The 70917-nt window shown below is 48.0% G+C and overlaps 1 protein-coding gene across 1 annotated transcript; it reads right to left on the reverse strand.

Annotated features, from left to right (window-relative positions):
• Nucleotides 1-11629: 11629 nt before the first annotated feature.
• Nucleotides 11630-35381, reverse strand: DMBX1 (diencephalon/mesencephalon homeobox 1). Its single transcript, XM_068140531.1, has 5 exons — nucleotides 35308-35381; nucleotides 21924-22089; nucleotides 15163-15341; nucleotides 12566-12920; nucleotides 11630-12107 (listed from the first exon to the last, which is right to left on the reverse strand). The coding sequence occupies exons 2-5, from the start codon at nucleotides 22075-22077 to the stop codon at nucleotides 11707-11709; spliced, it is 1089 nt and encodes a 362-aa protein (XP_067996632.1). The 5' UTR covers nucleotides 22078-22089; nucleotides 35308-35381; the 3' UTR covers nucleotides 11630-11706.
• Nucleotides 35382-70917: the final 35536 nt, after the last annotated feature.

Consider the following 70917-nt stretch of genomic DNA (forward strand, 5'->3'; position numbering starts at 1 on the left):
AGAATGAAATAAAGAATTAGTTCCTTTGGCTAAGAGTGAGGGGAGAGAGGAAGCCTTGATGCAAATCTCTGTGAGGAGTGCATTTGGATGAGCATTTGAAATGTATATATATATATATGCACACACATATATGTGTGTGTATTTATTTGCATTGATGTGTTTATATGGCTTTACATATCAACTTAGTCAGGAAAAAATTGAATAGAATGTCTCAGGTCTGGGAAATGAGAGGAGATTATGAAAAGCAGATTTAATGTAGCACCAGGGTTGGGTGAGTTTTTTTTTCTTCTTTTTTTTTCTTGATGTTTGTGGCACATTTCATCATCTCGCCAGAGCCACCCAATTACACAGCTCGCAGAGTGATCAGCGAATGGGGGGAGCCGGAGGAGAATATCAACCGCGGCCCTTCCGCCCTCCTCCTCCTCCTCCTCCTTCTTTAGCAAACATTATGTTATGCTTTATGGAAATGGATCAAAATGCCACATGTGCAGTTAGTGCTGAGCTCTGGAGCTCTTTCAAATCTCATTTCTTTCCCCTCACATTGTGTTTTTGCTTCTGGAACAAACCTCCCCGATAGCTTTCGGACGTGGTCCTTAAGGACAAAGCACCGCCTTAAACTTCCTGCGAGTGGGGATTCCAGTTTTAGCAGGTGGTTGGCTTTACCTCAGCAACCTTGTGCAAGGAGAACGTTCAGACTTGTTGTTAATTGAAGATAGCCATGTGCAGGGACATGATCACAGCTCATCTGTTCATTTTCCTCCTGGTCAAGGCAGGAAATTAATAGGATAGGATAGGATAGGGTAGGATAGGGTAGGATAGGATAGGATAGGATAGGATAGGATAGGATAGGATAGGATAGGATAGGATAGGATAGGATAGGATAGGATAGGATAGGATAGGATAGGATAGAAAGAATAGAATAGAATAGAATAGAATAGAATAGAATAGAATAGAATAGAATAGAATAGAATTGAATTGAATGAATAGAATGAATAGAAAGAATAGAATAGAAGAATAGAATAGAATAGAATAGAATAGAATAGAATAGAATAGAATAGAATAGAATAGAATAGAATAGAATGGCATAGCATAGCATAGCGTAGCGTAGCATAGCATAGCGTAGCGTAGCATAGCATAGCATAGCATAGCATAGCATAGCATAGAATTAACCAGGTTGGAAAAGACCTATGAGATTGAGTCCAACCTATCACCCAACACCATGTAATCAACTAAACCATGACACTAAGTGTCCCATCCAGGCACTTTTTAAACACTTCCAGTGATGGTGACTCCAGTACCTCCTTGGGCAGCACATTCCAATGGCCAATCACTCTTTCTGGGAAGAATTTCTTTCTAACAGCCAGCCTAAACCTCCCCTGGCACAGCTTGAGACTGTGTCCTCTTGTTCTGGTGCTGGTTGCCTGGGAGAAGAGACCAACCCCCACCTGGCTACCACCTCCCTTCAGGTAGTTGTAGAGAGCAATAAGGTCACCCCTGAGCCTCCTCTTCTGCAGGCTAAGCAACCCCAGCTCCCTCAGCCTCTCCTCATAGGGCTTGTGCTCCAAGCCCCTCCCCAGCTTTGTTGCTCTTCTCTGGACACGTTCCAGCAACTCAACATCTTTCCTAAACTGAGGGGCCCAAAACTGGACACATTAGCAGAGCTATTTGGTAGCCTTGAAGGTCACAGGCACGCCTTAACCCACAGGGGTTTTAATATTCAAACAAAACTGTGTCTGTAGTGGAAAATGAGATCTAGTGATTAATACTCATTGTGGGGGGGAAAAAAACCAAACGGCAATGTTTGCTGCTCAGGATAGCTGTGACTGGCTGATATTTTGGGTGCATCTGACCAAAGAGCTCTGAAAGGCAATGATGGAACAGGGTCAAACCCAAATTAGAACGAAAAATATTGCAGGCAGGGGTGTTCCCAGGCTCTGCTCATATTCCCACTGTCTCTGGCTCTCTGCCTGGTTCAAGAGAAAGTCTCTTTCTTGAGAATGTCAGAAAAGTGATTAATCATTATTACAAATGCACTTGTTTTTCCTCCCCTATGACTGCTTTCCTACTACGCTTTTTTTTGCTGCTCTACAATGTTTCTACAGTTAGGAACAGAAACTAGGAGGTCATCTTGGTAAGGCTTGGCGTGGGGAAATTGAATAATTTGACGGTTTTTTTTTTGCTCCCCAAGGGCTTCTGGAAAATCTCAGTAAATTCAGAATTTTAGGGTTTTTTTTTCCTCCATCAGCTTCATCAAGCATCAAATGGGACCTCTGGCCAAGATGGAAAAGCCCTTGATAATGTTAGCAAAAAGAAGTTTCACCATCTAAGTGATGTTGAAACTAGCCTAAGGGAGCGGCACAGTAGATGAATAAGCTTTGTTCCCCTACTTCTCTGATAAAAGCTTCTCTGGCATCTTCTTGACTACAGCCCACCGTGGCTAGACCTAATGAAAGGTGGTCAGAAAGCCTGATGAGAATGGAATGGAATGGAATGGAATGGAATGGAATGGAATGGAATTGAATGGAATGGAATGGAATGGAATAGAATAGAATTAACCAGGTTGGAAAAGACCTTTGAGATCAAGTCCAACCTATCACCCAGCACTATCTAATCAAGTAAACCATGGTACCAAGCACCCCATCCAGTCTCTTCCTGAACACCTCCAGTGGTGGGGACTCCACCACCTCCCTGGGCAGCCCATTCCAATGGCAAATCACTCTTTCTATGAAGAGCTTCTTCCTAACAACCAGCCTAAAACATCCAGGTCTTCTATCAAAGGAACAGAAACATCCCTAAAACTGCAGGAAGGCCCCAATAATTTGAGAGTGGCCAAATCTATCCTGCATCTCTGGCTTTAAAGACAAGTTCTCTGGTCAGAATCACCTCTTCAGGAACAAATTTGTCTCCTGGTTTGTGCTGGAAGTTGATGGAGAGCAGATCCCTTGTGTTTGCTTTGCACAAGGTGCTTCAGCAGTTGTTCCCAGTGTTCTGCAGTGAAAAGGGCCTTTTCAGAGGAAGATGGTGACCCCAACACCAAGAGGCTGATATTCTGCACCTTCCCATGCAGTCCTGCTGTGTGGTCCCAGACTCACCTGGCCAACAGGCAACAGCATTTGCCACCATTGGGAGGGATGTGGCAGTGGTTAATAGAATGGTTAACAGTATTAACCAGGTTGGAAAAGACCTTTGAGATCATCAAGTCCAACCTATCACCCAACATCATCTCACCAACTAAACCATGGCAATAAGTGCCTCATCCACTCTCTTTTTAAATACCTACAGGGACAGGGACTCCACCAGCTCCCTGGGCAGTACATTCCAATGGCCAATCTCTCTTTCTGTGAAGAAGTTCTTCCTAACATCCAGCCTAAACCTCCCCTGGGGCAGCTTGAGACTGTGGGTCAAGCCTAGCTCTTCTATCTCACAGCAATCTTGTCCCATGAATAGAATAGAATAGAATTAACCAGGTTGGAAGAGACCTTTGAGATCATTGAGTCCAACCTATCACCCAACACCATCTAATCAACTAAACCATGCAACGAAGTACCCCATGTGGTCTCTTCCTAAACACCTCCAGTAATGGTGGCTCCACCACCTCCCTGGGCAGCACATTCCAATGGCCAATCACTCTTTCCATGAAGAACTTCTTCCTAACTTCCAGCCTGAACCTCCCCTGGTGCATCTTGAGACTGTGTCCTCTTGATCTGGTGCTGGCCACCCAGGAGAAAGGACTGACCCCCACCTAGCTACAACCTCCCTTCAGGTAGTTGTGGAGAGCAATAAGGTCTCCCCTGAGCCTCCTCTTCTCCAGGCTAAGCAACCACAGCTCCCTCAGCCACTCCTCATAGGGCTGTGCTCCAAACCCCTCCCCAGCTTTGTTGCCCTTTATGCCGTGGGAGCAAGATGTGGAGACCATTACCTCGCCCACATTCTGTGTCCAGGTCCTCACAGCCCACCAGCGACAGGACTGGAGTAGAAAACAGGTCAGGCTGCTTGTATTTACACCCCTGCCAGTGGGTTCAGCTAGCTGTTAATGAAGAATTTACAAAACACATTATCCTTGATAATTTTTTTCCCTTTTTTTCCCTTTTTTTTTATTAGTGGAGTATGAAAACAGGCAATAATTTTACAGGACTGGCACAATTGGTACATAGCATCATGCTGCAGCTTTTTGGAAATGAATAGAAACTCTTTTGTTTGGTTTTGGTTTTGTTTTGTTTCTTCTTCTTCTTCTTTCACCTACCAGAATAAATAAATATGATACACATTTGAGTTCCTCAATAGTGAATTCTAAAGCACAAGGTCTTACACTACAGCTCAATTTTACAGCGATCTGTACAGTATATCACTTTGATTTCCGTTGTTTTGTTTTGTTTTGGTTTTGTTCTCCGTTAGAAGCCTTTGTTCCTTTGCAAGATAGGTTTGACACACAAACACAGTTACACTTTGGAGCTAACTGTATGCCTCGGGTCAAAAGCTGGGGGTGGAGGACGGAGGGGGGAGGGGGGGAAGGAAATAAATTGATTGCCTCCTGGCGTGAGAAAATAAACCCCAAAAGTTATTCTGCATCGCGCGGAGACATCTAAAGTTCTGCTGTACGAGATGGCCCTGCTCGGTTGCTTGGAGCAGGTAGAAAAGGCTTTGGCCGTTCCTAGGGCATCAGATGCACTCTTTAACTGACAAGGGGTTTAATGTGTGTCTGTCTCAAGGAGCTTTCACAGAGGGCTTTCAGCTTGAAGCTCAGACTATTAACCCCCAAAACTCCGCGGTTTGGTTTGTGTGTGTGAAAAGTCGTGTATTCTTTATCAATGACGTCTGAGGGCTGTTTTGCCCTCAGCTGTGGCATTGCTCCGCTGAAATCAGCGCAATTATTCCGCTACGGCATCGCAGCAGTGATGAGGGCTTTGCTTTCTATAGTGTCTGAGTCTTACTTTGCAAGTCCTAGAAGATTCCTCTGAAGCCAGCGAGATTGTGTGACCTGGGACATGTCCTGGACTCTGTATGGGGTCCGGAGGCCACTCTCAGCGCTGACATTAACGAGAGCCCTCGTTAGTGAGAGAGGCATCCATGTAACAACAGAGGTGACATCAGCATCTCGGCTTTTAAAGCTCTTCCCCAGGCAGCATGCGAGCCGGAGGACCACGCAGACATTGCTGCTATCTGTTGCAGCTGGGAATGAAGTAACACATGTACAAAGTCCGTGGAAAACAGAGGACATTAATCATTGCTGGGCTGTTTTGTAACATGGTGGGAAAGTGACACACGCATCAGAGCAGGGGAATTGTTTGTTTGTTTGCTTGGGCTTGCTTTTCTGGAAGTGTGTTTGTTTGGGGTTTGCTTTGGAGCGGTTCGTTTGTTTGTTACACCAACCTTGCCTTATGGCTCTGCTATGGATTTGGGCTGAGAGCAGCCCTACTCAGAGAAACAGCTTGCTTTCACTCTATAGGAAGGAAAAAAAACCCACCAAACCAGAAGATGTATTAGGCTGCTCTAGAACAGATCATACAAAAATCAGCAAGGGGCACATGGAGGGGTAAGGAGGGAGGAGAAGAAAAATCAGCATAGCATGTAAAAAACAGCAGGAAAATCCTGTAATTGACTCTTGCTTTTGTTTTTTTTTTCCCCCCAAGCTTAATTGAGTTATGTTTCATAGCTACTGTAATTAAACTATGGTGGATTTGAACTTGCATTTCCTTTTCCACAGAAGTTTATTTAATCCTTTGCGTACGAACTCTTCAGAAGCCTCCTGAAATTGCTCAGAATTGTCATGTGGATGGATGGCCCACAACTGGCACATAAGGACAGAGGTAGAATAGAATAGAATAGAATAGAATAGAATAGAATAGAATAGAATAGAATAGAATAGAATAGAATAGAATAGGAGTAGAATAGGATAGGGTAGAGTAGAGTAGAGTAGAGTAGAGTAGAGTAGAGTAGAGTAGAGTAGGCTAGGCTAGGCTAGGAGAGAATCATAGAATCATAGAATCATAGTATCATAGTATCAGTCAGGGTTGGAAGGGACCACAAGGATCATCTAGTTCCAACCCCCCTGCCATGAGCAGGGACACCCCACACTAGATCAGGCTGGCCAGAGCCTCATCCAGCCTGCTCTTAAACACCTCCAGGGATGGGGCCTCAACCACCTCCCTGGACAACCCCTTCCAGGGCTTCACCACTCTCATGGTGAAGAACTTCCTCCTCACGTCCAGCCTGAATCTGCCCACTTCCAGCTTCATTCCATTCCTTCATTCCAGAATGGAATGGAATGGAATGGAATGGAATGGAATGGAATGGAATGGAATAGAATAGAATAGAATAGAATAGAATAGAATAGAATAGAATAGAATAGAATAGAATAGAATAGAATAGAATAGAATAGGATAGGATAAACGAGGTTGGAAGAGACCTTCGATATCATCGAGTCCAACCCATCATCTAACACCATCTAATCAACTAAACTGTGGCACCAAGTCTCCAGTTCCCTCCTCTGTGTCCACCCACTTTGGTCTTTCTTCAGCAAAAACAAGCATCTGTTTGGGCTGGCTGTGGTGGCAACAGGGTGGTAGAGCTGGGTAGAATCCTCTACATGGTGAAATATCTGAATGAGAAATGAGATGTGGGGAGGATCTGCTTGTTGGGAGAGTTTTTGTGTTTTCTGTGGACTGTCAGGGATTGAGTTCAAAGCATTACATGGACAAAATGATGATTTTGGGTGGCAAAAATTCCCATCTTTCTACTTCTTCACCAAAAAAAACGAAGAAGGAAAAGGGGGAAAAAGAGGCTTCCTCTCTGCCCCCTACCCCCCATCATCATCATTACTGGATGCTTTCTCACTGGCATTTAGTATTACTCCTGCACTGTTTAAATATCTCCTTGATTTTATTAACTATCTCCCAGGCTTTTTCTGCAAAGTAGAAGAAATTTAGCTGCAAACTCCTACCCTGAATATTGTGACCTGTTTCCTCCTGGGTCCTGATCCTGCAAGAACCATAGTTAAAGCCTTTCAAAATATGGTAAGCAGGGTTTGGAGCCATAGCTGCCTCACCAAAAGCAGGCAATGTAAGCAAAGTCATAGGAAGGAGGAAAGACTGGAAGAGGAAATGTCCACATGCATAACCTCTTTCAAAATAGGAATTAGCAGACTTTTGTTTCACCCCCCCAGTCTCTCTCCATCACTGGGTGTATTCTTTTTGCATCCTCCATGCCATGCTGTGCATTTATCGACTTTCCCTCCATGCATTGAAGCAATCAGCTTGGTCCTCTGCATTCCAAAATGCAAAATTTTGCTCCTCTGATTTTACATTTATCTGCCTGCAGTGGAAACTGTACCAGGGATGCCCTGTTCTGTTACCGACGTGGCACAGCAGACAGAGAAGATAGATAGCACATTTTCCGCGCCCCCATCATAGTTCATCCACATGATGAGGCAGGATCTCTGGGTTATTATCCAGGCATTGTATGCCTGTGGCAGAAGAAACTGTGTTCTGTCACAGAATCAGAACCACACAGAACCATCAAGGTTGGAAGAGACCTCAAAGATCATCAAGTCCAACCTGTCACCACAGGCCTCATGACTAAACCATGGCACCAAGTGCCACGTCCAATCCCCTCTTGAACACCTCCAGGGATGGTGACTGTCCAGCTGCGATGTTTGTTAAAATACATTAGATCTCTGCCTGGACAGTGAGGGGAGGGGAAATTCATGCCGTTCAGTTTCTGAGACTCCATCCACAACCTCATTTTCCTAACCAGCTAGGGCTGGTGGAAGGAAAGGGAGCAAGCAGCGCTCACAATGCAAATCAGAGGAGACTGGCAGTTCTTCCCACCTGAAAGAAATGTTCTGGTTTGTGAAGTTCTAAGAGGAATGATTCAGAATCACTCCCCTTGGTCTGATCTTCCCCCTATATTTACAGGCTTGAACTGGATGGGGGGTGGGTTCTCCCTGTGATTATTTTGGTTGGTTTGATGGTTTGGCTTTGGATTTAGTTTGGGGTTTTTTCTTTTGGTCTGTTTGTTCGAGGATTTTGTGGCTTTTTGGTTTGGGTTGGGGTTTTTTGTTGTTGTTTTGGTTTGGTTTGGTTTGATTTTGTCAGAGAAAGCCCCAAGGCCTAGAAGCATTAGAAGGATATATGCAGGAATCACTTTGTGCAGGGATTTCATTATGAAACTTTTGCCTTTTTTCTTTTTTTCATTTCCAAATAAATTTTGGCTTGACCTGTTCAGCTTGCTCCCACTGTGGATGTTTCATTTTGACCATGAGAAGATAAAACCCAAACTTGCCATAAAATACTTCTGGGACATATACATTTAAGACATTTCCCCCCCCCCCCCCCCCCCCTTTGTTTATTTTGTAATAGTAGATATTTTCATCCTGATGTAGAATGGGAGAAATAATCTCCACTGAAGAAATATTCACCTGCCCTGATCTAGGACCAGCTGCATCTTAGTGCCATGCACAACAAGCAGATGAGGATGACAATGAACCAACATCCCTAGGGACAAGTGGAGACCTGGAAGTCTCCTCTCTGCTTTTTGAGATGTGCTGGCCTCATCCTGATGTCTGTAGTTTTATTGGCATGCCAGAGGCTCTGTCTGGGAAGTTCCTAGTAGCTGCTCCAAGCCTGCTGTAAGAATGTCAGCAATACCATGGGGAACAAGGAAGATGAAGCATCAGGGTGGGTTGAGATATGTGAAGATGGAGAACGTTAACATTGATTTTAGCACCAGGGCATGGGGAAGAGTTTCCCTCCATAGCTCAGTGAGGAAGGCCTAGTTCCTTGCTAGAGAATCACGGCAAATCTAGTGTCCTTGTCCCTGCCTTGCAGAAGTGGGGCATAAATGCAAGTATTTTGGCCTTCCTGTGACAGATGCTGTGGTATCCATCATGATCTATGTGTCTGCCCTGCTCTGAGCTGACAATTCCCTTTCTGGCCCCAAGGTAGCTGGGCAGAGGAGAAATGCCCATCGTACCTGGGATGCCACAAGAGCAACTATGACCTTCTCTTCTCTGCCTGAAACACCCACTGGCATGAGTTGCAGCTTCATGGGCATCTTGTATTGTTTAAAGAAGAGCTGAAGTCCAGGTCTGACCTCACTGCCAGTTACCACACCCTAATTCACTCGATCAGCTCAGTCTAGACTGGCACCAGGGAGCAACATCAGAAGGGATGTTAATTAGATCTGCAGTTGCTCTGCTCTGGCAAAGCAACTCCATAGTCTAGAAATGTGCTGAGGTTAGCAGGAGGCAGAAAGAAAACAGTGGTGAATATAACTCTTTGAGGAAGGAGGCAGAGAAAAGTTAAAGCTTTGTCCTGTTGTCCCTCGTTTGGGTGACGGGCTGCAAAAAAAATGAAAGCTGGGACTCTCAGAGGATCTTTTTGGACACAGTAAATGTACTTTGGTGGGTTTAATTTGATCAGTCTCCTCTGAAAGTAGCAGCCAAAGAATCTGCTTCCTACTAATACATTTGGTTTTGGCAAAGTGAAGACTTCTGCTGGTGACAGGGGCTGATTTCACAAAGCTGGGAAAACTACAGCAGGAGAAACCCCCCCAAAATGAAGTGTTCAGCAGAAGAGAAGTATTTAATGAAGACACTCTGTTTTCCTTGGAAGCTGGGGCAGATGATGAGCTTCCCCCTCCAAGGGTCTGCTCCTGCTGCAACTTAACAAGGAACAAAACATAATTTGCCATCAAACGTGGCCATTCTCACATCTCTATTTGCAGGAATTAGATGCATTTTTGAGAGGCATTAGTGGAGTGGAGAACACTCCCCCGTGTTTGGAGAGAGAATCTGAGCCCTGGTTTCTGCCCTGGTATGAAGCAAGGTGGGAGTGAGAGGGGCCATAGGCTCTGGGTCTACACTTGATGGTTAAATCAAGTATGGGCCTGCTGATTACCTGCAGTGAATTAGCAGAGCTCTGCCCAGTGTGTTGGTGGCAGACCCAGCTGAGAACCTTGGGACTGAAACGTAGAGACTGACTGGCAGTGTTAGAGATTAGGTCTGGATACCATCCCTCCCTAACCTTCAGCAGTGAGCTTGAAAGGAATTATTTGGTTTGGCAAAACCCCCGTGAGTTAAAGTTGGCAGGAGCATTGCCTCTCAACAAGGAAACCCACTCTAGGTTGAATGATGGATTTCCCATGAACTGAAGCTGAAACTATTCACTGAAATGATTTTGTAGCTGGTGGTGGATTTTGATTACTTGCAAACTTGGAGGTTTTGGCAAGCTTATCTATTCCACCTCAGCTCCAGCAAATACAGAGAGAACACAAAGCCCCTGCTGACCATCTGCTTTGCCCCCAGCATTCTGGCATTTTCCACTTGCTACATTTTCACTTGCTAACCAGTTTCTGAAGCTGCAGGGCTTGAGAGCTGAGTTTGGTGATCAGAGGTTTGTATTATTGGTTTCTTTTTTCCTAGACACAGCTTGCATCAATCAAGGTTTTGTCAAAGAACCATATCATTCATACTGTATGAACACACCAGGAGTTCATACAAAGTTTTTATTACTCTCTATAGTCAAAATTAGAGCAAAATGCTGTCCAACAAGAAAACCCCATAATTTGTAAACTGAGGAGTCACTGAAGATCAAAGAGGCAATACTCCTCAGGATCACAGGCTCACAGGAAGTCACGGGTTGGAAGCGACCCAAAGAGATCATCGAGTCCAACCCCCTTGCCAGAGCAGGACCATACAATCTAGCTCAGATCACAGAGGAACGCATCCAGATGGGCTTTGAAAGTCTCCAGAGAAGGAGACTCCACAGCCTCTCTGGGCAGCCTGTTCCAGTGGTCTGTGACCCTTACTGTAAAGAAGTTCCCCCTTGTGTTGAGGTGGAACCTCCTCCTGCGCTGCAGCTTACATCCATAGATCATAAGCAATCCTATGAATCTGGCTTTCCTTTTTTCTCCCCAGCCAGCAGCATTTGGTCAAGGTTTTGTCCTCTGTCTTTCAAGAAGTGCTATTAAAGTGTAAACAAAAGATGCTTGCCTTATAGGAAGTGCTTAAGCAGGAAATTCACTTTCGTATCATTTCCCGACCGTTACAAAATCATCTTGAGCAGAGAAGGGAGAAGCGGGGCGGCGAAGTGCACAATCGTTTCTCTTCATCATTAACAGCTTTGGGATGCTGACCCAAGAGGAGCAACTAGCTAGGGGCTGAAGTGGGGGAGAGGCCTGATTTGTATCTTTGATGCTAGCTACTAAAATTGGACAAGGAAAGGGAATAAAAGCAAAAAGAGGTCACAGTTCTGTAACACTGACAGTAACACACGGGCGCTGGGTGCTGTCAACATTAGAAACTATATACAAGACAAAGCAGGGCTCTTTCTTCTCCCAAAGAACACAACAACAATGGGAAAGGTGTATGTAACAGTTGGCACATTGTCATGGGGGCAGGGGGGGAGGGAGGAAAGGGGCCTTCTCCTGAATGTCACAGGCTTAACTCACAGCGGTCCAGAGGACAGTCCATCTGTCTAAACACACATCCTCTCCCCCTTCCTCTTAAATATTTTGTGAAGACCAGGCCGGTAGCAATGTCTGATGCAATCATGGTGCTAACCACGCTGTCAATAAACGCAGTTTTCCCTGAAAGGGAGCACCTTACTCCAGGCAGAGATGATGTGGGACGTGGGGGTTCAGGGAGTGACGTGTCTAGCGCCAAGCTCTGGTGCATCTTCTCGTGGGCAACGGTAGCTCATGTGGCAGTCAGTTGGGCAGGGTGTCAAGCCCGAGGGATGCTGCGTGCTGCTTTGCCCGGAGCCTTAGGTTCTCAATACTCGTTGTTTTACTGTTCAGGCTTGGGAGGGAGCTGGAGGCCTGCAGGATGGGTGAGGACCAGACCTGCTGAGCGTGGGACAGCGACTGGTAATACGACTGACAGTGCAGGGAGCTCAGCGGAGCCATGTTGACGTTCATGCCCAAGTAGGGCATGGCAGAGGGTGTCCCCATTTCGAAGGAGGAGTAATGGACCAAGTTGTTGGTGGCTGCCATGTGCTGGCGGAATTGCTCCTGTAGGCGGAAGAGGCTCAGGGGTGAGGAGGAGTAGGAGTGAGTCTGAGCCAGGCCACTGCTCGATGAAGGCGTCACAGTTGCACTGATAGGGGACTCTGCACCAGGAGACAGAGGGGAGGGAGGTTACGACCACAGGTTGGGTGCACGTGCTGATCTGTACCCCAGCAGGATTCAAACTGCATCATGGGCTTTTCTCTTGCATCAGGAGGGCAAGCAAAAGGGGTTCTGTTAGCTCAGGAGAGCTAAGCATGTCTGCTCCATACTTAGCATCCTACACCACAGAATTGGGGCTGTCCTCTTTGCTGTGTCTTTCCCACTGCTGCTGGGTGCTATTCTCCCCAACCTCTAACCTGAGCAGAAGGCCTTTACTCTTTCTATACTCCTGCTATGACAGACATCATGCCCTCTGTGAGTCATTTTTAGTGCTGGGGACAAGAAGACAAGTCTGGACAGCCTACTGCAAGCACCCACACCATATGCAATAGGGACTACACACAAACACCATCATGCCCCCTTGGAAATGCCAATTCCCACTCAAGATGCTGCTCCTCACCTGATTTTGGGCTTGCTCTCTTGCAGTTCAAAGCCTTGCTGTCCACATCAGGGCTCTTGTCCACTTTAGCCTCATCCAAGGTGCTCTTAAACTCCTCCTCTCTATCAGTCTGGTCCTCAGGTGCTGACTCGCTGGCCGACTGCTCCGACAGGGTTAGGTTGAGGTCTGCGCTTACCTCACTTGGGAGGCTCTGGACCTTCTCAGTGTCTGGGGTAGTGACCTGGGTCTCCAGCACGGGTGGCTCAGTCTTTCCCTCGCTGCGGTTCCCCTCACAGTCCTTCTGCTTCTGCAGCTGCTCCTTCTGCAGGCTACGCTGCTTCTTCCGGAACTTGGCTCTCCGATTCTTGAACCACACCTTCAATGCCACAAACAGTAAGAGGGAAAACTGGTGAGAATCCTGCTTAACACCAGATTCAACATCATTCAGCCTGGGAGCTTCAGGGGAACCCCAAAGCAGTGGAACACCTCTGCTATGAGGATAGGCTGAGGGAGCTGGGGTTGTTCAGCCTAGAGAAGAGAAGACTCCAGGGGGATCTCATAGCTGCCTTCCAATACCTGAAGGCATCCTACAGGAAGGCTGGAAAGGGACTTTTCTTAAGGGTGTCTAGTGACAGGATAAGAAGGAATCATTTTAAGCTGAGGGAGAGTAGGTTTAGCCTGGATCTTAGGAAGAAGTTCTTCAGTATGAGGGTGGTGGGACTCTGAAATAAGCTGCCCAAGGAGACTGCAGATGCCTCCTCTGTGGGGGTTCAAGGTCAGGTTGGATGAAGCCTTGAACAGCTTAGTCTAGTTGAGAGGTGTCCCTGCCCATGGCAGGGAGGTTAGAGTAGATGATCTCTAAGGTCCCTTCCAACCTGAGCTATTCTATGATGCTGTGATTACGATTCTGAGGAACAAGGTACTGCCAGACCACTGTGCCCCAATGCCATTCCACTTTGTTGGATCCTAGAGCTCTGCCTGTTTTAGTGCTTCTACAAACAGCACAACAAGTAGATTTCAAGAAATGCCCAGCCTTTGTGTTGATTCTTTAAGCCACTCCACCTGGTGCTGTATTTTTGGGTGGGTTCTTTTGCTAAACTGGTCAGGCTCTTGTATCCAGCCAAGTCTGAAGCCATTATGTTGGCTTACAGCACAGTGCTCTGTTAGGTTCTGAAGCCATTCCTTTATATGTACACCAAAACTACGGTAGCAACACACAAGCCATGTTGTTACAGGCTGTTATCTGGGAACTGAATTTGGGGAAGGAGGAGAGAATCCTTAATTTTAAAACTTCCAATTCATGGATTGAAAGAAATATTTGCAATTGTGTTTTTTTATTTTTCCAGTGTTGTTTGGTTAGTTGGGGGAGAAAAGAAAAATCTTGAAGATCAAGATGGACTGACAATTATAGAAAACAACTGGGTTTCTTTTCTACTACTGCTTATCCATGTATCATAGTGTCATAGTATCAGTCAGGGTTGGAAGGGACCACAAGGATCATCTAGTTCCAACCCCCCTGCCATGGGCAGGGACACCCCACACTAGATCAGGCTGGCCAGAGCCTCATCCAGCCTGGGCTTAAACACCTCCAGGGACAGCGCCCCAACCACCTCCCTGGACAACCCATTCCAGTGCTTCACCACTCTCATGGTGAAGAACCTCCTCCTCACATCCAGCCTGAATCTCCCCACCTCCAGCTTCATTCCATTCCCCCTAGTCCTATCACTACCTGAGATCCTGAGCAGTCCCTCCCCAGCCTTCCTGTAGGCCCCCTTCGGATACTGGAAGGCCACAATTAGGTCTCCTTGGAGCCTTCTCTTCACCAGACTGAACAGCCCCAACTCCTTCAGTCTGTCCTCATAGGAGAGGTGCTCCAGCCCTCTGATCATCCTCGTGGCCTTTCTCTGGACACCTTCCAGCACCTCCATATCCCTCTTGTAATAGGGGCTCCAGAACTGGAGGCAGTACTGCAGGTGGGGTCTCACCAGGGCTGAGTAGAGGGGGAGAATCACCTCCCTTGACCTGCTGGCCACACTTCTCCTGTTCACTTCACACTGAACAACTTGCTATTTAAGTCTTTTAAAGACCAGCAAAGCAAGAACCTCACCACCAGCAGGTTATGAAACATATTGGGCTAATTGAAGCTAAAAAAACCACAAACAAGCAAACAATCAACCAATCAAACCACAACACCAAACTAATCCTTGGCCTGAGATGTTACAAATATTGACAATGGTGGAAAAGAGCAGCTGGAAACACTTGGGTTTCTGCTCTTCTGAGAAAGCCAGAAAAGCCTTGCAAATAAATAAATAAATGGACTTAATGCTGCTGCTTCTAAAATTCTCCCCAAAGAAACGTGGAAGAACAAATGAAAACCAGTATGCACTTCAGACAACCCTAAATGTGAAAAATGTGCATGTGGATGAAGAATTTCTTTAGCAGATGTGTGAGTTTGGATGATTTTATTCTCTCTCCCTCCCTCTGCCTTTGGGCACCTTGTTGGGGGGGCCTTACTGCCCCCAAATCTTTGCTGACACTGGGAGAATCTTAAAAGGTCAAGAGCAACCCTCTTGGCACTCCACTGTACCCCTTTAAACATCTCCACTCCAAATCAGTACCTGAACTCTGGCTTCAGGTAGGTTCGTGCACATAGCCAACCGCTCTCTCATCACCACATCTGGGTAGTGAGTCTTCTGGAAGGTCTTCTCCAGCGCCTCCAGCTGCTGGGCGGTGAAGGCCGTGCGGCTTCGCCTTTGTTTGCGGTGCTGGGATCCATAACGTGCCTCCAAAATGATGTCTTGAAATGTACAGCCGTTGGAAGACAAGAAAAGTGGCCAATTTAATTATTGGAACTTGTATGCTGACAGGTGAATAAAGCACTTGCTAACACCAGACACACTTGCAAAACATTTCTTTTTCATGGTTCTGGATCAAATAAAACACACACACATACATTTTGCTGGTTAACTGAGGTGAATGAGGAGAGAAAAGCCTCTGACTAGAAATTCCATCACAGGGAGGGAATCCCTTTCTATGATGGCTGTGCAAACTGTTGAGAATCCAAAGCTTAATTTGGGAGTTTCATAGAATCATAGAATCAATAAGGTTGGAAAAGACCTCAGAGATCATCCAGTCCAACCTATCACCCAACACCATCTAATCAACTAAACCATGGCACTAGGTGCCCCATCCAGTCTCTTCTTAAACACCTCCAGGGATGGTGACTCCACCACCTCCCTGGGCAGCACATTCCAATGGCCAATCACTCTTTCTATAGAATCATCCTGCCCCAGCACGGGTGAGGCAGGACACACAGATGCCCAGCCCCCACTGTGGGCAAAGAGACCATCTGGGTTGCGGCAATCCTGGGCACCGATATAGGCTGGGCAGCGACTGGCTTGAGAGCAGCCCTGAAGAAAAGGACTTGGATGAGAAGCTCAACATGAGCCACCAGTGTGTGTGTACTTGCAGCATCTTTCTTGAAGAAACAATATTAAAACCAAGGTGGGGAGATTCACTGTTGTAATCAGGAGAGGGCCCCCAACATTATGTTATGTTCCCCTTGAAGCCAAGGGCAGAGCTTTGGTAGGCTTCAATGGGGCTATGACGCTGTGCTGATTGGTGGGAATGAGTCCACGCAGGTCAAAGACAGCTGCTTCTAGCTCACATTGTTGGCTTCAGCTGCATTAGAAGATATGCATCTCTCCAAAAACCTGGCCCCTTCTTCAGTGTCTTGTAAGGAGCTCACTGTAGCCTTCAAAGCATATTGGAGTGCTCCTCTGGGCTGCAGTTTAGGAAAGCACTTCAGCTGGTGTGCTTATGCAGATTTAGCTTGAAACAAGTGCTTTACCGAGTAAGGACACTCTCCAGCATCTGGGGTGGAAATGCCAGCTAGGACCGAGTCCAGCCCCACTGACTGCAAGCCCAGAACTTGTGTGCTGAGCTCTTCTTCGTGGAGGAGCTACTCACAAGGACTGACTTTGCAAACTGTGCTTGCAAAAATTGAGGGCAGAGAAGAAATTCAGACCGGAGGAAATCTGAGGCCAAGAGTAAAGCGCTTCTTGCTTTCCCAGAGGCTTTGTTATTGCACAACACTTAGTGGGAGTAGAAAGATCTTAAATCAATGAAAATAAGTTATTTTAAAATGAGAAAAAAACAACAATTCAAAAAATCCCTGATTATGCAAGTTGGGACACGCTGTGCTACAGCTTTGGAATTAAACAGCCTGGCAAGACATTTTCTCTCAAAGAGGAAATGCAGAAAGAGCAATGTCTGGCATCATCCTTAATTCAGTTAAGAATGTGACTTCCAGCAGAAGGGAGGAATGGACACCTAAGGAAATAAAGCCTAACAGGGAGAAAAGTCGACCTTATCAGCCAGATGAAGGCTCTTGCTGCTGTTTGTTTGTGCCTTTGTCACTATCGGGGCACGCATCTAAACAACAAAACAAAACCTGCTGTCAGACCAGGCCCAGAACCACACAGCCAGGTTCCAAATACGTTGGGTAACGAGCGTAGCAAATCAGCTTTGAGCCGCTCGAGCATTCCTCTTCCAAGCTTCCAGCAGTTTCATTCTGGGTCAGCATTCGCAGCGCCTTCCTGAGCGACTGCCAAGGCTGCGTGGTTTTGGCAACCTGGAAAAGACGTGAGCAGGCTAAATGTCTTTGGCCAAATACAATACAGTGTGGGTCACATACCGCAGACTTTTGTGTTCAAGGTATCGTAGCCCTTTGGGGAATTCCAGTGCTGGCAATACCTGCCAGTTTGGAGGCAAAGAGATCACCTGGGTCAGGGCAATCCCACCGATATAGGCTGGGCAGGGTCTGCCCTGAGAGCAGTCCTGAAGAGAGGGACCTGGGGGTGCTGGTGGATGAGAAGCTCAACATGAGCCAGCAGTGTGCACTTGCGGCCCAGAAAGCAAATCACATCCTGGGCTGCATCAAGAGAAGCAGAGCCAGCAGGTTGAGGGAGCTGATTCTCTACTCCCCTCTGGTGAGACCACACCTGGAGTACTGTGTCCAGTTCTGGAGCCCCTATTACAGGAAGGATCTGGAGGTGCTGGAACATGTCCAGAGAAGTGCCACAAAGATGATCAGAGGGCTGGAGCACCTCTCCTGTGAGGGCAGACTGAGGGAATTGGGGCTGTTCAGTCTGGAGAAGAGAAGGCTCTGAAGAGACCTAATTGTGGCCTTCCAGTATCTGAAGGGGGCTACAAGAAAGCTGGGGAGGGACTTTTGAGGGTGTCAGGTAGTGATAGGACTGGGGGGAATGGAACAAAACTAGAAGTGGGTAGATTCAGATTGGATGTTAGGTAGAAGTTCTTCACCATGAGGGTGGTGAGACACTGGAACAGGTTGCCCAAGGAGGTGGTGGAAGCCTCATTCCTGGAGGTTTTTGCAGCCAGGCTGGATGTGGCACTGAGCAACCTGATCTACTGTGAGGTGTCCCTGCCTGTGGCAAGGGGGGTTGGAACTGGATGATCCTTGAGGTCCTTTCCAACCCTAACAATTCTAAGGTTCTGTGATCCTTGGCACATTCAGACACAGCTTGCAGTGCAGCCAGGGGATGTCCCAGGACAAGACAGAGAAGCTACCCCAGCATGTTTCACAAAGCTGACATTTGTGTTTTGAGTGTGAGAAGTCAGGATAAAGGACACTGGTTAAACACCCTACCTGCAGGCTGGAATATTCCTGAATTTCTAGAGTAGAGGTTAGACCTCCCAGCTCCCTGGAGGCAGCAGCTCATGCATTAAGTTTGGCCACCCCAACGAGAGCCAGTCGGCGATTATTTTAATGTTTTAACTATGTTCTCAGGCTTTGTGCACGAAGGAGAATATAAATTGCAGGTGAGGCTTTGCAGTTATAATCAGAAACCTCTGTTTTCTGACTTAAGGTCATTTGCTTTTGTGCTGCTTTATTCTGGCTGTCCCTGGAAGGCAAATGAGATCTATGACCTGCGCTGAAAGATATTCAGAAGTAACAGGATGTGAAGCAACTGCAAAGAAACCCAGCTTGTGGGTTTGTAATACCTACAGCGCCAGTGATAAGCAGACAAGGGGACTGTGGGACTTACTTTGGAAAGCCTTGCAGATGGGTTATTCATTTTAAAGATAAGAGGTCAGAAAACCAACTGAATCTCCTGGTCCAGAATATGAGAATAGCTTTCTTATTGTATTTTATTTTTAACCTCCCTCTGCTTTTTCCCCAGTTAGGGTCCAAGACATTAGGTCCTTCATGTAAAAGATAAAGGTGATCAGAAAATCTTTCAAGAGATCCTTACATCTTGGGCAGGTGCAGCCTGAGACTTAAGGTCTGCAAGGTGCATTGTGGAGTTTGGAACTACCTGCTCTCATCTGACCACTTACCCACTGAAAGGGTGAAGGGAGGAGTAGGTAGGAGTAGGAATAGGGGTTTGGAGCACAAGCCCTGTGAGGAGAGGCTGAGAGAGCTGGGATTGCTTAGCCTGGAGAAGAGGAGGCTCAGGGAAGACCTTATTGCTGTCTACAACTACCTGCAGAAAGGTTGCAGCCAGGTGGGGGTTGGTCTCTTCTCCCAGGCAACCAGCAGCAGAACAAGAGGACACAGTCTCAAGCTGTGCCAGGGGAAGTTTAGGCTGGAGGTGAGGAGAAAGTTCTTCACAGAAAGAGTGATTGGCCACTGGAATGTGCTGCCCAGGGAGGAGGTGGAGTCCCTGTCCCTGGAGGTGTACAAAAAAGGATTGGATGTGGTGCTTCAAGCCATGGTTTAGTTGTCACGAGGTGTTAGGTATTAGGTAATAGGTTGAACTTGATGATCTCTGAGGCCTTTTCCAACCTGGTTGATTCTATGATTCTATAACTTAGAGCAGATGTGTAATGTTCACCCAGGGAAGATTGTTCTTTAGAATCATCTCTATAGTATCATTTTACTTTACCTTCAGCATAGTGATTGTCAGGTCTGCTCTACCACACTGCATCCAAGCCCTGGTGACATTGCAGGTGTGGACTGTTTGCATTGCAGCAGCATTTGATCGTCTCAGCCAGATCTGGATATTTTGTGGTAGTCTGAAAAGCAGAGCAGCTCTTTGCTCTACCACATCCAATAGTGTCTACACTTCTCATTGATATCCAATAGTGTCTACACTTCTCATTGATGACAAGCAACAGGACTGAAGGGGGAGGTTTAGTCTGGGTATTAGGAAATACTCCTTCACTGAAAGGGTTATCAAACATTGGAATGGTCTGCCCAGGGCAGTGGTGGAGTCGTCATCCCCGGGGGTGTTCAAATGGCACGCGGTCCTAGCGCTTAGGGACATGGTTTAGTGTTGACCCTTCAGTGCTGGGTTAAGGCTTGGATTGGATGATCTTTGAGGTTGCTTCCAACCAGACACATTCTGTGATTCTGTGAATTCCCCCTACAAATCATAAAATACTGTCTGGACTTTGCAGTTCCTTTTAATGACGCTGTCTATGTAAGGCTGTTAGACTCATGGGTGAAGAGGGAAAACAGATCAGATGCTCCAGAGCAGCAGCTCCTTTCAAACTGTCCCATATTAATAATGCTGTCCCATATGAATAATGCTCTCCAGATAAAATTATATGAGAGTTTGAGCATAAAAAAAGCTCTTACATGGAAAGGAAAATGGAACAGAGAGGGGGCCTGCAAGAAAGCATCACCCAAGCCGTGGTCTAGGGTCCTTATTAAGAAATAGGTCAAGGTGAGACCCAAAGAAGATCCAAAAGAAGATCATTTTCCAAAGTGTTTGGTAGGGCAAGAGATGGAAAATAGTAACAAGAAGGAGCAACATGGAAGAACAGACTGTGGCCTGGGATGGCAGGAGATGGTTGTTAGAAGATGCAAGTCCTGAGTCTTTTGGTGGGGGAATCCAATTCGCTCTGTGCTGTTATTTACTAATTTTTTGTCTAGTTATTTTTAGTCCTCTTGTTAAAATATATTTCAGTGTCCTTTTAATTCTCTTTTTTCAATGCCATACAGCTGGGCTGCAACCCTTCTCACCTCTGGGCTCCCCAGCTGTGGGATGCCAGTTTGCTGCAAAGTGCAGCCGTCAGTCTGCTAGCAGCAGACATTGGAGGGCACGTCGCCTGCAGAGCTTGGCCACACAGCCACGATTCAGGAGCACCCTGTGCCAGTTGGCTCTCTCACACTCCAACTCCTGAAGAAGAGGAGAAGAGTCTCCTGAAGAAGACTCATGACCAGTCACCGGTCATTAGTGGTGTCCCCCAGAGATCAGTACTGGGCCCCATCCTGTTTAATATCTTTATTGATGATCTGGATGAGGGGATTGAGTCAGTCATCAGGAAATTTGCAGATGACACCAAGTTGGGAGAAGATGTTGATTGGTTAGAGGGTAGAAGGGCTCTCCAGAGGGACCTTGACCAGCTGGACAGATGGACAGAGTCCAGCATGATGGCATTCAACAAGTCCAAGTGCCGGGTGCTGCACTTTGGCCACAACAACCCCATGCAGCACTACAGGCTGGGGTGGGAGTAGCTGGAGAGCTGCCAGACAGAAAGGGACCTGGGAGTACTGACTGACAGCCACCTAAACCTGAGCCAGCAGTGTGCCCAGGTGGCCAAGAAGGCCAATGGCATCCTGACCTTCATCAGCAATAGTGTGGCCAGCAGGAGCAGGAAAGTCATTCGGCCCCTGTACTCAGCACTGGTCAGGCCACACCTTGAGTCCTGTGTCCAGTTCTGGGCCCCTCAGTTTAAGGAGGACATTGAGACTCTTGACCATGTCCAGAGAAGGGCAATGAGGTTGTGGAGAGGTCTGGAGCACAGCCCTATGAGGAGAGGCTGAGGGAGCTGGGATTGTTTAGCCTGGAGAAGAGGAGGCTCAGGGGAGACCTCATTGCCCTCTACAACTACCTGAAAGGTGGCTGTAGTGTGACCGTTTGAGGCTGTGCCCTTGAGAAAGGGACAGTGCTGGGACACTCTGGCTGAATGTTTTGGAATAATAACGAAAACAATCAGATATTCTAAACTAATTTCATTGGTAGCCAGGTGGGGGTTGGTCTCTTCTCCCAGGCAACTAGCACCAGAACAAGAGGACACAGTCTCAAGCTGTGCCAGGGGAGGTTTAGGCTGGAGGTGAGGAGAAAGTTTTTCCCAGAGAGAGTTGTTAGCCATTGGAATGTGCTGCCCAGGGAGGTGGTGGAGTCACCGTCCCTGGAGGTGTTCAAGAGGGGATTGGACGTGACACTTGGTGCCATGGTTTAGTCGTCATGAGGTGTTGGGTGACAGGTTGGACTTGATGATCTCTGAGGTCTCTTCCAACCTTATTGATTCTATGATTCTATAAGAGTTCCACTCAATGCAAGCAACAAAAGGTTTGCTGTTTGTTTTCTGCCAAGGAAGGGCAGAAGCCACGAGGTGTTCTTACCAGCCAGTCTCTCTGCCAAGGTGAGGGCGTGCACCGAGGGCCTGTAGTCAGGGGCGTGCTGGGCTTGCTGAGCTGCCTGCTGGTGGAGGTTGTACATGGCGCTCAGCGAATTCATGGCGTGGAGGGAGTAACCGTTCACTCCATAGTGCTGCATGGTGACATAAACCTGAAAAACAGCAGCCAGAGAAGAGAGGGGCTTAGGAAAATGCTATTCCAGGGTCCTGGTGTCTCAGCAGAGCTTTGGAAATCCTGAGCTCACGCTTAAACTGCTGCATGCAAGGCTTACTTCCCGACTCCAACAGGTTCTGGGGTCGGGAATCAAAATACCTTCTGTGGAACTAAGGCACCAGAGACATCAGTCTGTTTTCCAAGCTTAAGACCAGTATCAGATTATATCTTTCTTATATTTTTTGCTGTCTACAACTACCTGGTTGTAGTCAGGTGGGGGTTGGTCTCTTTTCCCAGGCAACCAGCATCAGAACAAGAGGACACAGTCTCAAACTGCACCAGGGGAGGTTTAGGCTGGAGGTGAGGAGAAAGTTCTTCACCGAGAGAGTTGTTAGCCATTGGAATGTGCTGCCCAGGGAGGTGGTGGAGTCACTGTCCCTGGAGGTGTTCAAGAGGGGACTGGACGTGGCACTTGGTGCCATGGTCTAGTCATGAGGTCTGTGGTGACAGGTTGGACTCGATGATCTTTGAGGACTCTTCCAACCTTGGTGATACTGTGATGTGTCCAAAAAGGGATTGGACGTGGCACTTGAAGCCATGGTTTAGTAGTCATAAGGTGCTGGGTGACAGGTGGGACATGATCTCTGAGGTCTCTTCCTCTTCCAACCTTATTGATTCTGTGATTCTATGATCATTGCACCCCAGCCTGCAGCAGAGCAGCACTCAGTGTGGACCAAGCCAGCTCCATAGGCAGTAGTGCTCAGCTGCCCATTGTCAGCAAGACCACCACAGCCAGCTGGAGATTTGTTCACTGCTTTGCTTTCATGGTCCAAGAACAGGACTGGCTCTGCTGGTCAATGGAGGTAGTTAAGCTGAAGTTTGCCACTACATTTTGCCTCCTCCCTTCCCACTCTCTGACTTGTGAACTGGCAGGGGCCATGATTGGAGCTGGGGTAGAGCTGGCCATTTCCATGAGCTTTGGCCAGCAGGGTGATGGTCTCAAAGCTTATTAGGTTCCTGTGTGTTTCACGAAAATCATTTGAGGACACAGAACCTATGAAGTGTCCTGGACTGCTGCCAGACCTTAATAGATGCTGAAGAATCCACACTGGGGCTCAACCTTGCCAGGAGATACATGGGAGGCCAAGTGTCTTTGACTCCCAACTCACAGAAACCTCTGTTTCTTTCCTAATCCTCCTTGCACAACATTGGCTTTCTACCAAGCTGGCACATTAGGGGGAAAATGAAGGAGGAGAGGAGGGGAATTTTCCCATACTATACAGTCTTCTGAGGACACTGCCAAGGATGTTGTGTCTGGAGCCCACTATTTCCACTGAAGCACTTGCTCCAGGAAGATTTTTTTTGTTTGATTGTTAAAGCAAACATTTGATTGTTTGCTTATGTGGGGACATGTGTGCCTGATCAAACTCTTCTGGGTGGTCTAGAGAAAGGTGAGGACTTAATGGTGGAGTTGGGATGGGAGTCGATGCTCAGCACACTTAGGGATAAGTGCCTGGCGTGCTGTGGTGTAGATGACAGGCAGAGAACTTCCCACCCGCTTGTGCAGCAAACATATCATCCCAAATGCAAGGTGGTGGTGGGTTGAAATTCCCCACCCAACATTAACTTTGCCAGACCACCTCTGTTGGAAGCAAATGGAAGCTGCATTTACAGGCAAAACTACAATCTGCAATGAATAGGTAAAAAATAGACAGGATTTACAATACTTACACTTCACAAACACCACAGGAACCCCCCCTGGTCAAGAAGACCAGGGAAACTGTCTCTCTGCCCCCTCCACCCCCCATACCCCCACCCCCCAAAGTCCAAAGGGGAGAAAGGAGCAGAGAAAAAGTAGCTGTTAGACTTAACCAAAACAACACAGCCAAGGTCAAGCAGAAGCAGATTAGTATCACGGAATTGTTAGGGCTGGAAGGGACCTCAGGGATCATCTGCTTCCAACCACCCTGCCATGGGCAGGGACCCCTCACACTAGATCAGGTTGCCCTTCAGAGCAATGAAGAGAGCAGAGAAGAGATGAAAAGAGAGGAAATTTTTTTGGTACAAGCAGTCTTATAGTGGATAATTCTAAACCATTTCATTGGAGAGGTATCTCCATTTTCTTTTTCACACCCAAGAGTGACTTATTTGCATTTTTCCCTACTTTTCTGCCTGAAATCTGTAACAAAATTTTAAAGGCATAGCCTAAAGCTACCAGTCCAGATTTCATTAAAAACAAGGGGAGGAGAGGAGGAGAGGAGGAGAGGAGGAGAGGAGGAGAGGAGGAGAGGAGGAGAGGAGGAGAGGAGGAGAGGAGGAGAGGAGGAGAGGAGGAGAGGAGGAGAGGAGGAGAGGAGGAGAGGAGGAGAGGAGGAGAGGAGGAGAGGAGGAGAGGAGGAGAGGAGGAGAGGAGGAGAGGAGGAGAGGAGGAGAGGAGGAGAGGAGGAGAGGAGGAGAGGAGGAGAGGAGGAGAGGAGGAGAGGAGGAGAGGAGGAGAGGAGGAGAGGAGGAGAGGAGGAGAGGAGGAGAGGAGGAGAGGAGGAGAGGAGGAGAGGGAAAAACAAAAGAAAATAAAAAAAAAAGTGGGGGAAAGGAAAAAAATAAAAGAAAAAAAGAAAAAAGAGGGGGGAAAAAAAGAGAGGAACTTTACTGAGTGAATAGAACCAGGTTGGAAAAGACCTTTGAGATCATCGAGCCCAACCTATCACCCAACACCATCGAATCAACTCAACCACGGCACCAAGCACCCCATCCAGTCTCTTCTTAAACACCTCCTGTAATGGTGACTCCATCACCTCCCTGGGCAGCACATTCCAATGGCCAATCTCTCTTTCTGGGAAGAACTTCTTCCTCACCTCCATCCCAAACCTCCCTTAGTGCAGCTTGAGACTGTGTCCTCTTGTTCTGGCGCTGGTTGCCTGGGAGAAGAGACCAACCCCCCACCTGCCTACACCCTCCCTTCAGGTCGTTGTAGCCAGCAATAAGGTCTCCCTAATCCCCTCCTGAGTGAGTCTGTTCAGCCTCACGGGCAAAGCTAACTGAGCCCAGAAGCGGCTCCTGTTCAGCTGTCAGCTCTGTGCAGGCTCCGACCCCAATGAATTAAATAATTTAAAAGACATCATGCAGCAATTTTACTCTTTTTTTTTTTTTTTTTTTTTTTTGTTTTCTTAGTTTTTTTTTTAATGGAGCAAGCCATTCATCAAGCCACTGCTGTGTTTCACAAGCTGTCGAATAGTGCTTACACTGGTTAAAATAATCTTTATATTTCATTAAGCAACCAAATAAGCTGATCCCTTCCCCACTGGCTGTATGGATGGTTTTAATTTTCAGGAATCTGCAAATGCATCTTTTATGTCTCTGGGTAGCTGGAGGGCCTCAGGAGCAGCCACAGCTAGGAAAAGGAGGAGAGGAAAGTTGGGAGCTCTTGCTTTGTGGAAGGATGGGCCTCACCTTGAGGACCGTGTCCAGTTCTGGGCTCCACAATTTATGAAGGATGTTGAGACACTTGAATGTGTCCAGAGAAGGGCAACAAAGCTGGGGAGGGGTTTGGAGCACAACCCCATGAGGAGAGGCTAAGGGAGCTGGGGTTGCTTAGCCTGGAGAAGAGGAAGCTCAGGGCAGACCTTATTGCTGTCTACAACTACCTGAAGGGAGGTTGTAGGCAGCTGGGAGTTGGTCCCTTCCCCCAGGCAACCAGCATCAGAACAAGAGGACACAGTCTCAAGCTGCACCAGGGGAGTTTTAAGCTGGATGTTATGAAGAAATTTCTTCACAGAGAGAGTGATTGGCCATTAGAATGTGCTGCCCAGGATGGTGGTGGAGTCACCATCACTGGAAGTGTTTGAAAAGAGACTGGATGAGGGACTTAGTGCCATGGTTTAGTTGATTAGATGGTGTTGGGTAATGGGTTGGACTCGATGATCTCTGAGGTCTTTTCCAACCTTACTGATTCTATGATATGGGCTCGAGCAGTTGTTGGTAAAGCTGGAGAGTAACATGGGTTCATCCCAGAAGAAAGAGGATGCCTCACCTCCATTTTGGACATCAGAGATGGTTGCTGAGATGAGAGTGGTGGAGAAAGAAGAGGAAGCTGAGGAAAAGTACAGGAAAACAATAGGCGAGAGGAAAATTTCTCTGTGGAGTGAGGCCAGCCTCCAGGATCAACACAGGGAGATGAATGCCTCCAAACAGTGCCTGGAACTTCATACTTCCTGAGGCAGAAGGTTTCCTTCTGCACAGCCCCTCAGTGCCACATCAGTGACTCTGCCATCCCCAGCATCAGTAGACTTGCTGCTCTCTCACAACTCCCTATGCTTTGCAGCAGCAGGCTGTGAGATCTCCATACCATGCTTTGTGCCAGACCCTGCCAAGGTTTTTGCTCCTTGTGCCTTTGCAATCCTGCCATTACTATCTCGGTCTCAAAACCTCTCCTATGGATTTTACCTCTCACTTGAATTTTCACTGTGGAAGTTTCATGAATGCTGTGCATAGTTTGCTTCCCAAGCTTGCAGACCCCTCAAATTAAGGGGGGGGGGAGGGGGGCTGTGTCCTCCCAGGATCCAGCCTCAAAGACAGGACCAGGAGTTCCCTTATCTTTAACTGCAGCTGGTTGTGAGAAATGTAGGTTTCTCCATTCTCTGCATTGATTAGAGGCCAGATGGTGAAGGTCTCTGTCCAACACAGAGTGATCCAGAAAGCAGACCTCTTTTTATTCAGCTGCTGCTGTTAAATCTGATGTAAAACAGTTTGCACATTTACCAACAGGGAACACGAACTTTGCTATCCCAGAGCAGAGCTGCACTGCACCAGCTGTAACACAGCTCCCATCAGTTTAAGAAGTTATACTGTGATACTGTAACATTGAGACACTTGAACGCATCGACAGAAGGGAAATGAGGCTGGGGAGAGGCCTCGAGCACAGCCCTGTGAGGAGAGGCTGAGGGAGCTGGGGTTGCTTAGCCTGGAGGAGGCTGAGGGGAGACCTTCTTGCTCTCTATAACTACCTGAAGGGAAGTTGTAGCCAGGAGGGAGTTGGTCTCTTCTCCCAGGCAACCAGCACCAGAACAAGAGGACACAGCCTCAAGCTGTGCCAGGGGAGGTTTAGGCTGGAGGTGAGGAGAAAGTTCTTCGCTGGGAGAGTTGTTCACCATTGGAATGTGCTACCCAGGGTGGTGGTGGAGTCACCATCCCTGGAGGTGTTCAAGAGGGGATTGGACCTGGCACGTGGTGCCATGGTTTAGTCATGAGGTCTGTGGTGCCAGGTTGGACTTGATGATCTTTGAGGTCTCTTCCAACCTTGGTGATTCTGTGATCTACCCCTTCCTGGTACTGGCCTCCGAAAATCTCAACTTCCCGTCAAGTCATACAGCACAAGAGCAGTGTAAATTTCTTGCACACCACTTCACAGTGAGTGTACAGGGGAAATTAAGCCCTAAGATTTAATAGGATCATCTTTGCTTTCTCAGCTTTTGTAAAAGGCTTGAAGCTTCCCTGTTTAACTGTTCACTAACTTTGTGTCCAGGCACATCATTGCATTCTGATCTAAGATGCGAAGAAGAGAGAGAACTACACATTTCCTCACCAGGTGACAGCTCCTCTTCCTATCAGCTTGTGTGTGGTTGTGGAAATGAAGTAGATCTGAGAACAATAAAACACCTTTTTAAAAGGAGATGCTAAAGCTGAGTATTTTAAGTTCCATGTAACAAACCATGCACATTTTCCTTTCTGTCAGGGAAGAAAAATGAAACAAATGAACAAAATAGAACAAAACCAATATCATTACCCCCATGCTTCAGCTGTGTTAACTGCACTGAAGAATTGGTGATCAAAGGCATTTTCTGCTCACTCCTCGTTTTCCCTCCCTTCCTCCATCAAAACGTCTTCAGTCTGCACCTGGCTTTAGCTACCAGCCACACACAAAGTAACCAGCACCAGAACAAGGGGACACAGTCTCAAGCTGTGCCAGGGGAGGTTTAGACTCGAGGTGAGGAGAAAGTTCTTCACCGAGGGAGTCGTTCGTCATTGGAATGTGCTGCCCAGGGAGGTGGTGGAGTCACCGTCCCTGGAGGTGTTCAAGAGGAGATTGGACGTGGCACTTGGTGCCATGGTCTAGTCATGAGGTCTGTGGTGACAGGTTGGACTTGATGATCCTCGAGGTCTCTTCCAACCTTGGTGATACTGTGATACTGTAAAAACACAGAACTGACAAAACTTATTAAGGGAGAAATGTATCGATCCCTGCAGCCTGTAAACTCAAATGTCACCTGTGCTGGCCACAGAGCTCTTGTCAAGGCTGGAGAGCTTTTCCCCACGCAGAGCTGTCACAGTATCACACAGTATCACAGTATAACTTAGGTTGGAAAGGACCTCGAGGATCATCGAGTCCAACCTATCAACACAGACCCCATGACTAGACCATGGCACCAAGTGCCACGTCCAATCTCCTCTTGAACACCTCCAGGGATGGTGACTCCACCACCTCCCTGGGCAGCACATTCCAATGACGAACGACTCCCTCGGTGAAGAACTTTCTCCTCACCTCGAGTCTAAACCTCCCCTGGCACAGCTTGAGACTGTGTCCCCTTGTTCTGGTGCTGGTTACTTTGTGTGTGGCTGGTAGCTAAAGCCAGGTGCAGACTGAAGACGTTTTGATGGAGGAAGGGAGGGAAAACAAGGAGTGAGCAGAAAATGCCTTTGATCGCCAATTCTTCAGTGCAGTTAATGCAGCTGAAGCATGTTAACTAAATAAGTATGTCCTAAATAAGGACATCCATGGCAGCTCCCTGTGCTGACACTGCTCTGGAGAAAAGGAATTTTAAACCAAGAGAGTGGTTTTGCTCAGGTGCTCTATTCTGCGGTACACACACTCCCTTTATCCCAACCAAATCTAAACTGAACAAAGGAGGAATTTTCTTCAGTCGCTTATTCTGGATGGTTTTCCCAGGTAGAAGTGGAAAAACTGCCCAGGACATGACACTTGCCCCTCTCAAGCAGGCACCGTTGGGCGAGATGAATTTGAGGTTGGATGTAGGACTCAAAGCTTTGCAGGGGTAGGGACCATTTTCTCTTCTCCTTGTAGTTGTTCCCTCTCAGTGCTGAGTCTAAACCTCAAAACAGTACTAAGGCTGAAAAATGCACTGAACTATACAAGATGCTCAGGTGACATCAAGAAGAATGGGATAATACCTATGACTTTAAAAGAGAATTTTGTTTTCCTGGACAAGAAGATAATATCAGAATCTGCCTTTGACTGTTGGACACTGTAGGTCTTATGTTATCTTTCCTCTAAATTTGTCCAGATGATGGGAGGGTTGGTGTTGGTGGATGGTATGGGACCTTCTTTACATTGGAAATGAATAGTACTGGAAAAGTCACATCTGGATTTTGGCAGCTTGTTGGCAAAAGTGCACTTGAATGCCCTAGTTCACCACTGATGAAGAGAGATTCACCAGAGATGTATTTGCAGTTTAGAAGAGCCGGACACCACTTCAGGTCTGTGCTCTAACCGCAAGACACAGCTTAGACATGGGAAAAGCACCATTGAAAAGAAATAGTGCACAGCCCTATGAGGAGAGCACAAGCTCTATGAAGAGAGGCTGAGGGAGCTGGGGTTGCTTAGCCTGGAGAGGAGGAGGCTCAGAGGAGACCTTATTGCTCTCTACAACTACTTGAAGGGAGGTTGTAGACAGGCAGGGGCTGGTCTATTCTCCCAGGCAACCAGCACCAGAACAAGAGGACACAGTCTCAAGCTATGTCAGACTATGTTTAGACTGGATGCTAGGAAGAAATTCTTCATAGAGTGATTACCCATGGGAATGTGCTGCCCAGGGAGGTGGTGGAGTCGCCATCATTGGAGGTGTTTAAGAGACTTGATGGGGTGCTTGGTGCCATGGTTTAGTTGATTAGATGGTGTCGGATGATGGGTTGGACCTGACGATCTTGAAGGTCTCTTCCAACCTGGTTTATTCTATTCTAGTGAAAGAAAAGTCTGGTGTTCTTGTCTAGCCTTTTGCATTCCTGCAGGTGATAAGAAAATAGGAGCAGCCCTGTCTGGTAGGAAGGAAAGCTGTGGTCCTCAGTGCCTGCTCAGGCGGTGTGACTCTCCACCCATGTTTATGCAAGGCAAAGGGATCTGCTGGTCATCACTGATGGGGAGTAACAGCAAACAGGTTGTGCTGACAAAGTCCCACTTGCTACTGCTAGCCATAAACATCACTGAAAATAAAATGACAGCCAAATTTTCCCTCCCTCCGCCTCCTGGAGCTGTTCTATGTAATGGTTTAATGCTTTGAGTCCTTATTCAGAAGCAATTCAAATCAGCAAGGTAGTGAATCAATAGAAGAGAATAGAAGAGAATAGAAGAGAATAGAAGAGAATAGAAGAGAATAGAAGAGAATAGAAGAGAATAGAAGAGAATAGAAGAGAATAGAAGAGAATAGAAGAGAATAGAAGAGAATAGAATCCAAACCAAACCAAACCAAATCAAATCAAACCAAACCAAACCAGGTTGGAAAAGTCTTTTGAGATCATGGAGTCCAACCTATCATCCAACACCATCTGATCAACTAAACCATGGCACCGAGTGCCTCATCCAGTCTAGGAAAATAGGCTCACTCTGTATATAGTAGACCTTGGGTATTTGGTACTAAATGAATTACATACCTGGGGGGAGGGAGGGGTTCTGAATAAATGATCCTCGAAAGAGGCTTCTTTTTTAACCCCCCTCCTTATATCCCTAAGTCTTTTAGATATATTAAAGCCTGAAATCATGTAAGATAATAAGCAGCCTGTCATAAACCAGTTTTGTTTCTCACATAGGATTGCTGAATGTCTGAGGAACCAATTTCACCTTTGCAGTGGATTAAACATAAATCACTGGAAATACTGCAACACATCACGTTTTCTTCCTCAAACGTCAAAGTCCGAGCAACACACGCCGTAAAAAATAGGCTTCCAAAGGGCTTTTCCTATAAATGAAATAAAGGGGTTGAGAACAACTCTAAATAAATAAATAAAGAGATTCAAGTCTCTCCATTTCTGTATTATTTTTCACACCTGTGTAAGTCCTTGAATGTAAGTGCAGCTAATGTCTCAGCACAGAATGAGTTCTTAATTCGACCCGGACTAGTTGAGCGTTGTTGCGACCCACCAAAAGCAAAACCTGACTGATTGCGTCAATTCTCGCAGCTCACATTCTGCTGCTTCTACTGACCTTGGGATAAATGAAAATGATCATCTTTTTATTTTTTAATGAGAATGCTGAAAGTTGGAAACACACCCAGTTAGGGACGCTGACACAGTTTTAAGGCAGACAAAAATTGTTGCCTCTGCCGGGGCTGTGTTGCTGAGAATCACAACAACTACACCAGTAAAGCATAACATAATGTGAGAGAATTGGTGAGTGTTATAAACCAATCCTCACAACGTCCTGCTGGGGTGGGGAAGTTCTGTTGCAGGGCCCTACAAATTCAGACACCAGGTTGCTGCAGGTAAATCTCATCAATTGCTGTGATTCTTGTTTAACGCTTTGGGGGAGTCATGATTTTCCTTGCCTCAAAGCCCCAGCTAACAGAACCAAGTGATGGATAGGATAGGATAGGATAGGATAGGATAGGATAGGATAGGATAGGATAGGATAGGATAGGATAGGATAGGATAGGACAGGATAGCATAGCATAGCATAGCATAGCATAGCATAGCATAGCATAGCATAGCATAGCATAGCATAGCATAAACCAGGTTGGAAAAGACCTTTGAAATCATCGAGTCCAACCTATCATCCAACACCATCTAATCAACTAAACCATGGCACCAAGTGCCCCATCCAGTCTCTTCCTAAACACCTCCAGTGATGGTGACTCCATCACCTCCCTGGGCAGCCCATTCCAATGCCCAATCACTCTTTCTATGAAGAATGACAGGACCCAGCAAAAGACTTTACATTGTCTCTCTTTGCAGAGGCATGCTTCAAAGTGCAGGCTCACAAAGTCCAAAATGAAATAAAGACATGCTTGGAGTCTTTAATTCTGAGCCAGTTTTAAGGCTTGGAGCTCGGCAATTTGCAGCGGAGAGCTGGGACTGGGATCACTACACATCACTGCGGTGCTAGATCTCTTGCCTGCTGAAATTTACACATGACAGTCAGTGCTTGCAGATCAAATTGGGCTGAAAACACCTCAGTTCTCCCATTCAGAGTCATGCTCAGCCCTCAGTAAAACCTCTTGCAATCTACATTGAAGCAGAAACATTTCCCTGGATAAATGAGAAAAGCTTTTGACACGAACGTCACTATGGCTCTACTTTCAGGATCTCATTCTGCTCCCAGCTCAGTCAAGGGGGGGGGGGGGGGGTAAGTATAAAAAAATCATGCATTTTTTTTCTTTCTTGTAATTAATAGTGCAACAGAAATGAAACCCTGCAGCCCAGATTGACCCTGAGGAGTTTGGGTGCCCACAGCCTGGCTCTGCCGGCATTGCCGCCACATGCTTGACATTCAGGGATATGAAAGGCAACTGCGTCATGCTGCAGCCAGGCTCTTCTGGACCCACACTGCCTGCCTGCTCTCACATCTAGAGACCTAATAGCATCTCTGGCTCCAGACTGAGCCTGACTTCAGGACTTAAAAGTGATGTACAATTAAATTACTGAATTTACAAACACCCCTCACCCCTTCCAACCCAAGCATGTTTCTGGCTTGGTTGTATTTGTACGTGGTTTGCCTGGCTCAACCCTTCCTCTCACTTCTGCCAAAATGGCTTTTCTTCAGAAGTATCATTTCAATGGCCTTCACAGTGATAAAGGGAATTTTCCAAGCAGCACAATGCAAGAGATCCAGATTTCCCAAACTCTGCCCTTTTTCAGGGCTGCTGGAAGAAGGAGGCAGGGCTCACTCCTTGCTCTCTGCCCCCAAAGGAGTTTGGCCTGTGGCATATTCGACTGTAGGTCAGATGCATGAACAAACTCACTTGAAGGCAGCTCCTTGGGGCTGCTGATGTGGGTTCAGGAATTTCCACAATCCCTGGAGGATTTCACCCATGATATGATGTCATTAACAAGAGAAGGAACTGCAGCTCTGCGTTGAAGTATGTTTTAAGCCTGTAACATTACTGAACAGGACCTGTCTGTCCTGGGCATCACAATCACTACACAGATCTCACAATCTAGCCCCAAGCCCTAACGAGAGAGATCACTCACTTTGAGAAGTGCTGGCAGAGAACAGTCATGACAGATAAGCTTTGTAAAGATTTGCTGAGGCAGTTAAAGATTCCACTGCTCTTCCAGGGATCTGCCAGGCTGCTGACTGGGATAGCAGGAGATAAAATGTCCTTGCTCCAGGTGCTCCTGGTGTAATGCCTCAGCTGAGACACTGGGCTCCAAAGGCAGTGACTGGGATGAAGCATGGAGTACAGGCAATTTCTTCACCCACCATCACTATTCATCAGGCAAATGTAAGTTGGAGCCTTAAGTTCTGGGGGGGTTAAGCTGAGAGCAGTTAGATACACACACAAGGAGGACAGCAATGTGCCTTTGTGAAATGCAGGGGTTTGTACTGCATCGTTGTAGTTCGACCCACTTGGCAAAAAAATTACTTTCCTAGGTGGTCTTTCAGCTGGTTGGCTGAAAAGCTGCTAGGCTGTGACACTGAGTGCAATATCATTTGAAGTTGATTTTGGACTGATCTAAGAAGAACAAAAAAATAGGTGCAAATTTTGAAGGACACAGAAGCTGAAAGCCCAGGATGATTTCGCAGGTACAGCTGGACCCTGGGTCTGCCCCTGCAGGTAATGCTTATAGCACTCAAAGCTGCACTCACAAAATGCATTGTGGCATTTGCTTCTGCTCAGATGTAGGTCAGCTATGAAGAAAATGACAGACAAAGCCTACCTTAGTGAAGAAGGAAAAAAAACCACCAAAACCCAACCAACAGCAACCAACCCAAACAAACCAACCCCAAAACACCAAGAAACCCTGAAAGGCAGCTCCAACAAGCCATGCAATTGTGTGGTGGAGACTTGTGCCACTTTAAAGCATGGCCACGAACTGGAGTTGGCAGCAGAGGCACCAGGTGCTTGGGAGCACCGTGGTGCACGTAATGCTGCCTTCCCGTAAGCATTTGGATCCGTAAGTTGAACTAAGTGCAGCTGCCAAGGTAAGCAGTAGATTTTGGCTGCCAGCAGGTGATCTGTGCTTTAAAGGGCTGCACGCTGCAAAGCAGGCAGAGCAGCCAAATATACACTGGGTTTTGCTGGAAGATGTGCAGTCCTTCAGCAGAAGCACATTTACCCACCTTGGCCTAACACATGCCGCGGGCACACAGAGCTGCTGCCTGTTTGCTCCCCCCAGCGCACAGCACATTTGGGGCTGGAGACATCAGGCTTCTGCAGCTGCCTTGGTAGAAGCATTTTCTAACCCCAGAGATCCACCAGTTCACTTCTCCCAGATCTTAGTGGAGTTACCAGGAATCACTCACACACACACACACACACTTCCAGCTTGAGCATCTGGCCAGTTTAAAGCAGCATTTCTCACGTAGGTTTGCCCTAGTCATGCAGTGGCTGTGCTTGGTCCTAAAAGTTGTGCCAGCAGCTGCCAGGAAGAAATCACATTTGTCATGTAGCCCACCCACAAGTCCTGGCTGTAAACACACATTTGGCATCATTGACTGCTAGTCAAAAAGGAAAAAAAAACAAAACAATAAATTAAATGTAAGTAATTTTTGGACTGCAACAGACCAGCAGAAAAAGACCCAGGGTACAGCTAACCTCAGTGTTCCCTGGGTATTTAGTTGCTATTCAGAATTCTCCACCCTCTTTGCAGGATTTTGATGGATGCTACCCTAAAAACCTAAAGAGGTTACTTTCTCAGTAGCTGCATGGGGCTGAAAAATTTAGGCTTTATGGAATCTGTGCTCTCCAGTATTTTCCCTGCCTCAGTGGTTTTGTCAAATTAAGCAAAGGCGGCTACGAATATTTCTGTTTGAGTGCGAGGGGTGGAAGGCAGCACTTAACAGTTTGAAAGGGTTTCCACATGACTGACATTTGGCAGAGCCTCAGGAATAGCAGTTCCACCTTGACAAACTGAATCTTAGTATGCCCCTGAAAAAATAAAACACCCACAGAAAGAATAGCTGCTGCCTCAGAAAACACAGGCTGCTTCTGGCTGAAGGGTTGGCGGATAGGGCTACCTACTGGTTTTGCTGGCAAAGCTATCAGAATACCTTGGTCTTGGACCTTCTCTGCAGCACCTTTCACAGGGCTGGTTGTGATGATGGTAGAGGGCAGAGAAATTCTGTTCACTTTGGCTTCATTTCATCCAATTCCTCTCTTTTCTCAGCAGAGTGTTCTTTTAACGAGTACAGACACTAGGAACAAAAGTCACTGCAGTCACTCCTGTGCAAAACTTGTCTGGCCAGCCCGTCCTCCTCTCTGACCTGTGGGAAGCTCCTCAGGCTCTGTTTCTTTGATGCAGGTAGAGACCCCCGGCACTAAGCAGAAACAAATCCGCTGGGCTCCGTAAAACAGAGCTCTGTCTTCCGACCTGGCAATAATGTCACTGCAGGAGCCTGCTGATTCATGTGGGCATGAGAAGACCGTCCCAAGGAATCACCAAGCGCTCTTTAAATAAGCAGGGGAAAGCAGAAAAGTCAATCTAACCTGGCTTTCTGCGTACTGACAGTACGTTTTTGGACATACTCAAGTATGTTGGTGTAATTTCATACAATCTCTCGTCAGTCATGGAGTAACCCAGAGTTGAAGTAACTCTTACCCTTGCAGGAATTTTCTGCCCTTACAGTTTCTGGTTAGAATGGAAAATACTGAACTTAGAAACACAGTCTGAAAGCCAAAGGGCTGTAAGTCCAAGTCTCTCTGTCTGGGGCAAACGAAGAACCAGAACTGACTTTCATGGGTGAAAAGCAAGCGTAGAAGGGAAAAGCTAAACAAAGTGCCGGTTCTGAGATGCGGTTAAGAAAAACAAGCAGCAGTGAGAAACTGCAGATTCACTCTGTTCCCCAGCTGCACAGGGAGTTAGGAAGGACCAGGGAGGGTGTAAATCGTCCCCTTCTTGGGTTGAACCCCATCCTCCACTTCCTAGGACAGGCAGAGCCTGTCAGCCTCATCTGCATCCCTTGGAGATGCCTTTGCCTCCCGTCAAAGACAGGATTCATGTCCCGTGAGTTCACGAGGAACCCAGCACCAACTTGGGATGTGGGACAATCGGGCTGCTTGGGGTTGTAATATCAGAGAGGGGAAGGAAAAAGCAGCAGGGATTTCTTGAGAATCTGGAAAAGAGGAGTGCAGGTTATCCCACAGCCCAGCTCATTGAACGCTCGTCCCTGGGACCTGCCGGGTCTCCACTCCGAGCCAGCCAAGAGCAAATTTCGCTACTCATTTACTTTGTGCTTCGTGCAGAAGTTAGAGGGAAAGAGGGGGAAAAAAAACCCCTCCAGCCCTGCCTTTGGGGAAGCGGGAGGCTACTTCAGACAAAACTGTTATCCATTAACATCCAATTATCACTTGGTCCAAGCCATTAATTATAAATCAGCCTCCTAATTGGGATAATTAGCTCTCTGCTACTTAATGTAGTATGACTGATGCGTTTGGAAAGAAGGTAATCAGTCCATTTGTTTAGCGTCAGGCGAACAAATCCAACTCTCATGGTTTAATTTCAGCCTTAGCATTCCCCCCACCCCATCGCCCCCCCCCTCAACATTAAAAGCTCTTTTACGGCCCCATTAATTGTTTGGGAATCACGGCGGGGATGGACACACGAAGCTCCGCGGGGCTGTCGGGGCATACAACCAGACCCGCCGCTTGCCCGCGTAGCACAGAATCCCACCCCGGGGCTGGGGGCATTGCTGGGGTTTGTGGAGGGAGTTAATTAGAGGGGGTGGATTAGCCCCACAGGTGCGATAGCTCCGGAGGATGTGGGGGGCTCTGCACCTCCTGGTCCCTCCCCAGCCCCCTGCTATCGGGCCTCGCCTTTAGAAACCGTTTCGGAGAGAGCGAAAAAAAACTTTCCTTCTTCCTTCTAAATTTTCCCCCGCTTCCCCCGGATGTCTTATTAATGCTGGTTTCTCAGCGAGCCGCCGGTAGCTGCGGGACATGATTAGATATTTATTACTGTCATTTACATGGAAAACTTGAGCTAACCAAGTGGAACTGGAGGGGGCCACCGGAGGGTATAGGATGGGGCGGAGGAGGGGAGAGTTCTTCAGCACTGGAAACCGGTGCTGGGGTGCGAGATGCAGTCGCAGCAGCGAGTGCGGAGGGCAACACGCAGAACTCCCCTTTCAGCAACCCCTCCCCGGTCCCAGGTTTCGGTACAGTTTCGCTCGGTCCGCGTTTCGTTTTGAAAGGGATCAGACAGTGCTCTGTGCGCACATCCCGTTGGGAAACGGAGGATGTTGCCCTCTCTTACTCTGCTGCCGGTCTGGTCGAGGCGACCCTCGGGAACACCGAGGACTCAGTCTGGGAGGCACTGACCCCTATCTATGTTGTTTGTGTTTCTCTCCCCAAGTGCCGAGGTCCATGCTTGGAAGTAAATGAAGAGAGCAGCCGAGGAAAGCTGCGGCTGTGGAGACTGGAGGGGTACGTGCGGAGCGTTCCTTGCCCCTTCTACATCTGCCCACAAAAATCGGCAGCCACATAGTCCCTCAGTCAAACCCCAACACGGAAGAAAAACCTTCCCAAGGGCCTAGCTTTGGGCTCAACTCGGGGAGGTGACTGTCTCCTCCTGCAAAAAGGACGAATCCCCCGCGCCCCGGGCAGCCGGCAGCGAACGGGGACAGGGACTTTCCCTGCTCAAACCGGCTGCAGCGGAGCCTTCGTCCCCTCCCCCCTTCCCGATCTGTTATCACATGGCCCGAGGGGCGGCTCTGGCGGAGATGTATGAGATCTCTCCCGGTAAAAATATGCATGCTGATCCCCATTTGGTTAGCCCTGTAATGGAGGTGTAAATAGGTTTCGACTGCGAAGCCCTTAATTTATCAAGCCAGCCTGACAGCGTAGGTCCGGGATTTATATACCTCTTGGAGAGGGAGAGCACGGAAGGGAGGCGGCACAAACGGGCCCCCCAGCCCCTTGCAGGCGGGTCCTCGTCCGTTTCGCCGTCTAACCTCTCCAAGGGCTACTGTGGGGGTATGATTTTCCCCTAGAAAGGTTTTCCTAGCGCTGCCGGAGTCTTGTTCTGTCTTCCGCACTCAGCTTCCAGCCGTACCAGAAAAAATACCCAAACCAGACAACCCCAGAGCCGTCCCCTAAGCGGGGCCATCGTCCGGCCTCTCCCGCGATCCCAGACCCGCTCAGGGCTTTTTTTGCCCCCGGCGAGGTCTCACAGGGCTGCGCGGCTCATTAAAACTTCATTATGTAAATGCAAAGGAAAGTCGCTCTTCCCGCACCTCGGAGCCCGGCAGACGGAGGGATGTAGGTCCCCCAGCTTCCACTGAACCGGATGGCACCCTTCTTTTCCCCACCTAAACCCACACCGGGGGGGGGGCCGGGGTCCCAGCACAAACCGCGTCTTGCTTGAGCCAGGCCCTGGGCTGCGAGTTGGAGTTTAGCCTTGACCCCCGTCCCGGTGTCGTACACCTGCCCCCCCCCCCCCCCCCCCCCCCCGTTTTTTTTTTTTTTCCTAGTGAGAAAACGGAATATACTCCAACTAAAGAGGAAAAGGGAAAACAAAAACAACCAAAAAAGTCAGGAGAGGATGGATCTTGCGCTGAAGCCCACGTTGGGCTTCCCCTCTTCCGCATCCCTGCCAGCGGCTACTGCGCTGAGCGCTGAGTCCCCCACGGAGAGATTCCCTCCCTTCTCAAACAAGTCCCAAACTCGCCTTATTTCTGCCCCCGTACCCCGGGCCCACCCGAAGCCGCGCTGCCCGGGGCTTTTTTTGCTTATGCGTGCGTGGGGGGTGGGTTTCTTACCTGGGCCCCTCCGCCCGCCGTGGGAGCGCGGGGAGCGGGCGCGGCGCTGCGCCCCGTCCCGCCCTACGCCATCCGCGCTGCGCGCTGTCTGCGCGCTGCCTCTGCGCCCGGCGCAGCTGCCATCTACCGGGAGGCAGCATTGAAGAAGGATTTTTAAAAGGAGCTTCATAGCGACCCGGGAGCTACCCAGAAAGATTTTCAATGGTCCTCCACCCTGTCAATCAAAACGGGGCTGCTGATACACCCCTCTATCCTCCCCCCCCCATTCCCTTCCCAACATTTCTTACCAGTCATTTACTCCAAGCCGAGGTGTAAACGCCTAATTAAATCCTTGGGAGGGGATGGATGCCGGTGGAGGGAGGAGGGCTCGATCCAGACTTGGGGGGGGAGGTTATAGAGTCCGTAAGGCACAGGGGAGGGAAGTCATGCCCCCCTCCCGTGCTCCGCGCCTCCTGCTTAGCACTATGCTGGAGTAGACCCTGAAGTTTCTCTCCCTCGACAGCCCCTGTGCGGAGGTGCTGGTGGAGGATAATTTCTCAGCGTTAACTACAGAGCAGCCACGGCCCCCCCCACCTTCTTCCCAGCCCCTCGCTGTTTCAGCTCAGCCTGCTATTCCTCTCGGCTGCCCTTTTAAAGGGGAAGGGGTCGGGGACACACAACATAGAGAGGTAAAATCAGGAATAACAGAAGGAGCCTAGGGAAGCCGAGGGGCAGCAGGTCTGAAGCCCGCCCCATCGAGAAAACTCTTCTCCAGCGGCCGGGAGCGCTTTAAGCGGTTTTGTCGGCACAGGAGAAGACGGGGAAGGCAGAGGGAGGGAAAGTGGGCAAAGAGGGGGCACGACCAGTTAACGAGTCCCCCGGTTTTTGTTTAGTTTGTTTTTTTTTTCTGTTGTTGTTGTTGTTTTGTTTTTAATGTGTATACTCCCCCCCCCCCCCCCTTTTTCTTTTTTTCCCCTCTTTTTTTCCCCCTTGTGTGTGTATGTGAAAAGAGGAAAACCAGCTTTTCCCTTTCCTCTCGTTCTTTCGCTTCTCTGCGGGATTTCCGCAGGTACCCTCCCGTCCAGCGGTCGGGCTGGTTATCTGGCGGAGCTCGCTAACTGGAGCGGTGGTGGTGTTTGCTTTTCAGCTTTGCCATGCCTTCGCAGCAGAAAGAGCAGTTTAAAGCCTTTAGAGAGATTGCTAATAGATGCCAGCTCCTTGCCTTTAGATTCTCTCCCAGCCCAGGAGGATTTAGGATGGGATTGGGAGACGAGACGCCATTTCAGGCTCCAAAACACCCTGTTTTAAAATGACTGCGGGTAAGAGGATTAAAACAATAATACCCTTCTCTTCTCGAAGTTTTTTTTTTTTCTTTCCCCCTCTCTCCCTCCTATAGAAAAGATTTCTTCTCCCAGAGCAAAACCGTTTAGACAGGAATTAAGGGAACAAGAAAGAATAAGGGTTAGGGGGAGGTGGGGGGAGAGCTGGAGAGGACCTTTTAATTTGAGCTTGATATTTTGTGCAAATTCTGACCGAAGGGGGAAAAAAGGGAAAAAGAAGGAAAAAAAAGAGAGAGAGAGAGAGATATTGGTCTGGCTAAGAACACCAGAAGGCACCAAGTGTCACTTTCTTGTATTTATTTTTATTGTGTGTATATATCTCTATAACCAGGTTATGGGATAGCAGGCGATTGTCTAGGGAAAGAAAAGGACGGGGTGAACACGTTGACATCCATTCCAGCCTTAGCTCTGCCAAAGTCCCACTTGCTCCCCACGAAGGAGGGAAGCTCCTGGCACCTCCTTTTTTTCCTCCTCACCCTTTAATTAACAGCCACCCGCTTTTTGGCCGTGAAACCCGATTGGGCGGAATTCGGCTGTTTAGTTGCCGTTATCGCTTTTCGGAGTGCCGTGCCCGGGCTGGCCTGGGCATCACCCTACAAAGCCCACAGGGAATTGTCCTCCTTGAGGTTTTTTTTTGGGGTGACTCCGCAAAGGAACCTCTCCCCGAGTTTGCCGGCACCTTCCCTATTCCGTTAATCACAACGAGTTGCAGCGGGGGACGGCGGGGAGCAAGCAGGCGATGCTTCCCAAAATTCAGCGACATCCCTGGGAGCCCCCCGTCGCCCCCCAAAGCCTGGCTGAGAGCAGCCCTGCGGACCTGTAGCTTGCAGGATCTGAGGCACAAACCGTAACACCGGGGTGCAAAAACCTGCTCAAGTCACCAGCAAACTTTGCCGGGTTCCTCCGTTTACTGCAGCGGGAGAGGTCTCTCTGTGTGCCGGGGGGGCTGTGCCCGCCGGGGTTATGGGGGTAGGGGGTAGGCAGCGCGTCTCCTCGGTTGTTTCTGAACTGTCGCTTGCAGCTCAGGCACAAACCCCAACCCCTCTGACCGCGATGTCACCATTGTCTCGCCTTTCTTCTCGCTGAGCTATTAAGAAGAGGAGATTTTGTGATTGCTTCGATGAAAAATCCTTAGTTTTAATTCCCCCCCCGGCGCTTTCCCTTCTCCCCGAAGAATTAATAAGAATTTCCCCCTGTCTCCAGGAAATCTTTCCAAGCTTCCCAGCGGTGGGATTTCTGCCGTTTAACCAGCTCCAGCTCCTATAAATAAACAATTGCGTCTAATTCAGCGCTTCTTCGCAGAAACGAGTAAAAAGTGGATTTAACACGGCTCGGCAAAGTAACCCCAGTTTGTCCGCCGAACCGATTTATCACATTTACCCCCCCACCCCGAGGTATCGATGTGGGCAAAGAGGCAGCAAATCGGTATCAGTTGTGCCGAAATTACAAGGGAGTTCGTCTCCAAACCGCAGGGAACCGAGGGAGGGATGCGGGCTGAGCGGGGGGGAAGGCAGCCTCAGCAAGGGGTGGTTTGCAACGGGGCGTCCCCCCCGCCCCACGACCCCATTCTCCTTTTCCAGTCGCCCCGCGGCTCCGCGGACTTGCGGCCGGCATCGGCTTCCCGACTCCGGCTGAGCTGGGTTCGGAATGGCTATTTCCACTCCCGTCAGAAAAACAGCAATCATAAAAGTAATAACGACAGTTTAAAACCCAACAACAAAAAAAAACACCCCAATCCAAACCCAAACCAACAGTGGGGGAAAAGGGGGCAGAAATAGGGCAATGGTTTTTTTTTTTGTGCGCAGGTTTTTTGCGTCGCAGAACAAAACGGAATATGAAAATACATAAATCTCCCACCCCGACTTGATCCTGCAGTACAAGACGGGACGGGAGAATTTCTGTTAGTTCTCCAAGTGCCGAGGACGGTAATATTTTGGCTAGCTGGCCGCCTCTGTACACCTACCAAATTTTCCCTTTCAAAGATAATTTTTTAATCTCTTTTCTAACAGAACCCGAAATTTCAAGCTCCCGCCTTGGCTCTGAGTACCGTCGCCTGCATGACGGGGAGGGCAGTTGCTATTCTTAATTTGAAAACTGGGTGTATTTTGTTTTTGGGGGGGTGGGGAATAAAAACTAAAAATAATAATAATTAACACACACACACACACACACACACAAAAATCAACAAAATACCAGTGGGACGATCGGGGCGCGATGTGTCGAGAAAACTGTGCTTTCCTCATTTTATTTAGAAACACACCTAATTTCTCTGACTCCGGTAGTTTACACATCACCACCTCCCCCCCATCATTCACCCCCCACTCCCCTCCATCGCCATCACGCAGGATTGTGTGAACACAACCCAGAAACAACGACGGCTTCCTTTAGAACAACTAACACTCAAAGGCAAGCTGGTTATGTTTTAAACAGCTAATGCATTAACTCCCTCTTTATCTCCTTCCTTGTTTTGGTTTGTGTTTTTTTTTTTAGGTGTGGAAAGGTTTTGTTTCTTTTATTATTAATATATTTTAGCGGGTCAGTTTTCTCACACCTCTCTTCGGGACAATAAATCGCCCTAGAGATGCAGACATTTGATTGTAGACTGAATAAAGAGAAATAAAGCTCCATCCTTGGAAGATGGACAAGGAAGGAAGAAAACTGCAAACACTGTCAGGAAAAACCTCCTTCCCCCTGGATCGACAAAGATACAGTGCAAGACGATTTCTCCTTGCCTTAAATTAGAATGGAAACAAGGTCTTAAAATAGCTACTTAACTAAATCAAGGTCACTTTGCTGGGTTTTGTTTTGGGGTGCTTTTGGGTTTAGCTTTTTCTTCTTTCTTTTTTTTTCTTTCTTTCTTTCTTTCTTTCTTCTTCTTTTTTTTTTTTTTGGTGTGGGGCATCTTTTGGGGGTTTGAAATGTTCCAGACATTGTCCAGTACTTTGTCCCCGACGCCAACCGCATTCGTGTGAGACCGAAAGGGGATTAACTTGTGAACTTTTAAAAATCAGAACTTAAATGAGAGGCAAATCTAGGCCACAGCTCATTGTGGGAACCGTTTCTTAAGCAATTAAAGCGAGAAGAAATTCCTCGCAGCCTTTTTCCTTAAAGCAGCTTTCTGAAGGATTTAAGGAGGACTAGTGTCCGGTCCATCAAGAAAGATTTAAACTGCACAGTGATATAGAAAATCTCCACTTGCTCTTATTTAAAGGGGCACTATCACCATTTCCATAAGACCCTTGACATTGTTTCTTTAATCTTGTTTATAAACTTAAACAGATTTAAAAAGTTTTTTTCATTTTTTCCCTTCCTCTTCCCTGCCTCCTTTTTTTTTTCCTTTTTTTTTTTTTTTCTTCTTTTCCCCCCTTTCCCCCCATGAATTCATTGAAAATATATTTGATGCAGCATTTGAAAAGAGACCAAAACAGGCTCACTTTTAAGGATTTTCTGTCACTAAAAAGTCTCAAGCCACAGCTTGCTACACTTCTCCTTTTGCTCTTGGAGGTTTGGAGGCAAGCAAGATTAGTGGGATGGGGAATTGATATTATTCCCCCCCCCCAGGGTGAACTATGCAATAAAAGTTCCTTTCTCCCCAAATTAGGAGGACACAAAGCACCTTCTCCCCCCCCACCTCCCCCGAGTCGACTCAAACCTTCGTGCAGCGTTTGCGGTTTAGGATATTTCCCCCTTGGCTGAGAGCAGAATTATATCCTAAGCAGCCTCCTGCGATGTCAGGCTGTTTTCTTTCATTCCCTCCCTTCTCTTTCTTTTGCCCCACTACACTTGTGCTTTCTCCTGACTGTTGTGGCCAGTTCCTACTCCTATTTAGAGGTCAACCAGCATTTCTTACAGCGTTTCCAGCACGAGCTACTTGGTGAGGTTTTTCTGCACAGCACTACAGGAAATACCTGCTGACCTTATTCCAGCAAAACCAGTTGTTCCCCCTTAAGTCTTAAAAAGAAGTGTGTGTGTGCGTGTGTGGAAGGGGAGAAACAAGTGAACACCTTGGAGTCACCAAAGCTTTGGGTGCTTATAGCTAATTAATAGCCCTAATGATATTTTTCCCAAGCCCATGAATACATTATGCTTGCAATCCAAAAAGGCGTTAGCCCCATTCAAGGGTACTTCAACATCTGCTCATTTAAGGGCAATTAATCATTTTGATATATGGTTTAAAATTGACTGCTTCCAAGGGACTTTGGTTGGGCTTTTTTTTTTTTTGACAAGAATAACAAAGCAATTTGCCAGGAGCCATCTTCTGGACATGTTATTAGCAGAGCCTTCATCTTAAAGAGGGTTTAAAAAAAACAAGAATCCTCTGATTTAGGTACCTGCTTTAAAGGGAACTCAACACCTTCTCTCCCCTGCTTGCTTGCTTAGGCTTCCTGCAGCTCCTCGTCGAGCCTTTCATTCCCCTGACAAGAGGCAGAGCTCTCTTCCATCTCGGGTCTAAAGTTTACAGCTCAGCTGCAGAGGCATGTGGGTTTATCGTTTTGCCCCTCAAGGAGAGGATGAGCTGAATGTCACAAACCACAGAGCAGGCTCAGCTCCTCTTCCTGTTTCTGCTCGCTCTTAATTCTGCTAACTAGTTTTGTGTGTTTAAGTAAAAATACTTCAGAATGGGATGGAATGGAACGGAATGGAATGGAATGGAATGGAGTGGAATAGGATAGAATGGAATGGAATGGAATGGAATGGAATAGGATAGAATGGAATGGAATGGAATGGAATGGAATGGAATAGAATAGAATAGAATAGAATAGAATAGAATAGAATAGAATAGAATAGAATAGAATAGAATGGAATGGAATGGAATGGAATGGAATGGAATGGAATAGGATAGGATAGGATAGGATAGGATAGGATAGGATAGGATAGGATAGGATAGGATAGGATAGACCAGACCCTGTTGGAAGAGACCTTCGAGATCATCATGTCCAACCCAACATCCAACACCACCTAATCAATTAAACCACAGCACCAAGCACCCCCTCAAGTCTCCTCCTAAACACCTCCAGTGATGGCAATGCCACCACCTCCCTGAGCAGCCCATTCCAATGGCCAATCACTCTCTCCATGAAGAATTTCTTCCTAATATCCAGCCTAAACCTCCCCTGGTGCAGCTTGAGACTGTGTCCTCTTGTTCTGGTGCTGGTTGTCTGGGAGAAGAGACTAGCCCCCACCTGACTACAACCTCCCTTCAAGTAGTTGTAGAGAGCAAGAAAGTCTCCCCTGAGCCTCCTCTTCTGCAGGCTAAGCACTTCATCCTTCCCTCAAAAGCAGCCAAAGGAATTATTACTTATTTTTTTACATGGTTTTGATTTGGTTCTTTTTGTTATTAACTGCCGTTTGCAAGTGTAATAAACCACCCCTTATATTAGTCTGTTAAAAAAAATTATATATATATATAAATAAATTAAAAAATACCTGTAAGGAATCAAATCTGCCAAGAGTATTAGGTGAAAACAGCCAAAAAGATCAATTTTCTCAGGCTCTGGTTCCTGCTAAAAGTGTTAGCTGAGAGAATGTAAAGGGGAAGTCTTTCCCGTGCAGGGAATTTAAAGTACAGTTATGATGGGCAGATCTCCTTATTTATTTATTCACTGAATCCCAGCTGTGTTCAGAGGCTCCTGCCAAACAGGGGCCTGTGCTGGCCTGGGAGCTGCAGATGAAGTGAGGAAAAGGAGAGCATCCAGGGCGGAAAGAGATAAGCGGGAAAGGTGATGAGAAACCACAAATAAATAGGGAAGTGATGTGCCCAGCACCACCTCCAGTGCTGGGAAGAGAGGTCTTCTTTGGCTGTGTCCCTGCCCTCCTGGGAGTGCTGGTCTTTGGGGTCTGACTTCCTATGGGGACACCCCATACCTGGGCTGCTCTGTTGCAGAGGCACAGGTGGTTTTCTTCCTTTCCTTTCCCAGCCTGCTGAGAAAGAATTAGCAAACTACAAATGTTGCAATAGCCATAAAAGCATAGAACATTATGAACTGGAAGGGGAATTTAAAAGCCCTCTAGTCCAAGTCCCTAATGGAATGAAGCTGGAGGTGGGGAGATTCAGGCTGGATGTGAGGAGGAGGTTCTTCACCATGACAGTGGTGAAACCCTGGAATGGGTTGTCCGGGGAGGCGGTTGAGGCCCCGTTCCTGGACATGTTTAAGCCCAGGCTGGATGAGGCTGTGGCCAGCCTGATCTAGTGTGGGGTGTCCCTGCCCATGGCAGGGGGGTTGGAACTAGGTGATCCTTGTGGTCCCTTCCAACCCTGACTGATACTATGATACTAAGTCCTCCTGTAGTGAGCAGCAACATTCTATGTGATGGGGCATCTACCACCTCTCTGGGCAACCTGTGCTAGTGTTTCACAACCCTCACTGTAAAAAAATCTCTTCCCTAGACCTACTCTAAACCTACATTCTTCTAGTCTAAAGCCATCATCCTTTGTCCTGTCACAACAAGCCCTGGTAAAAAAGATTCTCCCAATCTTTCTTATTATAAGCTCCCTTTAAATACTCACAGGCTGCAATGCAGTTTCTCCAGGCTGAGCAATTCCAACTCTCTAAGCCTTTCTCTCCATAGCAGCAATGTTTCAGCCTGCTGATCATTTTTGTCACCTCCTCCAGACCCTCTCCAATAGGTTCATGCCTTTCTTGGGCTGAGGACTCTAGAGCTGGACACGGTATTCCAGGTGAGGTCTCGTGAGAAAGGAGTAGAGGGGCAGAATCACCTCTCTTGTCCTGCTAGCCACAAGAATATATCAGAAATGTTCCTATTTGGTTTAAAATATTCACAATTTTCTTTTGTGATTTGATGCACCAAAAAATCTTGGGTGTTGCCACCTGAGTTGGATTCAGAGCCCTTTATCCATGAACTTTCTGCTGATCTGGGACCATCCAGTGCCCAAGGTACTTCTTGTCTTCATCCAAATCCTACCCATCAGTCTGAAGCCAGGGCAAATGTCATTGGTTGCTTTAAAAAAGGTTATCTGAATGAGTGGAGTTGGTTTGGAAACATCCCACTTGCAGAAGATTTAGGTTCTGATGAGGATTTTGAAGCCACCCTCAAAACAACTAAACAGCCTGGGACAAAAGAAAAATTGACTAGGGAAGAAATGTGGGTGGTTCTGATTTGACTCTGCTGCTGTGGTGAGTTGTAGTTGTAATGTGGATATAAGACTTTTATTTGTTGAGGGTGGAGCATCGTGGGCAGATGACATCTCCCAAGCCAGGTAGAGGAGATAGCATCAATGGGAGGTTGGATCATCAGCCACCACGTGGCTTCAAAAGGCCTGGTAGCATCTTGGTTTTGAGAGCTTTTGAGGAAGATGCTCTTCCTCCCCACTGAGACTTGAGTAAAGACAATGGAGAGGAGAGATTTGGTTCAGAGAGGGGAAGGGAAGGGAAGGGAAGGGAAGGGAAGGGAAGGGAAGGGAAGGGAAGGGAAGGGAAGGGAAGGGAAGGGAAGGGAAGGGAAGGGAAGGGAAGGGAAGGGAAGGGAAGGGAAGGGAAGGGAAGGGAAGGGAAGGGAAGGGAAGGGAAGGGAAGGGAAGGGAAGGGAAGGGAAGGGAAGGGAAGGGAAGGGAAGGGAAGGGAAGGGAAGGGAAGGGAAGGGAAGGGAAGGGAAGGGAAGGGAAGGGAAGGGAAGGGAAGGGAAGGGAAGGGAAGGGAAGGGAAGGGAAGGGAAGGGAAGGGAAGAGAAGAGAAGAGAAGAGAAGAGAAGAGAGAGAAGAGAAGAGAAGAGAAGAGAAGAGAAGAGAAGAGAAGAGAAGAGAAGAGAAGAGAAGAGAAGAGAAGAGAAGAGAAGAGAAGAGAAGAGAAGAGAAGAGAAGAGAAGAGAAGAGAAGAGAAGAGAAGAGAAGAGAAATTAACCAGGTTGGAAAAGACCTTTGAGATCATTGAGTCCAACCTATCACCCAACACCATTTAATCAACTAAACCATGGCACCAAGTGCCCCATCCAGTCTCTTCCTAAACACCTCCAGTGTTGGTGACTCCACCACCTCCCTGATGTCATTCCCAACCCTTCATCTTTGTATTTTTCTGAAAGTATTATTTTTTAAAGCACTTTTCTGTATTTTACAGAAAAAACATGCACTGAGACAACCTAAACCACCCTGCTGTTCAATCAGACCCAAGGTTTAGGAAAGCTTGAGCACAGGCTGAAGGCTTCAGCCTACCTTCTGCTGTCAGAGGAGGAACAAGGGAAGCCTGATTTACCCAGTCCCTTTGTGAAGGGTGGACAATGTGTTTGATGTGAACAAATCACCCACCCATCTTCACAGACATTCCTCAGGGCCCAGGCACACCTCTGATTTTAATACTCTCCATTCCTGTCAGATGCACAGTGAGACACTGCTTCTCCTCTGACAGGTGCTTCCTCACTTCTTTGAGAGGTGGGAAGCTCTTCACGAATCCACTGCACTGTGGTTTGTTATTGAAACACTGATGGGACTTGTGGAAAGAAAGGGAGGTGTGGAAGGATGCTGTAATTCATAGAATCCTAGAATCAATAAGGTTGGAAAAGACCTCAAAGATCATCAAGTCCAACCTGTCACCCAACACCTCATGACTACTAAACCGTGGCTCCAAGTGCCATGTCCAGTCCCCTCTTGAACACCTCCAGGGATGGTGACTCCACCACCTCCCTGGGCAGCACATTCCAATGGCTAACAACCCTCTCTGTGAGGAACTTTCTCACCTCCAGCCTAAACTTCCCCTGGTGCAGCTCGAGACTGTGTCCTCTTTTTCTTGTGCTGGTTGGCTGGGAGAAGAGACCAACCCCTTCCTGGCTACAACCTCCCTTCAGGTAGTTGTAGAGAGCAATAAGGTCTGACCTGAGCCTCCTCTTCTCCAGGCTAAACAACCCCAGCTCCCTCAGCCTCTCCTCACAGGGCTGTGCTCCAAACCCCTCCCCAGCCTCATTGCCCTTCTCAGGACACGTTCCAGCAACTCAACATCTTTCCTAACCTGAGGGGCCCAGAACTGGACACAGGACTCAAGGTGTGGCCTGACCAGTGCTGAGTACAGGGGCTCAATGACTTCTCTGTTCCTGCTTGCCACACTATTTCTGATGCAGCCCAGGATGCCACTGGCCTTCTTGGCCACCTGGGCACACTGCTGTCTCATGTTCAGCCTACTATCAACCAGTACCCCTTGGCCCCTCTCTGCCTGGCCACTCTTCAGCCACTCTGACCCCAGCCTGTAGCACTGCATGGGGTTGTTGTGGCCAATTTGTAGAACCCAGCACTTAGATGTGTCCAATCTCATGCCCTTGGACTCTGCCCATCTGTCCAGCCTGGCAAGGTCCCTCTGCAGAGCTCTCCCACCCTCTAACAGATCAACACCTGCCCCTAGCTTGGCGTCGTCTGCATTGACCGCATGAACATCAGTACCAGCTCCGCTTACCCTGGCAGTGAGGCTGGACAGAGCTCAGCACTGTTTTGCTGGTATAAATCCCAAGTAATTTATTCAGAAGCAATGATATTTATCTAGATTTACATCATTCAGCACTAAGCTTGGTCCTTCAGTAACGGATGTTCAAATGCATGACTGCATTTATTTTGTACCTACCTCAGAGCAAAATGACAGATACGTTTCCTGGGGGATAAAATCCATCTCCACAAAGCTGGGCCAGCTGTGGTTTCTGCTGGAGACATTTCAAGAGCAGGAGAGGGCTGGGGAAATGAACTCTCCCTCCCAGATCAGGAGCATGGCCCAGTGGCCACTTCCACCAGCACTTGAGCAACAGTGGCTTCAGACCTTGTGCTGTGGTTGGAGCCATCGGAGGAAGCCAATTTCCCTATGCTGGTCCCCACTGAGGGGGGATGCATTGGCAGCAGGCACCATCCAAGCCATTCCACCATGATGCCATCTCCTGTGCCAGCCCACTGCTGTGATGGGTTCCTCTGAGGGGAGGACAGAAGAAGGGAAAGAAAAATGAGCCCTGCTTGGTTTTGGGTAACGCATGACATGAAATATGTGAGGTAAACACCTTATTAGAGATAATTTGTCATCCCTCTGCCTCTCCCAGCTGCATGTAACTCTATCTCCAGACTATTATAGTATCAAATATATTTTACAAGAGTTTTACCTACAGGTGACTTGCTCTTTATTACTGGATATAGGCAAAATCAATACTTCAGCAACTAGAAGATCATTTGTTTTGCTTTTTGAAGCATTTTTCAACAGAGAGCGAGCAGCTAAACCCTGTGAAGCTATGATTAAGAGTCACAAACTCTACCTTCTTTTCCTTTTCCCCTCTCCTAACCCATTTATTGACTTAAATAGGTAATTTCCAAACCCAGAACATCATCCTGAAGAGCCACAGCTGGTGCATAGCTTTCTCTCTTCTTATTTCCTCCTCCCCTCCCTGCCTTTTTTCTTCCCCCCCCTTGCAGACAGATAATTCTTTAAACTTGGGTAATTTCAAGGGTGAATCAACTTAATATAAATGTACCTGTCACTGGTTGAAATAGAAGCAGATTCTGGCCTTTCAATAAGGCCACTTCTGCAGTCCCACACTGGGGAAAAATCAAAAATTGCTGGAAACTGATAATGCATTCCTCCAGCTCCACAGCCCTGATGGAGTTCAGTCAGGCCAAATACCCTGGCTGCTTGCTTTTTGTGTGTGTGTGTGTGTTTATTTTACCTTCTGATTTGTTTTGAAGGTCATCTGATGCAAAGATGTTGGAGAGAAAGTGCTTGTGGTTTAAGGAGGTTTGTCCCTAAATCACAGGTGCTCTGCTGCTGGCAAGTGCCCCACAAGGAGAGGAAAGTGCTGCCAGGCTGGTGCAGAGTAGAGAAAGGCTTTTTTTTGCCTCTTCTCCCAAACCACAAAGGTTTTGCTGTCCTGCAGGTACACAGCTCCTTTTGCAGTAGCTGCAGCTGATAGAGCACTTAATCAATAGTGAATAATCTCAGGGAGCTGAAATCTGCACGTGTTAGGATGCTTGGGAGGATGGTCTCAGAGGGAACGAACAAGTGACATCGCTCTAGCCATGGGGGCAGGGGTTGCTTGGATAAAAACTCAGCCTTCAGATGCACAAGAAACAGATGAGATCTATGCTCCACCTTAGCCTAAGGTTTTATTCATTCTCCTAGTCAGCCCCTGTAAACCAGGGAGGACATTTCTCTGTTCAGCACTAAGGAGGAGCAGACAGGTACCAGCAAGTATTAGGAGGAAAAAACCTTCCTCCAGAGGAACGGGTCTCCAAGGATTTGTTGGCCATCCTGGGATGCTCTTCCCACCCACCCCACCACCTGCAGCCACTTTGCAACCCACTGGGTCAACATCACCCCCTAATTTGGTCACTTTGGGGTCAGTCAGGTCACCCAGGGTCCTGTCCCCCAATCATACACCCTTCCAGCTGCAGGAGTGGGACACTAGGTTCAGGAAGCCTCTTAATCTGTAGGCTGTGTTCTGTGCCTCCCAGTTTATGAGCTGCTGCTGAGGATTTGTATCTCCATTTCACCCCAACACAAGGAAGGAAAACCCTTAGGCAGGCTGCCACTTTGCACATCTGAAGCAAGCAAAATACAGCAGGAGAGTTTGCTATGAGATCTGCTGGGTGATTTAAGGAGCTGGAATTGTTTAGCCTGGAGAAGAGGAGGCTCAGGGCAGACCTTATTGCTGTCTGCAACTACCTGAAGGGAGGTTGTAACCAGGTGGGGGTTGGTCTCTTCTCTCAGACAACCAGCACAAGAACAAGAGGACACAGTCTCAAGCTGTGCCAAGGGAAGTTTAGGGTGGAGGTGAGGGGAAAGTTCTTCCCAGAGAGAGTTGTTAGCCATTGGAATGTGCTGCCCAGGGAGGTGGTGGAGTCGCAGTCCCTGGAGGTGTTCAAGAGGGGATTGGACCTGGCACTTGGTGCCATGGTTTAGTCATCATGAGGTGTTGGGTGACAGCTTGGACTTGATGATCTTTGAGGTCTTTTCCAACCTTATTGATGATTCTATGATTTCTGTGTGACTCTTTGAATGGAGCCTGGCTAGTGAGAGCTGATGGTACCTTTACCCTGGCTTGGGGAAATGTTGCTTTATTCATATAACACCACTCCCATTTTGTTCTTTCTTTGTTGTTGTTGCTGCTCTTTATTTGGTTGGTTTCTGGTGAATTTCTTTAACTGTTTTTTTTCTTTTCCTTTGCTTGTTTTGTTTGGGGTGTGTGTGTTTTGTTTTGGGGTTTTTGTGTGGTTTTGTGGTGATTTTTTTTGTTGTCATTTATGGAGTTTTTTGTTTGGTTTGGGTTTTGTTGTTTGTTTTGTTTTGTTTGGATGGGGATATTTTCTTTGGGGTTTATTATGGTTTTGTTGTGGGGTTTTTTGTTGTCTTTTTTGGTGTTTTGGTGGGTTTTGGTTGGTTTGGGGTTTGTTTGTTTTTTTTTTGGGGGGGGGGATTGGTTTTGTGTGTCAGGTTTTGTATGTTTAGTTTTGTTGTGGGTTTTTTTGTTGGTGGTTTTTTGTGTGTTTTGGTGGTTTTGGGTTGGGTTTGGTTTAGTTGTTTTGGTTTGGGTTTGTTTATGTTTTTCCTCAAATGATGACTGTACCATTAGTCAGAATGCCTTAAACTAAGCTTGCCTATGGCTATCATTGCTGCATGGGCTCAGCATCCCTTTGGTTTTAAAGAGCCTTCTCAACCAGCCATTGGGTACCAAGACAAACAAGCAAAGGTGTTTTAAAACGTATCTATACACACATAGAATAGAATTAACCAGGTTAGAAAAGACCCCAGAGATCATCAAGTCCAAACTATCATCCAACACCATCTAATCAACTAAACCATGGCACCAAGTGCCCCATCCAGTCTCTTCCTAAACACCTCCAGTGATGGTGACTCCACCACCTCTCTGGGCAGCACATTCCAATGGCCAATGACTCTTTCTGGGAAGAACTTATTTCTAACACCCAGCTTAAACCTCCCCTGCTGCAGCTTGAGGCTGTGTCCTCTTGTTCTGGTGCTGGTTGCCTGGGAGAAGAGACCAACCCCCTCCTGGCTGCAACTTCCCTTCAGGTAGTTGTAGACAGCAATAAGGTCTCCGCTAAGCCTCCTCTTCTCCAGGTTAAGCAACCCCAGCTCCCTCAGCCTCTCCTCATAGGGCTTGTGTTCCAAGCCCCTCACGAACTTTGTTGCCCTTCTCTGGACACCTTCCAGCAAGTCAACATCCTTCCTAAACTGGGGAGCCCAGAACTGGACACAGTACTCGAGGTGTGGCCTAACCAGTGCAGTGTACAGGGGCAGAATGACCTCCCTGCTCCTGCTGGCCACACTGTTCCTGATGCAGGCCAGGATGCCATTGGCACAGACCATCAGAATAATTGATTTTCTAGAAAAAAAACATATGTTCTAGTCTGATTATTTTTTTAGGGCTTCTTTTCAACAATTGCTCTCTTTTAATGAAGTCTAGTATCCTGTTTCGAAGTTCTCTCACTCCATTCAAGCAAGGATGCTTGGGTTTTCTTTCTGGTACTGCTACGCAATGTCACACACTCTGAGGCTCACAGGGCATGAAGCCCTTTGGCTTTTCAGCCTGATGTGGTGTTGCATGTGTGTTCTCACTGCTTTGCTATGTGCAGGATGTAAATATGTTGCCTGTTCAGGAGTTTTACTGATTTCAGCTGGGGTTTCTTTTCCCCCCGCTGCCTCTCATTCCTGCTTTTGAGATGATCTTGTCACACAGGAGGAATTGGGGAGTGCAGAGACACTTTGTGTTTTGAATTGGATATGGGGTATATCCTATAGATATAAAACCTCAGGGTTTTTTGAGATTCTGTGCCTTCTCCAAAGAAAAACCCAACCAGACTGTACCCTAATGCTTGGAAGACCTGTGGGCAAGGAAATGATGTGCTATGACCGCTTGCTGCCTGGTCTTGGTTTCTTGCCATTTTATTTAAAGCTGTTTTGCAAGGATATTATGTGGAGCTTTTCCACTTCTCCTGTTTCCTCTCAGGCTCATGGCAGAGCTGACCCAGGATCTGGCTTTGGCTGGTGGCGACATCTCATTGGCACATGACCAGATTTAAGCATCTTCCAAAGATGGGAAGGCTGAGGAACATGAGCCCCTTACAGGGCTGGCCAGTGTTTGAATAAATTCGATGCCCTTGTCTCCCAGTGATGGGTGCCAGCATGTCTGGAACAGTGCTGTGGCTTCTTTTCATCAGAGTTTGCTGATGATGGTCCAGGTTTCACCCAGGAGAAGCGTTGCCGACGCCCCGCTGAGGTCTTGCCTTCCACTTGCCTCTCTCTTGCCAATCCCAGCCAAACTTTTGCTCATTTTGGAGCAAAGGCACTGGCAGGAGGCTGGGAGGTAGTGGTTCAGGCTGTCTCACCCCCTCTGCTCCCATCCACTGTTCTCACTAGAGGTCTGGCCATCTTGCATTCACAGCGTGTCCAGCAAAGTTTGTGTCAGGGGGTTTAAACTTTAGATTTGTGTGACCAAGGAATTCCCAATTCTGTTGCATGTGTTCCCCTGTCTCTCCCTCTCCCCACTGTCTTTCTCTTGGCTGTGAAACAGCACAAGGAGACTCTTTGTATGCTCCTAATCCTGAAGCAACACAGCTTTAGCAACATCCAGGGATAAAAGCACCATCAAACCACAACTTTATGGGGGCAAATCTCCTCTAATCCCTCGCTTTAGCTAAACAAAGCTTCTTGCCCTAATCCGCTATCGCTTGGAGGAAAAAAAAAGGGCTCAGATTTTGTTTTTAGTAAGAAGATGATCCAAAGGACTAATTTTAAGAGAGACTAACCAACTCTGACAGCTTTTAAAATAGGCGACAAGAAAATAGATGCAAACTTCCCTCTCAATTCAAGGGGGTTCAGGCTGTGCAGTAAGAAAAATATCCAGGGTTTAACTGCTTCCCTTTAAGCTCACTCTTATTGTATTAAATGCTTCTGACCAACTCAGATTCAAATCACCAGGCCTAAATGCCATTTGATCTTTAAAAAGGGAGAGTTAAAAAAGTGTGCATATTATTCCCAGGGAGGCAGGCCACGGAAAATCAATTATCATAAACAAGGATTATATTACACACATGGTCAATATGGAAAAACAAACACGATGCTGATAATGGGCTGCTGGAGCAGCTCACATCTGAAGCCACTTTGGCTGTGTTAAAGGTAGTTCTGTATTAATTTAAGGATGGCTGCGTGTAAGTGTGGTAGTGAGGAGCGGCTGAACTCTTAAACAATCAGGCCAAGCTTTCACAGAATCACCAAGGTTGGAAGAGACCTCAAAGATCATCAAGTCCAACCAGGCACCACAGACCTCATGACTAAACCATGGCACCAAGTGCCATGTCCAATCCCCTCTTGAACACCTCCAGGGATGGGGACTCCACCATGCGGTTTAGACTCGAGGTGAGGAGGAAGTTCTTCACCAAGCGAGTTGTTCATCATTGGAACAGGCTGCCCAGGGAGGTGGTGGAGTCGTCGTCCCTGGAGGTGTTCAAAAGGAGGTTGGACGTGGCACTTGGTGCCATGGCCTAGTTATGGGGTCTGTGTTGATAGGTGGGACTCGATGATCCTCAAGGTCCTTTCCAACCTAAGTTGTGTGATACTGTGATACTGTGATACTGCTATACCTCGCTGGGCAGCACATTCCAATGGTGAACGACTCTCTCGGTGAAGAACTTTCTCCTCACCTCCAGCCTGAACTTCCCCTGGCACAGCTTGAGACTGTGTCCTCTTGTTCTGGTGCTGGTTGCCTGGGAGAAGAGACCAATCCCCTCCTGGCCACAACCACCCTTCAGGTAGTTGTAGAGAGCAATAAGGTCTCCTCTGAGCCTCCTCTTCTCCAGGCTAAGCAACCCCAGCTCCCTCAGCCTCTCCTCATAGGGCTGTGCTCCAAACTCCTCCCCAGCTTTGTTGCCCTTCTCTGGATGCCTTCCAGCAACTCAACATCTTTCCTAAACTGAGAGGCCCAGAACTGGACACAGGACTCAAGGTGTGGCCTAACCAGTGGTGAGCACAGGGGCACAATGTCTTCCCTGCTCCTCCTGGCCACACTATTCCTGATGCAGGCCAGGATGCCATTGGCCTTCTTGGCCACCTGGGCACACTGCTGGCTCACTCCAAATCTAAACCAAGTCTAGGGTCAGGCCAAAGTTTCACTCCCAATCTAAACCAGATCTTCACTTTTGTTTCCTTCTAATCTTTCCCCCTTTCTTGCGGGAGGTAGGAGAAGTGTTGCAGTTTGGCTTGATGTCTTCAAAGTGTGTGTGTGGTTTGGCACGGCTTGTCTTCAGAGGTGGAACAATGCTGAGGCTGGGGAATCATATGGAACCACAGTGGAACCCTGGGGACCCTGCTGGTTTGAGTATCAGCAGTAAGCCCCTTTCACTCCCACCTGATTCCTGGGGTCTTAGTTTCATAGTTTCATAGTTTCATTCAGGGTTGGAAGGGACCACAAGGATCATCTAGTTCCAACCCCCCTGCCATGGGCAGGGACACCCCACACTAGATCAGGCTGGACAGAGCCTCATCCAGCCTGCTCTTAAACACCCCCAGGGACGGGGCCTCGACCACCTCCCTGGACAACCCATTCCAGGGTTTCACCACTCTCATGGTGAAGAACCTCCTCCTCACATCCAGCCTGAATCTCCCCACCTCCAGCTTCATTCCATTCCCCCTAGTCCTAGCACTACCTGAGATCCTGACAAGTCCTTCCCCTGCCTTCCTGTAGGCCCCCTTCAGATACTGGAAGGCCACAATTAGGTCACCTCGGAGCCTTCTCTTCTGCAGACTGTACAGCCCCAACTCCTTCAGTCTGTCCTCATAGGAGAGGTGCTCCAGCCCTCTGATCATCCTCGTGGCCCTTCTCTGGACACGTTCCAGCACCTCCACATCCCTCTTCTAATAGGGGCTCCAGAACTGGACACAGTACTCCAGGTGGGGTCTCACCAGGGCTGAGTAGAGGGGGAGGATCACCTCCCTCGACCTGCTAGCCACACTTCTGATGCAGCCCAGGATCTGATTGGCTTTGCAGGCTGCAAGTGCACACTGAGAGCTCATGTTGAGCTTTTTGTCCACCAGCACCCCCAAGTCTCTCTCCTCAGGGCTATCCTCCAGCCAGTCACTGCCTAGCCTGTATTTGTGCCTGGGATTGCCTCGACCCAGATGCAGGACCCTGCACTTGCTCTTATTGAACTTCATGAGGTTGGCCTGTGCCCACCTCTCCAGCCTGTCAAGGTCCCTCTGGATGGCCTCCCTTCCCTCCAGCGTGTCTGCTGCACCACACAGCTTGGTGTCATCAGCAAACTTGCTGAGGGTGCACTCAATGCCACTGTCCATGTCCCCCACAAAGATGTTGAATAAGATAGGTCCCAGGACTGATCCCTGAGGGACTCCACTTGTCACTGGCCACCACTGGGACATGGAGCCATTGACAGCCACTCTTTGGGTGCGGCCATCAAGCCAGTTCCTTATCCATCTAGTGGTCCACCAATCAAACCCATGTGTCACCAGTTTGGAGACCAGGATGTGGTGCGGGACAGTGTCGAAGGCTTTGCTCAGGTCCAGGTAAACGACATCAGTTGCTCGCCCCTCATCTATTAATTTTGTCACCTGCTCATAGAAGGCCACCAGGTTGGTCAGGCAGGATTTGCCCTTGGCAAAGCCATGCTGACTGTTCCCAATCACCTCTTCACTATTCTTTTGAGCGAGTAGTGACTCCAGGAGGATCTGTTCCATGATCTTTCCAGGCACAGAGGTGAGACTGACTGGCCTGTAGTTCCCTGGTTCCTCCTTCTTGCCCTTTTTGAAGATGGGGGCAATGTTTCCCCTTTTCCAGTCTGTGGGGACTTCACCAGACTGCCAGGACTTTTGAAATATAATAGAGAGGGGTTTAGCAACCTCATCTGCCAGTTCTCTCAGTACCCGTGGGTGTAACCCGTCGGGTCCCATGGACTTGAACACTTTCAGGTTCTTCAGATGATCACGAACCTGATCTGCACTTACAATGGGCAGTTCTTCCTCCCTGTCCCTGGCTTTGACTTCCATAACATCAGGAGCAAACTTGCAGCAAACTAATTGAACTCTTGGGTTTCTTCCCCTGGTTTGTATCTCTGCACTTGGCAGAGTGGGTATTATTTGGGTTCCATCACTATGCCACATGCTGTCTATTCATACATGCTCATTAATATATTGTCTTACTTGCCAAGTTAGGTGTTCAAAAAGGGAACAAGAGGATGCAGTCTCAAGCTGTGCCAGGGGAGGTTTAGGCTGGATGTTAGGAAGAAATTCTTCCCAGAAAGAGAGATTGGCCATTGGAATGTGCTGCCCAGGGAGGTGGTGGAGTCCCCATCACTGGAGGTGTTTAGGAAGAGACTGGATGAGTCACTTAGTGCCATGGTTTAGTTGATTAGATGGTGTAGGGTGATAAGTTGGACTTGATGATCTTTTGAGGTCTTTTCCAACCTGGTTAATTCTGTATTCTGTAATATCCAGCCTGGCATCCAGAAGTCTGCCTGGGGGAAGAGGAGAGTGAGGAGTGAGGTTGTTATGGCATTATGATTTCATCGTTACTTATGCTCTCTGGAGGAGTTAAAGAAGTCTGAAACCACCTTTTTCCATGATGTCTGATACAGCCTAAACACCTCCGTGATGCAAAGAGGAGACATTGCTGTAGCTTTGTTCCCCTCGGTGAACTTGGACAGGGAGGGAAGGAGGGATGGATGGAGAAGGTTGCCCACTTGTCAGTGAACTTGGACAGGGAGGGAAGGAGGGATGGATGGAGAAGGTTGCCCACTTGTCAGTGAACTTGGACAGGGAGGGAAGGAGGGATGGATGGAGAAGGTTGCCCACTTGTCAGTGAACTTGGACAGGGAGGGAAGGAGGGATGGATGGAGAAGGTTGCCCACTTGTCCACTCCTGTGTTGTAACCTTGCCCCAGAGCAGAGATGGGGCCTTTGCTCATCACAAATCCTTCCTTCGAGCTGGCCAAGGAGTAGCAAAAATACCCAACCAAACAAGAAAGCATTTCTATCTCCAGGGGAATTTCAGCACTTTGAAATGTGGTTTGGTGTGAATCTCACTGGGAAGTCAAGATGATCTGTGGACAAGTTTGACACCATGACGTCAAACAGCATGAGTAACTACCAAACACGGCACGAATGTGGCGTTCGGCGGAGCTGAAGCTGCGGGAATGTCTCAACATAGGATAAAAGCAGCAGTTAAATAGAGGGATGAAACTCCCCCCCACATGTGGAAGCTTGCTGAAATGAAGCACTTTTGATGCTCAGCATGCTGAGAGGGCCTGAGCAGATTCTTTGGATGGTTTCCCATTATGAAAAGTTGTTGAGCACGACATGTTTTCACCACGTGTTGGATGATCGCAGTCAGATGGGGAGTGGTTCCTCCTAAAGCATTCAGAGCATCCCTCTCAGACCTGGCCCATGGAGAAGCCACAAACTCCTCCTTGCTGCTGCTCTTAAACACTTCCAGTGATGGTGACTCCACCACCTCCCTGGGCAGCACATTCCACTGGGCAATCTCTCTCTCTGGGAAGAACTTCTTCCTAACATCCTCCCTAAACCTCCCTTAGTGCAGCTTGAGACTGTGTCCTCTTGTTCTGGTGCTGGTTGCCTGGGAGAAGAGACCAAGCCCCAGCTGGCTACAACCTCCCTTCAGGGAGTTGTAGAGAGCAAGAAGGTCTCCTCTGAGCCTCCTCTTCTCCAGACTAAGCAACCCCAGCTCCCTCAGCCTCTCCTCATAGGGCTTGTGCTCCAAACCCCTCCTCAGCTTTGTTGCCCTTCTCTGGATGCATTCCAGCAACTCAACATCTTTCATTGCAGGCTCATTGCAGGTTCATTGCAGCCTGCTCCAGTGGCTGTGGACCCTGTTTTACCTTTGAGGAAAGACACTGGTGGCCTCCAGGATACTCTACCTGGCAGTCCCCTGTGCTGGCATAGCACCTCACTGGGCACACTTGACCCACCACACATCTGCGAGAAGGAGTTTGTTTCCCTCTGGCCCCTGGCTGCCTGGGTGTGGGAGCTTTGTCCTCGACCAGAGAGACGTGTATAATCTTTGGCTAAGCTCCCCCAAGCCCCCCAGCTTCCCTCTGCTCAGCCACACTGAAAGGGCCCTTTTGAAGTCTGCCTAGCATTTGCAGGGTGTGTTTGCCTGCGGATGGTGTATGAAACCAGTAAACACCATTTCTGGACAAAAAACCTCCAAAGTCCATATCCTTTCAGCCTGAAAGTTTCCCTTTCTCATTGACCTGTGCCCAGAAGTGACTCCTGATTTGAATAGCAAATAGTAGCTCTCTTTCCCTCCACAGCTAAGCTGTTTTCTTTTCTTCTACCCAAAGCAAGGTGGGATCTTTTCATGACATCCTTCAGAATGGCTCTGCTGCTGCTGCTGCAGAGGGGAAGGGGAGACAGCAGAATTGGCAGGGGCTACATAAAGCCCCCATCCTGGCTCATACAAGGAGGATGTAACCTGTTTTTCTTCCTACACAGGCAGCTGTGGTTTTCAACCAGGTCACTGTGCTGCTGCAGAAGTGTTGTGGTACAAGGCTGGGCCTTTCTGAAGCAGCCTTTGGTTTGGCCAGCATGACACTGAGTCACTCAGCAGCAAGTTGGCTTTACATCTTATTACCACGGGCTGATTTTGTTGTGTATTCAGCACCAGACATGAATAGGGTAACCCTGGTGGAGAAGAAGGGTGATCAGTAGGAAACTTTAACATTTTGAAGCTCAGAGCGTGCCTAGAGCAAACTTACACACCCTTCATCTTAGCCTGTGCAGCAGGACAGGGATGAGGTAGTGGGTGGGGGCGAGCAGCCCTCTATGAGGAGATCAGGTGTCTGGTGGGACAAAGCTTTTGAAAGGCAATAACTGTTTTCTTTTTCCAGGATGCTTTTCCTCCCCATTGGCCTTTGGGAAAGCTGTGACATGCCCTGGGTGGGGGGAATGCAACCCCGATGCTGGGGCTTTACCCCTTTCCCAAAACAGCTGTGGGAAGTTATCAGGTACAGGGGACTCAGAAGAGCCTGGCTGAGAGCTGTTGAGATGATGGGGTGTTTTCCACCCCTCTGATGGGGCAGCCTGGGAGAGTTTCCACAGGTCACTGATACTTTGCCTTTTCAGCGCTCTTCCACTGGAGCAGGACAATGGGGAAAGCGCCTTCATTTGCTTTTGTGCTAATGAAGTCAAACAAGCATCAGGGAATTTGCACTGGGGTTTGATCTGTATTTAAAACAGAGAAAAAAAGAGACAGTTCTTTGGGTAAAGCTTATCCCCCCCCCCCAGAAAAAAAAAAGCATCTGGCAGACTGAGGCCATCTTCTTTGTTTTCCAAAGTTGGGCAGCAACTAGGAGAGGGGGATTTCTTTTTTTTTGTCCCTAGATTTAGATTTGAATCTATATTTTTCCCCCCTGCTCAGGGAGAAGTGGTGGGATGTGGGAATACTTGGTTGGGCTCATTGCTGGTGATCAATCTGTGCACTGTAAAAGAGGTTGCTAAAGCCTCCAGCCTGGCCGGCAATAACTCATTTGTCCTCCACCCCTGAAATCTCCAGGTCCAGGAATCGTGTGATGGGGCTCGACTCTCCACTTGGACTTTTAATCAAGCTGAGCAACCTATCTGGAACATTTTGAGGCTTAATGCAATTATTCTTCGTGCTGAGATGTTTTTTAAGATTGTGAAATCCACTCCTTTGTTGTCTAGGTGAGCCTGGCTGAAAGCCGTGGAGTTCACTGTAGCATTACCACCGCAAAACCGCTTCTATTTATCACCTGAATGAAGTGACTGGGAGCAGAATTTTGGCCTCCCATTTTGAGTCTGGAGCCCAGAGCATCCAGCTTTCTTCTTCAGCCTTTTCCACTCTCTATTGCTTTTCCTAACATTTGATGTGAACGGCTCATAAACCCCGCTCCCCCCCCTGCAAACAGCGAGCAAGCAGCAAACCCAAACATGTCCCCATTGCAGCAACTGCTGGAAGAAATAAATTCAGCTGAAAAATCCCTCTCTTGGTTTTTTGTTATATTTCTTTCTCTTGGATAAGGCAAAAGAAAGGGGGGAAATTAAAATCCCTTGGTTGCAAAAATGCCTTCAGTCAAGTTCTCTCTCTTACTGACAGCTCAGTTCCAGCTACAGGAGTCTTAATGATATTTTGGCCATAATGCCAAGAGAAGCAAGAAAGCCCCTTCAGACACTAGGAGCTTTCACTCGACTGGAGCAGTAAGTAGACAGCTGAAATGTATCTTTGAACTCAGGCAGGGACAAACAGCTTGTTGCAGCGTCCCTCCTCCTCTCTGCATCCAGCTCTCTGCACTGGCACGGCGGTTGCTGGGGGCATGTGTGCTTGTTTGGCTTGGGGCTGCTCCTCAAAGGGCAGTAAGGAAGGGAGGATGCAGGCTTGGTGCTGGCTGGTGCTCCTCTCACTGGAGTATCTCATCCATCTGGCCTGGAGGTCTCTTGGTAGGATATAGTAGGAAGATCATAGAATCAATAAGGTTGGAAGAGACCTCAAAGATCATCAAGTCCAACCCATCACCTAACACCTCATGACTACGAAACCATGGCACCAAGTGCCACGTCCAATCCCCTCTTGAACACCTCTAGGGATGGGGACTCCACCACCTCCCTGGGCAGCACATTACAATGGCTAACAACTCTCTCTGGGAAGAACTTTCTCCTCACCTCCAGCCTAAACTTCCCTTGGCACAACTTGAGACTGTGTCCTCTTGTTCTGGTGCTGGTTGAATGGGAGAAGAGACCAACCCCCACCTGGCTACAACCTCCCCTCAGGTAGTTGTAGACAGCAATAAGGTCTCTCCTGAGCCTCCTCTTGTCCAGGCTAAACAACCCCAGCTCCCTCTGCCTCTCCCTACAGGGCTGTGCTGCAGACCTCTCCCCAGCCTCGTTGCCCTTCTCTGGACACGTTCAACTGTCTCAAAGTCCTTCTTAAATTGAGGAGCCCAGAACTGGACACAGGATTCAAGGTGTGGCCTAACCAGTGCTGAGTACAGGAGCAGGATGACTTCCCTGCTCCTGCTGGCCACACTATTCTTGATGCAGGCCAGGATGCCATTGGCCTTCTTGGCCACCTGGGCACACTGCTGGCTGATGCCTCTGGCCTTTTGAATTGTAGGGGTTTTGCAGGTGCCCCATGGCTGCAAAGCTGACTCCACTCACCAGCAACATGCATTTCCAAAGCTTCTCATGGTCTGAAAGTGGCTGGGGTCTCCCTAGCCAGCCATCAGTGTCACTGATGTGTGTTCCAAGGGGCTGTGATATCCTACAGGCTTTAACATTGCAGATTTGTATCAAATTGAGGTTGAGCTATGGGAGAGGGATCTACTTTCTTCTTAGGTGTGAGTCTTCCAGGACCCTCAGCTTCCCACTGGTCCAGGTAGACTTGTCCCCTGCCCTATGGTCAACCACAGCAAGCCTTCAGTAGTCCTGATTTTGGAGTCAGGGACTTACACTGCCTTTCTCTGCTGCTTATGCCAAACCTGCAGACTGTTTGTGATGGTGACTGTCCTTGGAGCAACTCTGAGGCAACACAAGATTGTCCTCATGGATGTTCAGCCTTGCAGGGACAAAGGCAAAGTGCATTGCTGTGGAGACTGAGTGGTTCACCCTGCACCTCTGCCTGAAGAGGATCTCAGTGATATCTCTTCCTCTGCCCAAATCATAGAATCATAGAATTGTTAGGGTTGGAGGGGACTTCAAGGATCATCTAGTTCCAACCCTCCTGCCTCAGGGTTGAAGGCAAGCCCAAGCAGTCTGGGGAAGAAGTACTCGAGTACTGTGTCCAGTTCTGGGCCCCTCAGTTTAGGAAGGATGTTGACTCGCTGGAACGAGTCCAGAGAAGAGCAACAAAATTGGTGAGGGGCTTGGAAAACAAGCCCTATGAGGAAAGACTGAGGGAGCTGGGGTTGCTTAGCCTGCAGAAGAGGAGACTCAGGGGTGGCCTTATCACTCTCTACAACTACCTGAAGGGAGGTTGTAGACAGGCAGAGGTTGGTCTCTTCTCCCAGGCACCCAGTATCAGAACAAGAGGACACAGTCTCAGGCTGCACCAGGGGAGGTTCAGGTTGGATATTAGGAAGAAGTTCTATACAGAGAGAGTGATTGCCCATTGGAATGGGCTGCCCGGGGAGGTGGTGGAGTCGCCGTCATTGGAGGTGCTCAGAAGGAGACTTGATGGGGTGCTTGGTGCCATGGGTTAGCTGTTTGGGTGGGTTGGATTGGTGGATGGGTTGGACACGATGATCTTGAAGGTCTCTTCCAACCTGGTTTGGTTTATTCTAAATAAAGGTTTATTCTAAAGTGACATCCTTGTGTTCCCCCACTCCAGCTCTGCAGCACCTGGGTGCTGTCTCAGCTGTGCTGGGTTTGACAGCCCACTGGGATGCTCAGTTAATAGCCCATTCTGAAGTGGACTGTGCCATACTCCCAAGGATTTGGGAGCTCAGTGAAAGTAATTTTCAGAAATGATCTTTTCCCCTTTAATCAAAGTCTTTATCCATATGGTTTAGTTGCCTTTAAACCCCAGCTAGAAGCCATTTGCAGATGTCTCTTGGACTGTTGGCTGATCCTAAGTAATAAGCACTCATGTTTGAGCATGAAAATCACTCGCAAAGTTGCAGTCTGGTAAAGCCATCTGGTTGAAATCTGTCGTTATTTATTATCCACTGGAAGATTCTCTCTGGGTAGCTCCAATGCTGGGTTGTGTTATCATGGAGAGCAGATCACATTAAACTAATTACAGGGAATAGCTGATGACAAATTTCTCTTTCAACTGCAATCTATTCTGGGGTTTGTGTTTTGTTTTGTCGTTGCCTTTTCTTTTTGAACCAGAATTAAGGTCATTCTCCGAGACCTTGAGTTTGGAAACTCCCTGGCAGCAGTTTTTGGCTAGTTTCAAATGTTTATAAATCATAGAATCATAGAATTGTTAGGGTTGGAAGGGACCTCAAGGAACAGCTAGCTCCAACCCCCCTGCCATGGGCAGGGACACCTCACACTACAGCAGGTTGCTCACAGCCTCATCCAGCCTGGCCTTAAAATCCTCCAGGGATGAGGCTTCCACCACCTCCCTGGGCAACCTGTGCCAGTGTCTCACCACCCTCATGGGGAAGAACATCTTCCTAACATCCAATCTGAATCTACCCATTTCTAGTTTTGTTCCATTGCCCCCAGTCCTGTCATTCCCTGACACCCTAAAAAGTCCCTCCCCAGCGTTCTTGCAGGCTCCCTTTAGATTCTGGAAGGCCACAATTAGGTCTCCTCAGAGCTTTCTCTTCTCCAGATTAAACAGCCCAGCTCCCTCAGTCTGTCCTCATAGGAGAGGTGCTCCAACCCTCTGATCATCCTCATGGCCCTTCTCTGGACACGTTCCAGCACCTCCAGATCCTTCCTGTAATAGAGGCTCCAGAACTGGACATAGTACTCCAGGTGGGGTCTCACCAGAGGGAAGCAGAGAGGGAGAATCATCTCCCTTGACCTGCTGGCTCTGCTTCTCTTGATGCAGCCCAGGATGTGATTGGCTTTCTGGGCTGCAATGCACACTGCTGGCTCATGTTGAGCTTCTCATCCACCAGCACTGCCAAGTCCTTTTCTTCAGGGCTGCTCTCAAGCCAGTCTCTGCCCAGCCTATATCAGTGCTTGGAATTGCCCTGACCCACCTGCAGGACCTTTGCACTTGCTCTTGTTGAACCTCATGAGGTTGGCTTGTGCCCACCTCTCCGGCCTGTCCAGGTCTCTCTGGATGGATCCCTTCCTTCCAGCATGTGTGCTGCACCACACAGCTTGGTGTTGTCAGCAAACCTGCTGAGGGTGCACTCAATGCCACTGTCCATGTGACCAGCAAAGATGTTAAACAAAACTGGTCCCAGGACTGATCCCTGAGGGACTCCACTTGTCACTGGACTCCACCTGGACATGGACCCATTGACAGCCACCCTTTGGGTGCAGCCCTCAAGCCAGTTCTTTATCCACTGAATGGTCAAATCCATACATCTTTTGTTGCTCCTGTTAGGAATGAATAAGCAGGGATTTGCTAGTTGGGCTCAAATCCACCATTGTTTTAGAGGCACTAAGTATTGTGTTCTGCTTATACCCCACATGGGGTGGATCAGAAGGGCTTTCACACATTCAAGCTTGCCAAGTCAGGTTTTCTTAGTCAATGTCAGGTTGCCTTTAAATCAACATAATTTGTTTCCCATTCCTAGACTTGGGCATACCAAGAGAATGCCAGTCTGGCCTGTAGGAGCAATAAGACAAGGCTTTCCAGGACACCAATGCTTCTTCAGTGCCAGGCTGTGAACTGAAAATGGCCTCTGTGCAAACTGATCCCTGCTATGTCCTTGAAGGCACCTGCAGGCAGATGGGACAGCTTGTGAGGCCAAGGTCAGGCAGCACAGGGGAACCTCCTGATCAGGAGGTTTGTGCTCCTGGGCTGAAGTGCAAATGAAGGGAAGGAGCTGTGAGACTTGGGGATGGGGAGCTTCAGCTTTGCCTTAGTTTCCCTGGAGTCACAGACAATCACTTATAAGGTAGTTAGGAGAGAAATCTTGGTGTTTTCCTTTCAGGGTTGGGATCCATTTGCTTTGGATAACACTTCTTTTTCTTTTCTGATGTTGGGTAATTCCAAAGTTTGGAGGACACAGGTCACAGGTCTATCCCTTCCCTTTGACTTCAACAGCCTAAAGTTACATCTCATGCTCCCAATCTGCTGTGAGACCTGGACAGCACCTTCTCTGCCATGACAGGTTAGCTTTCCTCTTGCATTTTTCCTCCCATGTGGATTTAAGGGAGATGAAGAGTTTGCTTCTTAATGTTTATAAAGCCTAGTGAGAACATAGCTATCCCATTACCTCCATCCTTCAGAAATTATTTTCCTGTAATGTGATGTAATTTATAGCTGGAGCTTACTGCCAGGTCCCTAGGATGTAACTTGGTATGACTGCCTCCATCTATACAAACAGGAGCAACTGGAGTCCTTCCCTTAGGGCTTACTCAAATACACTATATTTAATAAGAGTTAATCCCTTTAACACAGTTGCTGGCCTTGCCTTTTAAAATTGGATTAAGACTGATGCACTATAGAGAGTTTTTAATGCCAATGAACTCAACCTGTTCTAGAAAATGGAAGTTGTTAACAGGGTATGGATGCTTCCCAAGGAATTGGTCTTGGGAAGAGCTGCACAATGGCCTTTTCTCACACCTTTGGCTCAGCAGAACCTGGAGGCAAATCTGCAGGCAGATGAGCAAGGCTATGAGGAGTTCATCTGTGTCTCTGCCATTCCCTCAGAGGCATAAATCAAATGACAACTGGGCAGAGATAACAGGTCTAGTGCTCCTCTAAGGAGGAAAAGCACCAGCTCTAAGATGCAGCCAAGAGGGCCAATGGCATCCTGGCCTGCATCAGGAACAGTGTGGCCAGCAGGAGCAGGGAGGTCATTCTGCCCCTGTACACCGCACTGGTTAGGCTGCACCTCGAGTACTGTGTCCAGTTCTGGGCCCCTCAGTTTAGGAAGGAGGTTGACTTGCTGGAACGAGTCCAGAGAAGGGCAATGAAGTTGGGGAGGGACTTGGAACACAGCCCTATGAGGAGAGGCTGAAGGAGCTGGGGTTGCTTAGCCTGGAGAAGAGGAGACTCAGGGGTGACAACTACCTGAAGGGAGGTTGTAGACAGGTGGATGTTGGTCTCTTCTCCCAGGCAACCAGCAGCAGAACAAGAGGACACAGTCTCAGGCTGCACCAGGGGAGGATTAGGTTGGATGTTAGGAAGAAGTTCTACACAGAGAGAGTGATTGCCCATTGGAATGGGCTGCCCGGGGAGGTGGTGGAGTCACCATCATTGGAGGTGTTCAGGAGAAGACTTGATGGGGTGCTTGGTGCCATGGGTTAGCTGTTTGGGTGGGTTGGATTGGTTGATGGGTTGGACGCGATGATCTTGAAGGTCTCTTCCCACCTGGTTTATTCTATGTAATAAAGTTCTATGTAATAAAGATTGGAGGAGCCATGCCCCACCGAGGAGCCATGCCCCACCGAGTGACTTAATGACTGAGCAAACCAGATGCAGATCTGAGTTTGACTGGAAAGGGAACGTGAAGCAAATACTCTGTGTGTGTGAGAGAGTGGTGGTTGACAAAGGCTGGTGAGAGCAGTGGGTTAAAAAGAGCTGGAGAAGAAATAGTTCTCATTCTCCTGGAAACAGCTTTGAAGGGAAAAAAAATCATCCTAAGGTCCATCCTTTTGGATGAATTTTCTAAAAAGTTGAGATATTCTTCCATCCCACATCTGGGGACCAAATGTCTTACCTATACACTTTAAATGTAAGGGTACATTCAGATCTGAGCCTGAAGGGATAAAGGAGGGTTTAGCTCTTGCTATTCACTCAGGCTGGTTTCCTGAACTCTCACTTACTCCCCTCCACACAACCTGAAGTTTCAGAGCAATGAAGAAAAGGAAAAATAACTGAATGATTATATATGTGCCTGGATTCCAGATGCAGATAGGGCAGGGTGGAGGCTATCCTCTGGACAATACCACACACCGTGACACAGTCAGGACCTGGGCACAGGGCTGGGCTGCTGGTTCTGAGCAAGGCTCGATGGATGGGCAGAGGGCTTGGATTGATTTATTTCCTCCCCAGCTTTCATAGAATCAAGCAGGTTGGAAAAGACCTCAGTGATCATCAAGTCCAAGCTGTCACCTAACACCTCATGACTACTAAACCATGGCACCAAGTGCCATGTCCAATCCCCTCTTGAACACCTGCAGGGATGGTGACTCCACCACCTCCCTGGGCAGCACATTCCAATGGCCAATCACTCTTTCTGGGAAGAACTTTCTCCACACCTCCAGCCTAAACCTCCCCTGGTGCAGCCTGAGACTGTGTCCTCTTGTTCTAGTGCTGGCTGCCTGGGAGAAGAGACCAACCCCCACCTGGCTACAACCTCCTTTCAGGTAGTTGTAGAGAGCAATAAGGTCTCCCCTGAGCCTCCTCTTCTCCAGGCTAAGCAACCCCAGCTCCCTCAGCCTCTCCTCATAGGGCTTGTGCTGCAGACCTCTCCCCAGCCTCATTGCCCTTCTCTGGACACTTTCAAGTATCTCAGTGTCCTTCTTAAATGTTTTTTCCTTCCCAAAGCAGTAAGGGGAGAGATGTGTTTGCTTAGCTCCTGCTGTTTGCCCCATCATTTGTGATATGAAGCCATAAAACTCAATGCAGGATCTCTCTCACCTACTGATAGGTGCTGGCAAGCTCAGATCCCTTCCCCTAAATGGAAAGGGCAGTTCACTGACACCGGCAATTGCTGGACTGCAGTGGCATTTGGATGCGGGCGAAAAAGAGGAGTAAACAGACCTGCAGGACTCCAGCTTGACATGAAAAACAATGTGATGGATAGTCCACAGTGACCATTGGCTCTAGTGGCTGGAGGACAAGAGAGGAAAAAAAAAAAAAAGGCAAGCAAGAAAAAAAAACCCAGGACAAGCAATCTGCAACCAGCCTAGGAAGATTACTGCCATAAAAGCAATGCTGGAAGGGGCTAGTTATCAAGTGGAAAACAAGAAAGTACAACTAGCTCCCCAGTCACCAGATTTAGGGGACTCTGGTTGGAAGGTTCATACTCTGGTGGGCCATTAGAGCAGAAACAGAAATGGATGCAGTAATCCAGAACATATTGAGTCTCTAGGTTACCATGAAATATAATGCAGGGAGAAATGAATTATTTTCTGAGGGAAGCTGTAGAGAGCACATATAGAGACTTTTCTTTTATTGGAACTGTGTTATCAACAGTCTCTCTTAATAGTGCAAAACAGCTTCTTATGTTTTTTATAGAGTTTTAAAGATCCCTCTGGATGTGTCTGGAGGGGCTGGATGGGGGGGGGGGGAACTGCAGGCAGAGGAGGGAGAGGGCAAGAGGAGGATGAAGGTAAGTGGCATCAGGGTGAAGATGGTGATGGTTTCCTCGGGTTGTCCCAGCACTGGGGTATGGTGCTTTGTTATGTTTAGAACAGAACAGAACAGAACAGAACAGAACAGAACAGAACAGAACAGAACAGTATAGAATAGAATAGAATAGAATAGAATAGAATAGAATAGAATAGAATAGAATAGAATAGAATAGAATAGAATAGAATAGAATAGAATAGAATAGAGTTGAATTGATTGGAATTGAATTGAATTGAATTGAACAAGTTGGGAAAGACTTTTGAGATCATCGAGTCCAACATATCACCCAACACCATTGAATCAACTAAACCATGGCACCAAGCACCTCATCCAGTCTCTTCTTAAACACCTCCAGGGATGGTAACTCCACCACCTCTCTGGGCAGCACATTCCAATGGCCAGTTGCTCTTTCTGGGAAGAACTTCTTCCTAACATCCAGGCTAAACCTCCCCTGGGGCAGCTTGAGACTGTGTCCTCTTGTTCTGGTGCTGTTTGCCTGGGAGAATAGACCAACCCCCACCTGGCTACAACCTCCCTTCAGGCAGTGGTAGAGAGCAATAAGGTCTCCTCTGTGCCTCCTCTTCTTCAGGATAAGCAACCCCAGCCCTCTGAGCCTCTCCTCACAGGGCTTGTGCTCCAGACCCCTCACCACTGATTTTGCCTTGTTTGTTGCACAGAGGTAACAA

The sequence above is a fragment of the Melanerpes formicivorus genome, unplaced genomic scaffold (genome assembly GCF_026170545.1).
Source record: "Melanerpes formicivorus ecotype bairdi unplaced genomic scaffold, bMelFor1.0.p_v2 SCAF_7, whole genome shotgun sequence".
Taxonomy (NCBI): Eukaryota; Metazoa; Chordata; class Aves; order Piciformes; family Picidae; genus Melanerpes; species Melanerpes formicivorus.

Bases quoted from the DNA above. Each gene is read 5' to 3' on its own strand.
- DMBX1 (XM_068140531.1), bottom strand. From the start codon at position 22,077: ATGCAGCACTATGGAGTGAACGGTTACTCCCTCCACGCCATGAATTCG. The intron at 12,921-15,162 runs GTACTGATTTGG...GTGGCATTGAAG, and splicing joins TACCTGAAGCCAGAGTTCAG to GTGTGGTTCAAGAATCGGAG. The intron at 12,108-12,565 runs GTGAGGAGCAGC...CTCCTGGTGCAG, and splicing joins GAGAGCAAGCCCAAAATCAG to AGTCCCCTATCAGTGCAACT.